The following is a 72,089-nucleotide window of genomic DNA, read 5'->3' as shown; positions in this document are numbered from 1 at the left end:
TTGAGAATGGTGATTGACCCTGAAAGTCTTGCCATATCTTTGAAGAGAATATTTTTATCTCCAGGGAAGCCAACATTTTAAAAAATGAGTCTATTGCAACTCATGTATATGAGTTTACCAGTCAGTATTTTCAATGCTTATTGAGCCATGCTTTTAAAAGCTATACATTGTTCCTTTGATTTTTAAAATTTCCTTTTTTTACATTTCTCTTTGATTTTAGTGATACTACATTTATGGAAGGAATGAAGTAAGAACTAATGTTGTTTTCTATAAATAGGTTCAGCAGCTTTTCAAGTGGGCCACAGATTAATGGGCAGTAACTGTTCATACACAAAAAAGCCACACAGTATTTTTAGAAGAGAGGTGGTCACGCAGGAAAGGAGGAGACACAGCACTTCTCATAGGGGCTTCCATTGGTGTTTGGAGCCTTGAATTATGCCCAGCAACTCCAGGTGATTTATTCTCACAACAGAATCTGCTAGATCTGCAAAGTTTGGTTAATACCATGTCATGGTTTTTTTGACTTGATATTTTTATAATCCCTTCAGAAAAATGCACATGCACACACATGCAACTAGGCATTTCCGTGAATGGAAATACATAGAAATACTGAGTTTCCTTGTATAAATTCCAGGTCATCAGGTCTATATTATCACTTGTGGGAGAAACAGAGGCAAGGGCCCAGTTATTCCTGGACAAACGTCTCAGATTCCCATTTCCCTTCATCCTGGAAATCCATCTCTTTGGCTACGCACTTGTCTTATCAGATTATGTTGACTGCAGCTTTCTTCCCAATTATCTGAAAAACCTCCTGTATTGATTTGCATGCCCCAAATTCCCATTGGCATTTAGATCAATTTCTAGATTCTACTCTGTTTCCTTTAATTTTGTCTCTATCCTGGTATTATACCAAACTGATTTAACTGGTTGCTTTCTACTATGTTTTTCTCTCAGATGGGCTAATTTTCTCTCCTAATCCTTATTTTTCATATATCTTCTTCATGTATTATCTTCCTACTTAAACTGATCTGGGTGCTCTGGGTCAAGTCTGACAGGAGAAAATCAGAGTTATTTCCATGGTCTGTAATCTTAATAATGAAGCTATCACTATTACAGCTATGCTATATGCCTGCTGAAATGGGGGATAAATATCTATGTATGCATGTGTGAGTGAATATAGCTATTCAGTATTCATTGTTTTAAGAATTATTGAGAGGCCAATAGTATTTTGGTTAAAACTTAAAAAGTAGAAGTCAAAAATCAGAAATCTTTTCACAAAATATGTAACATATGTTAAATACTTTTTTTTAAAAAAGTTAATATTTCCTTTATAATACTTCAGCTTCTCCTCAGCTGATCTCAAAATCCAGTGGGTTTAGGACAGGTAGGGGTCAAGACTTTCAAGAGCTTCTGGGAGAAATTCTGGGGAGGATATGGGGGCCTGGAAGACAGGGACCAGCAAGGTGGGTGCTATGGGCTGAGAGGAGAGATAGGAGAGGCTTTCGGTCAGAATGCCCATAAAATGATTTTGCTGCACAAAAATTACAAAATCTGAACATATAAATTATTAAATTATTCTTCTAATTAAATTATTTGGCATGGGGGGGGTCCTAGCTTCTCTCTCAAACTTGTTGGGTGCCCTTATAGTATCTGTAATAGCATGTACATTGCCAACTCATGAGTGTATGTGGGTACATGTGTGTGTGTTTAATCAAAATGGAATAGTTTGGGTAAACTTGAAAGATAGCTGAATTTTATACCTGGGTTCATACAAAACAAGTCAGAAAGGTGGCAAAGCTGGAGTTGAGGGCAGAGAAATACAGAAAGTGTAAAGTACTAAGAATTTGCAAAAAAATTTTTGAGAAAGCATCAAACACTCTGGGTTATTGGTTTGATTGCATCAAAGCTGAAAGCACCAAGGAATAAAGCAGGAACAGTTCCTATCTGATGATATTGTACTGAGGTATACATATGCTATTCTGTAACTGTGCAGTTGGCTGTGCTGTGGGGTCTTTAAGGTGGGAGGGGGGCCAGAGGGGGCCCCTCCCCCCACTCTCTCTGAGTGTTCTGTGGCTCTGTGATGCGGGCCTGTATCTCCAGGCAGCGCAGGCTCGGCACTCAGTACCCAGTGCTGCCTGAGGCAGGTGTGCACTCGGGAAGATGGAGACAGATCTCTACTTCCCGAGAAGCCATGGTGCCCCATGGGCGAGCACAAGTACTTCCGCATGTGTGGTTGTATACAATGTGTTCTTACTGTGTGGGTTATTGCTCTTCCTACTTCTGTTCTTACTTCCGATGAATCCATTTGAGGAAGATGGAGACAGACATGAGGTAAGGGAATCCCAGATCCAACCCCCATCATAGATGGATTCTTGCTTTCTCTGCTCCTTCCACTTCACTAAATCATTTATGTTTCCACAGAGATGGACCCTCTAAGGAAAGATGAAAACATTTCTTTAGGGATACAGGGTGAGGCAGCAGAGAGGCTTCTATCCACACTCTTGTCTCCTTGGGGGTGGCAGAGGACACCAGGGTAAATTTCAAGTGCTGTGACTCAGGGTCCCTGGGCTGGGTTATTAAGAGAATATAGGAAATATTTGGGGGAGAAATGTCTCTTAATGTCAGCATCAAACAGCCGCTATGATGATTATTCATCATTCTCCTGCCCAAGTCTGGTGTCTCCGGGTGAAGCTGACCTGGAGAGTGAGACTGAGCCTTGGAAGGCCTCTGGTCAGATGTTAAGCACAAGCTCTAGCCTTGGAGCAGAATCTTACAAGGCCCCCCCAGGCACCTAAAGATTGGAGATTACACTGTCCTCAGCACAGAGCACTGACTGCAGTATCAATAGAGGATCATGTGCATAAAGTACTTTGAGATTTTCAAAGAAGGAAAAGTAGAAAACATTTTATCCCCTTTAAAAGAATAAAAAGAAAGGAACACAGTTCTTTGCATCCTAGGTAGAACGTCATATAGTTAATGAAAAAGGAAGGTCTGCAGTTTGCCTAAGAAATGACAGGACGAACTGGGTCCCAGCCCCTCAATATTTCTGGGTCAATTCAGAGTCAAGAGAAGGATGTCCTTAGCTGGGCCCACAATCTCAGGATATCACTCTTTCCCCCAAGTCTGCCATCCCATGAATCCTATGAATCACTTGCCTGCCATGCTCCACCACCCGCTCTTCCACTCCAATACCACATACACATCTTATACTGACTCAGTCTGACTTGCCTCCTTTTCAATTGAACACTGGCCCAGAGAGCTCAACTCCACAGTGTCCCTTTCAATTAGAGCCTTCTGTTCTAACAATATCAGGCCTGGAGGACTCAGACTTGCTCATTTCAGCCTTCTCCTGGATGCAGCTACCTTACAAGAGCTTGTCTTTTCCACCTTCCCACACTGTTCTCCATAAAGTGTGTCTTTCTCTTCATCTTTCACAGGCCTTACCCCGGTCATACTGTGAATGCTGTCATATGGCATCAAGTGGCTTCTTTGGCCTTCAGCATTTTCTTCAGGAGCCCCTTGATAGAACAAGGGGAGTGGATGTCCAGATGGTGCTGGAGAAAGAAAAGGAGGAAGTATTTCCAAGACAATGCAGATGGAAATGTGGACTCAATTCTGAAAAAACTGTAGATTTACCTGATATTGATGGGGACTTCCCAGGGCCCCCTCCCTTCCTGAGCACTGGCGATGAACCAGAACAGTTGTATGAGGAAACCATCAAGGCTGGAGAGACCATTGTTTCCAGACCCAAATCGGGAGATTCCCCATGGGCCAGTGATTTTGCAGATTCCCAGTCTATCAATGAATTATTCAATATAAGGAATATATCACCTGGTGAGTGCCCCACAATACTGAACCTAATGGGGGAGCAGGATGTAGGGAAGTCACCTCTGAAAGTTTATCCTGATAGTGATCCAAAGCTCCAAATGGAGGGAGAGCCACTGAGCCAGTCTCCTCCTGGCTGTGCTACTGAAGGGTTCCCTAATTCACCTAGTTTGTCTTCTGAGGACTATGAGCCCTGGTTCCCAAATGTGTGTAGAGGAAACATGACCAATTCCCAGGTCCCCTATATCCACCTAGAGGAGAGAGGGAGCAACCTGGGCCTGCAGGAGCAAAGGGATTCTAAGGTTAAGATCTCTTGGATGGTCGAAGATTCCAGTTTAAACCTAAATACAGAAAAAGAGGACCCTAAGGATTTCCCATTGGAAAGATACCCAGAAAGAGAGTCAGGGTCAGGGTCCTCCCTTGGAATAGAGATGATGGACGACCCTTCTCAGGATGTGGGATCAACAGAGAGTGTGATGCCCCAGCTCTTGTCCCAAAAGGGACAGGGACATCAAGAAAGCAAACATCAGAAAAGGGTTAGCCATGTGCTAGAGTGGATTTGTCTAGGGAGAAAAAGAAATAGCCACCAAGCAGCATTGAAATCAACTAGGTCAGTGTCAGTCTCCGAGCAACAGCGTCCAAGCCGTACTCCTACCATTCCACCCATGGAGTTGATGAATCCCATCAGGGCCCACCAGCATGTACCTAGAGTGCAAGGTCCCCGAGACCGCCGTCATCACTTCCCCCTACTATGCTTTATGTCCTGTGTCTCCCCCACCTAATTATAAATCTTCTTCACCGCCCCCAGCGACATAACACATTTTCTGTTCTAACTTAAAAAAAATTATTTAAAAATATATTTATTTGTTCAAATAAGAGTGTCGTGTCTGTCTCTGCCACATTTGGGTTGTGGTTTAGGGTATTCCAATAGCTTGAGCTTAAATAAAGTGGTAGTGTTAACACCTATTAGGTGCCTGTTTTGGCCTCTAAAAGAAACCTGTGTTCATGGAGGGAATTTAATACTGACATTGCACATCCATAGCCACCAGGCAGTTCATTTTCATGTGCTCAGATATCTTACATTTAAAATATGTTTTCCTTACCTTTTCATTTTAAAAATTTCAAAAAGCATCCATTAAAATTTCTATGAATCTATAAAGTTCATAGAGATCCAATCCCAGTCCTGCCTCAGGAAGTTCCTCCCTATCCCTTTCTTGAGAAGGATGGGATGGATGGGGATACACAGGTTTACTAGAAACAGAAATTGCCATCCAGGAAGATGGAAGACCTGCAGCATCACATATCTCCAATGTGAGAAGGGGAAGTCTGGGGCTGCCTCAGTGCTGAGTTCAGAAGGGTGGAAATAATCTATGTCTATCAATTTATTATGAGAAAAGAAGACACCTTCACCCAAGTCTCCTTTCTTTCCTGATGAAGATGGGGGACATGGGCCCTGCTTTCCACTTTTTTTGTTTATCCTTAATGAAATGGAAAAATTCCACCGCTTGTAATTCTTCTACCCCTGAACACACTTTAGAGCTATTGTATCTATGTGTGTATACGGGGAACAGCCAGGGAGTCTACTGTGGGACTTGTTTTCCTCTCAGCCCCAATGAAAAGTTCAATGATCATGTAACCTCTCTCAAGCCCAGAGTCTGGGCAGGCAGGTCCATGAATGTTGATGACTGCACACACAGGTGTGGTGACCTTGGCTATTGACTGCTGGACACAGTAGCCCTAGGTGGTAGGTTTGTGGGGACACACAGAGAAATTTCCTTTCTCTGTTCTTTTTTCCTCTAAATGAAAGGGTATATGATAGAAGGGAGTGGTTCAGAGGAATGAGCCTTTCAAATTGGGTTGATAAGAGGAGAGGCTATTTATAAGCTTGGGCAAGACATCTCTTCACATATTCAAGTGCTTCACAGGTTTGTTTATAGCCATATGATGAGAACTGGTTTCGAAAGTGGAAATATGAAAACTGACCTCAGGTCTGGGTCAGGTGTCCCCAATGTCCCCTCAGCATAGGTTAACCCAGCTGTAGAGGAGTTCAGGGATGGGAACACTTCCTGAAACATTGTGGCTTTTATCATTTCACAAAATATATACTGTATTTGGTGGTGGGGGGATGTGTATGATGTGCTCTGGGATGGATGGTGTAAAGTTGAAGAACAGATTATTAGCTTAAGGAAGTGAGTTTTAATTTAAATTTTAAAAAGTATTATTTTGGGGATGTGTAGGTGCAGATGTGACATATTAAAACACTGTATAGTGTGAACTTAGTAAGGGGTCTGCGGTTTTCCCCTGACTGGCAAAGTGGTCCATGGAACCCCTGGCTTAGGGGATGTTTGAACTGGGCAATGATATCACCCATTGGGTGTACTCTATCTGGAGGTGAATTCCATCCCTATGAAGTCTTTGCCAGGATATGGCTTGATGACTTTATTGCAGGTAAAGGAATTACTCAGTCATTCATACTGGAAATGTTCACATTGCCCAAGGAAAAATGTGGCAGAGTGAGGAAAAATGTGGGTATGGCGGAAATCGAGGAAAGAGAATGAAGAATCAAAAAGAGCATTGGGATGTTAGAAGGCGTAGGCAGGTCCCTAATCTCCTAATCAAGACTCTCTCCTTGTGATCTTGATGAGTACTGGGGAGTCATGACATATTTTCCCCAGGGCCACCCTCAGCTGATGTCCACATGTGGGTCCTGTAGCTTTTCCTCTGGGTACAGTGGTTCTGGGACCTTGGCACCAAAGCAGCCAGGTCTCCATCTGTTTCATCTCCATGTCACCTGTGCTAAAGACATTAAAAGGCCAATTGGAGTTGCTGCTGGCAGGGAAGTTATGAAAGGGGTGGGGACCACTAAAGAGGCAAATGTTTTGTGGGGAGGTCACCATGAATGGTTTATGAAAGAAGCCACCAGAGCTCCCTAACATATCAGTGCTAAATTTTATGCTGATAGGTTGGCAAATTAGAGGCAAGTGGGGTACATCCTGGCTTCATCCCAATGCCTCCATATGTCCCAGCTCCTGAACCATAAGCCTAGAAAAGATGTTTTTTCTAATAATTGATTTTTATATTATTTTCTGTTTCTAAAGCCCTCATGGATCTAATCTAAGAAATCTAGAGGCTTGCATCCTGCGTTTGTGACCCTGCCTTGGATTTCCTGTCTTTTACTCCAGACCCTGCTCTACTGAGGCCCTGTGTTATTTCCATTCCTAATTCCTTTATAAACTCTGAAGCTCGTTACTAATAACAAAAATTATGATCGACTCATTATTGTTTTCTGAGTTCCTAATATATTGGGTGAGCAAGTAGTGGAAGTGGATTCCAGAGTCTGGGTTCTCAAATACAACCTCTGGCTATGATGTTTCAACATCCATGCTTTCTATTTTCTAGATAAAAAGGGAAAGGACAATAGCACATAATAAGCACCTGCTCTATGGTATCTACATGAAGTTTGAGAAAACTTTTCTTAACCACTGGATCACATGAATCCAAATTATTGGTTATTTAAAAATGTGAGGGACTATATAATTTTCAATAATTCAAAAATAATCCAAAACATAGATTAATATTAATCTAGCTAAAATGTTGCTTTCATACAGATATGATGATAGTTTTGTCTAAAAGCAGTGATAAACTGTTACTTTAGTCACTTTTCCAAATTAACATTATGGAGAATCATTTCCCCATCTAAAATAACTTGGCCATTCAAGTGTCACACTCAAGAATCCTGTGCAATCAACTTTCTAGATCCCACTTCAAGGCTGTCACACTGTTGCCTGTGCTTTTAAATTGCCATAAACAGATTGTACTTAATTATTAGCAATTAATATTCCACTATCTGTACACATAAAGTAGAAATCTCCTTCTGTGTAAGAGATTCTTACAGAATCAGTTCTTATACTGAGAAGTAAGCATTTTGAAGTTTGATGTAATCTATAAAAGAGTAATTTTAAAAATAAAAGTAGAGTCATAGGTATAAAACATTGGATTTTTCATTGGAAATGAATGGGGAAATTTTATGTAATTGAAATGACAATATATACATTTCTATATCTATCTCTTTACTCATTGATCATACAGACTATTATTACTGTGGCTTAAAAATGGGAGTGAATAGGCATAGGGAATTGGAATAAGCTTTACTGGGTTATAACTTGCAATGTAAGTCCTAGGCAAAATTGCAGAATCCAGAGATAAGTACATCATTGTGAAAACAAGGCAGACTGAGAATTTTGGAATTGGGGGTATTCAGCATCACTGCCACACAGGGAATATAATATTCAAAACAAAGCAGGATATTGGGGAATTTTCAAAGCCCTTTCCCAACAGGAAGCATCAAGGCAGATTGGCCATAGAAAGAGACCTGTGATGGCAGAGGGGTCATGAAAGACTGCAAGATGGGCTGCAACTAGACCACTGATTACTTCACTGGTGGTGGAGAGGTCCTCCAGGCAAGGGACACCTCTAGGCAGAAAACTCTGAGGTGAGAATTAAGGCAGTAGTTTTTGAAACACCCAGGAAGTAAGACATACTGAATTAGTTTATTTAATAGAAGTAGGAAGATTACTAAGGTAGAAAATGTTTAATATGAGTGGTAAGATTACTGTTTTAGGAGCTGACAAGCAGTAGTATGGACTCCTGCTCTGTTACTGTCTCTGAGAAATTGAACCAGAGACTGAATGTACTTCAGCATCATTTCTCCATGGATGAGAAGGTGATATTAGTTGAATGAACTTCAAGATGCTGTTCTGAAATTCAATACAAACATAACCCCTGTTATTGTTTATATACAGAGTCAATTATAGGCAGAAGACTCAAAATAACAGTTTTCAGGAGGCATTGGTAAACAGAGGAGAGGCAAGAAAAACAAAGACATCTTGAATATGGTGGTGTGAGGACAGTAAGCATGAAAAGAATGGACAGATATAATTGATGGAACAAAACCAGATGCTCTTTTATTTCCAGGTGCTATATTCCATGGGTAATTCCCATTTCTTCCAACATTAGACCAAGAATAAAATATTTAGAAAATTTACTAGGTTTTCTTGCCTTGGTATTCCTATGTTACTAAATTTAGCAATTTTTCATTACTTTTTATCCATTTATGTGCTTATATTCAGTTCTACATGACAACTCAAAAGCCACCTAATCTGAGCAGCCTTGCCAGACCACCCTTTCCTGCATAGGCATCTGTTGTCATTCGATGGCCTTCTCCTCTGCATTTTTTTGCTTCATAAATCAGGGCACCAACTGAAAGATAAAATATAAACTCTAAATACGAACTCACTAAAATATTAACTTGGAGGGCCAAAATTAAAGTTAAAATTGGTGACTTGAACATTTAAAATATGTTTTTTTAACATTTATTTATTTATCCCCCCTCCTCTCCCCCTCCCCCTCTCCCTCTCCCCACCCCACCCTGCTATTTTTGCTGTCGGTATCATTCACTGTGTGATCTTCTGTATCTATTTCTCTTTTTGTCTTCTTTTCTCATTTATTCTTCTCTTGGATTTGATCCTGGGGACCTCTGATGTGGAGCGAGTTTCCCTGAGTCTCCCTGTCAGCTGCACCACCTCAGTTCCTGGTCTGTGTTATGCTTCACCTTGACTGTCCCCTTCATCTCTCTTTTGTTGCATCATCATCTTGCTATGTGACCCACTTGTGTGGGCACTGGCTCACTGTGGGGACACTCAGCTCACTGCATGGGCACTGACTCACCGCCCAGGCACTGGCTCACCACACGGATACTTGTGCAGGCACTTGGCTTGCCATACGTGCACTCAGCTCCCTGTGCAGGCACGTGCACGGGAACTTGTTTGGGCACTCGGCTTGCTGTGCAGACACTGGCTCACCACGCAGGCTTGCTTTCTCTTCTTCACTTTCACCAGGAGGCCCCAGTGATTGAAGCCAGGTCCTCCCATATGGTAGGCAGAAGCCCTATCACTTGAACCACATCAGCTTTTCTCAAAATATGTTTTAATGAATTGAAGCATGTAAAATGCTCCTATGTTAATAATGAAGAAAATTTCCTCCAATTAATGTCCTGAACAGTAAATATTAAAAATGAACATGCACTAGAGACTGAAAGATTTTCCATTTTGATACTCTCCTCACTTTTTGTGCAAGATAAGTTAAGATTTTTCTATCATGTGAAACAATACTTCCTGAAATCACATATTTTTCTTTCCTTTTTTGAGTTGGTGTTAGCTGTGTACTTGGCTATCCAGTTGTTGGAAACTGAGGCATAGTGGTCTCACAAAGGGAGATGTGCTGTTTCCAGGGCTAAGCTTTTAACATAGGAATGCAGCAATTAAGCCTTTTGAGTCAGCAGGACAGAGCTGTCCTGGGCAGGGAGAAATACCAGTAAACACACTTTGTAGTTTGAAAGGAATACTAAATCTTTGTACTTAGAGATAAGTTCTTTAATTTACAAGTCTTGTTAATGGGTAGTTGCACTGTTTTCTCCATAGTTTGAGTATATATAATGCCACATGTAGAAAATAAAGTTGTCTGAGGAGTGACTACTCACAGACCACCTGATCCCAGCTCTTTCTTTCTTTGTTTCACTCTCTCCTTTTCTCTTTCTTTCATTCATGATACCCTTCAGGTCCAAATCTTCAACATCCAGTTTTCCACTCTCTTGACCTTTGTTTTGCTTATAAAATCTTAGTGTGCTTCTCTGCAGTGTTCCCAGGTGTAATTTGATGCAGTCTCCAGTTTTGCTCATTTTTCATATAGAACAAATAATTTTATCTTCTTGGTCTGTATCTCTCCCTTCCTTTTTCTCTCAAGTTCTCTCTCTCTCCACCTTTTATTATCAGCTAGAAATCCATGCCATCTATACTATTTATGTGACGCAATAAAGTAATACACATTTTTTGTGATAACCTTCATATGGCAAGATACTGAGTGCCTTCGGAATCATCAGTGCATGATATTCTAACAAAACTTTGAGAATTAATATTTCAATAAAGTACTGTGATAACTTGCAACTAAAATTGGGAGTCCTGACTCCATTGTCATATTTATTAATAGAGTTTGAGGTATGCAAGTTTATTTATCTTTTACCACAGACTGCATTTGGATTCTGTTGCTGACACTGATAAATCAAATCATTAATACTGTAGAATATAGGGTAGGGCATAGGGTAATAAAAGATTGAGTTTTTTTAGCTAGTAATGATAATTATTATTTTAGCTAACATTATTGTCCTAGGCCTGATGTTGAGTGCTTTAGTATGCACTTGTTCAGTTCATTCTTACAGCAATCCTATGAAACAGATACCAGTATAAATCTAATTGCACAGAGAGGAAATGGAATACATGGAGAGCTTTTTAAAAATTCTCAAGACCACAGAACTAGAGTGAGATGGATCTAGGACTTGACACTACCCCAGTTTGACTCTAAAGTCTATCTTCCTAAATTTATCCTTGTTATCATTTGGTTGTATCTATTTTATCTACTGATCTGTTCATCTCTCTGTGAATCATTTGCAAGTAAGTTGCAGACATCAAATCACCTCACCCTTAAGTACTTTAGTTTGCATATTCTAAAATAAGAATATTGTCCCACACCTAAGAAAACTGACAATAAACTTCTAATTCTATAATCTTGTCTAAATGCTGACCAAATTAAAATTTCTCCTTTAGTTTCATTAATCTAGACTAGTCCCCCACTTTTTCCTTTATTTTTTTGAAAATGATATTGACTTATTAGAAGACCTGGCCAGTTGTCTTTCAGAAATGTCCCTTCTTTTATTGGTCTTATTGTTCTGCCATGTCATTAACTTGTTTTTCTATGCCATGTGTTTTTAGTAAACTGAAAGATTAATCTGAAGGCTTGCCTAGATTGGGGTTGCAATTATTGAAAGGAATACTTCATAGGAAATGTTGAATTTCATGCTGTCACCACTGTATTGTCTCAATATAAATGATGCTACCTATGATCATTTGGTTAAAGTGGTGACCACTTCATTGAAGCCCATTTTTGGTTTATGATTTTTTCCTAACTAAAAAATAATCTGTAGGATGATACTGTGGCAAGATATAAATAGTGTATTCCCCAGTAATGTTGGGTGATCACAATGATCCTTGCCTGATTCAATTATTACTCTGGAGCTGCAAAGTATATATTTCTAGCATATCATATTTCTATCATTCCTTTCATATTTCTTGCATTACTCTTTAAAAGAGTGTCCATGATTAATTTGTGATGTTTACCACATGAGCAGGAGGAGTAAATTGTGAAATGTGATTTTTTTTGTTTCATTTCTGATTTAAATATATTCTCTCTCAAATTTCAGAATTTAATGTTTAAAGTGGCTTAATTTTCATTCAATGTACTGAACAGCTGCCATAAACCCACTAATCTCTGTTTTATATATAACTGATAAGTCATGATTGCCTATATCAGATTATTAAGTTTTACTGATGAAACCTTAAAATAAGTCTTCCAGGTATTTCATATAAGTAATTCATATAATATTTGTCTTTTTGAGTTTGTGAATGTAATTAATACCAGTGAATTGTGGACTTGAAATTAGTTAAAATGGGAAACTTTGAGTTGTATATATATTACTATGATAAAAAGTTTAAAAAAAAACTGCCAGTGATTTTCACCAATTTATAAATCTGGAAAATTTCATTTTATATTCGGTATAATTTCCAAGAGTTTCATGACTGCTATCTGATTTAATTCTTTAATGATTATGTGAGTTTGCTTTGACTACTGGTGAATAAATATTAAGAATGAGTAAACTCGGGAGTCAGACAAAGCATACCTAATCCATGGTTAATCCAGCATTGAACCCTAAGTCTTCAGAGCTTTTAAAAAGTTTTCCACTCTAACATATAGGTTCAACATAAGTTCCATAGACTTGAATATAGGTCCTAGAGCTGCAGGTCAACATCAGAGTTGTGCCAGGTACTATGAGCTGGAATTGATAGGCTGGTTGTTGGTTCATATTTACCAATAGCTTAGATGTGGTCAAAATCACCTAGGTGACCAGATGGCAGCATCTTTGTCTTATAGCTGATACAGCATCAACTTCCCTTAACTCCATTTAAAAACTATGAAATAGTATAGAAAATACACACATATATCTAAACTTTATAAATGTTCATACTAAAATGTATGATATGGGAATCAGCTGTACCTCAATCAGTTGGGCTCCCATCTACCTTGGAAGGCAGGCTCACCCACATGCTGCAGAGAGCCACTGGCCTGGGCACCATGGAGTGCCACCCAGCTCACAAGCACTGCAGAGAGCCAACTCAGCAAGGTGATGCAACAAAAAGGGAGACAAGCAAAAATGCAGACGAGAGTGCAGTGAATGAATAGAGAGAGCAGACAGCAAGCAAGCCACAAGGGGTGGATAAATAAAAATAAACACAGACACAGAAGAAAGCAAAACAAATGTACACAGAGAGCAGACAGTATGCAAAAAAAAAAAAAAAGCCACAATGGAGGGGAATAAAAAAAAAGTGTCTTATGATTAACCATAGGAGTTACATTTCACTATTTCATACAATCAAAAAATATGAAATAACAAGAATGCACAAGAAATTATGGCACATTCATAAGTTCAAATTACACAGCATTATGAATAAAGTTGTAAAAATATATAAAGCTTTGTAAAGCACATTAACTTTATCTACTCAAGCTGAAAAATATTTATACCTTATGTGGTAAGTAGAATAATGACTTCCCAAAGATGTCCATATTCCAATTCCTAGAATTTGTGTATATATTAGATTACATGATTAAGAAGAATTAAGGTAGCCAATAGAAATATGGCTGCTAATTAACCTTAAGTTAGGGAGATTATTCTAGGTTATTTGGGTGAACACAGTGGATGTAACAAGGATCCTTGGAGATGGAAGAGGAAAGCAAGAAGGTCAGTGTGAGAGTATTAGGATATGAGAAATACTTAATCAGTTAGAGCTGGTTTTTGAATTTGGAAGGGGACTGTTTTAGTCAGCCAAAGGGGTGTTGATGCAAAATACCAGAAATTGGTTGGCTTTCATAAAGGGTATTTATTTTGGGGTAGAAGCTTACAGTTACCAGGCCATAAAGTTTCAGTTACTTCCCTTATCAAAGTCTTTTGCCATGTGTTGGAGTAAGATGGCCTCCAGTGTCTGCAAGGGTTTGGGCTTACGTTCCTCTCTTCATGGGACTTGCTTCTCTCTGGGTGAGGGTTCCTCTCTTCATGGGTCTGCATATCTCTCTGGACTTAGTTGCTGTGCTCACTGCACAAGGCCAGCTGTAGACTATCAGACAAATGGCTCCATGTCTCTGAGCAGGGCTTCTGCCATGTGTAAGGAGCCATCTCTTCTCCTCTGTGTTCATCTCCTGTGTGTACACTTCCTGGGCTCCAGCTCCAAATCCAAAAAATCCAACATCAAAATCCCCAACTCTGTCCATTGTCATGTCTTTTATTTGTGAGTCCCCACCCACCAACATCCTACTGATGTGGCCCAAGAGAAGCAGTAATCATAATTTAATCATGCCCAGGTATAGACCAGTTTACAAACAACATCCAATATCTAATTTTGGAATTCATAACTATATCAAATTGCTACAGGGACTCTAGCCAAGGAATGTGTGCAGTCTATAGAAACTGCAAAGAGCAAGGAAATGGATGTTCCCCTAGAGCCTCCATAAAATAACAGCCCTGTTGACACCTTGTTTTTAACCTGAGGCCCATTTTAAAAAATCTAATTTTTACATCAGTTATAGGAAACTAATAATTTGCAACCAATAATACTCCTTATAGAACATTAGATCATGGGAGCCTGAAAAAAATGTTTGTTTGTTTTAACATTTTTATGGCTAATTATGATCATTGCTCTTTCAAACACTCTGAATAAAAAAATTTAAAAAAAAGGAATCCTTAAGTCTGAGGTTGGATTATACCAAAAACTTATCTACAGTTATTGGATGCAGTATTCCATATATGTCTGCCAGTTTAAGTTCATCAATTCTATTATTCAATTTTTCTATATCCTTTCTGATTTTTTTTGGACTGCTTAATCTAACAATTACTGAAAGATGGTGTAAAAATAATTGACTGTGGAGGTGAATTTATCTATTCTGTTTGATAATTCTTTCAATTTTTGCAGTATATATTCCTGAGACTATCATTATGTGCAATATATTTCAGAATTGCATTTGTTTTCTTCCCAGTGTATTTAATCTTCTTTGATTAAGAAGTGATCCTCTCTACCTCCCCTCAAACTTTTTGTTCTTTAGCCTATTTTGCCTGAAATGTCATCATAATGTATATAACTGGATTTGCTTAATTCCAGTTTGTAATCTCTCACATTTAACAAGTGCACCTAGTCCATCTACATTTCTTATAATTCTTTCTACTATTTTTATTTCATGATTTCTATTTGTCTTGCTTTTTCTATGTTTCTTCTTTCTCCATTAACTATTGGATTTTTCATATTTTTTTTATTCATGTAAACACATTTTAGTGTTTATCATAGAAAGTCAAGTATTTTTAAGTTTTTCAACTCTAAAGTTACTTAATAACTTATGCTCCTCTTGAAGAATATGAGGGCATTAGAACTTAGACTATTTTAAACATTTTAACACCTTGTTTGAGATACCACTTGCATATTTTTGATCTACCATTTTTTAACTTGATAGTATATTTTCATTTATTCTGTTTGGGATTAATTGGGAATTTGGATTCTGTGGGTTGCTACCTTTAATGATTTCTGGACATTTCTCCATTATTTCATCAAAACATTTTCTCTGATCCAATAATTTTCAGTTATTCATTTGAAACCTCTAGTAGCTGTATTTGAACAGCCTCATTCTCTTCTCCAAGTTCAATACATTCCTTTTAAAAATATTTTCCATCTTTCTGTTCTTTTGGTACTTCATTTCTGGATAATTTCCAGTTCTATCTTTCAGGCTGTTAATTTATTCAACTGTATTATGTCTGCACCTAAACTGCTTTTAACCCTATTGACCTTATTATGCTTCAATTATATATTTCACATATATTTATAAATCATAATCATATATTATATTTCAGTTATAAAATATTCATTCCTAGAACATTCTACTTTGTTTTTCAAATACTCTTAGTCACTATACTTTACCTCAGTGTTTTTAAAAATATTTATATATTAAAAAATACTTATTTTATATTGTGTTTGACAGTTCCAATATTGGAATTTATAGGTCAGATTTGACTCTCTTTTTCTTTTGGTTGTTATTTATAGTACATTGTTTTCACCTGAATCTTGTATTGTTTGCTGTGAGCCCATATTTCTTGGAATTTTAACACTGTGAATACTTTTCAGCCTGGGATGAACATGGGTTCTTTCAGAGAATATTTCCAGTAGTTCTTGCTATATGACTGGTAGCACCACCAAATTGAGACCATTAAATCTGAGGAACTATTCAAGGGAAGGCTGTTTGTGGTTATTAGTTCTCAAAGAGAAATATTTTTTAATTTTTAACTTTTTTTGTAGAGACATATACACAACTCAAAATTTTCCATTTTAACCACTTTCAAGTGTACAGTTCAGTAGTATTAAGTACATTCACATTGTTGGACTTTTCCCCCTTATAGTGACAGACCTTGAGATAGCCAGTCTTCTTGCTGGCCCCTGTTGGTAGGAGAAGGCAAGGGAGCAGAGTTTTTTTCTGATCTACCTTGCATTGAAATGTCTAGCCCTGTAGGGGTCACAGGCTTATAAATGAGTGTCCTGTCATATTCCCCATCTTGGAGGTGGGCCCTGGTCTTTGTTTCTGTTCTCTGATATTCTTCAAAGTCCATAAAATCTAAGCTTAAGTTCCCTGGTTTCAATAAATGCCTTAAATACAAATGTGAGCTTTTACTAATTTCTGTAGGTTCCTGTCTTTCTCTGGATTTTGGCCCAAATATGCCCTACGTAATGTATTGAAGAAGATATTTTTATATTTCATCTGTAAATTTTAGGGCAAACCAGTTTTTATTCTAGGATTCTATTCATCATTATCCTATTGGATTGGATAAGTTTTCCTTATCATTTTTATTTTATTTTTGCATCTCTGCCTTGGAAGTTATACATTCTACAATTTTAAAACATTCTAAAATGTAAAAAATGGTAACATACACATTTTACATGAATTCTAAAGCAATTTATATCCTTTTCTCTTAAGAATAGAAAGATTAAAATGCTTTTATGTGTTATTTGATTTCTGGCATTTTAATATTACTCCCCACCCCATCCAACCAGAAATCATTTTTATTATTATTTTATAGAGTCAACCCTTCTTTAGATGTAGCACTGTACCCAGTACATTCCTTTCTCACCACTCCTTCTTCCAATACATTTCTTCCTTCTGAATTTAACTTCTTTTACCATGAAGTATATCCTTAATTAGAGGAAATCTTCTCTCTTTTGTTCTTGATTTAAAATTGTTTTTTTTCCTTATTTCAGAATCAAAGTTAAGATAGTGATTATAAGATAGTGATTATAAACAATTTTCTTTTAGCATATTAATTTTATTCCCATATATTCTGGACTCCATTATTGCTACTAAAATATTATCAAAGGTAAAATTTCTTTTTTAAGGAAATTAGTCTGTTTCTTTCTCTTTGACTATTTTTACAAACTGTTCTTTGCCTTTTTATTCAGCAGTTTAATTTCAATGTGGTCAGGTGTACATTTTATTTTATTTTTTTCTATATTTTATTAAATATGTTTCCCTAGTCAAGGACCCTTATCTTTAATCAGTTATGGGAAATTCTCAGTAGTAATCTTCAATATCAGGTTTTTCTGTTTTCTGGATTCTTTACAGATACTTTAATTAATATGTTAGACCTTCTCCTTCTATCTTCAAGGTCTGTTGTTAACTTTTCTTTCTTTTCTTCTACTTAACTGTGTTCATTCCTGGGTAATTTCATCACATACATATTCAAATGTATTAAACCTGTTCTGAGGATGTTGTTGTTTTTTTTTTCTCCAGAAGTATAACTTCATTCTTTCTAAACTTTCCTAGGTCTTCTGTGATTATGCCTTTTTTATTCTAACTTATGCCTTCAATTTCTTTTTCCTATTAATATAATTATTGATATTTAAATCTATCTGACAATTTTTTAAAAGAGTTTAGAAAGGAAATACAAATATTTTATTAAAGAATTTATAGAAGGACATACACAAACATAGTGTAGTTATCTCTGTATGGTGAGATTAGAGTGGATTTTTCATTTTGTTCATTTGTTGTTGTTGTTTTTACTTTATTTCTACATTGCTTATGTAATAATAGATACCCTTCAAAGCCAGAGAAAATAACTAGTGCTATGGTGCCAGGTTACCTATCATACAAACATCCTGATAATAAATAAATGTCAAATAGCCAAACCTACCATATGACAATCTACTGAGGTCATTCAGATAACTAAACTGATTAGGGATCAGGCATAACTGTGGTTTAATACCACAGATTGGATATCAAAAAAAAAAAAAGGAAAAGAAGTCAAGGCTGTAAAAAAAGACACACTTTCTTAGATATTTTCAAATACATTTTATATCCACCTCTAAAGTGTTTTCAAGCCAATGGAATGTCTGTAGCTTTCAGAATATTGTGCAATTTTCCTTTTCATATAATAACATTTCCCATTATGCATAATCTAACTGCAGTATGATTCTGTTTTAATATAAATCAATACTTTTCAAGCATTTTTAACAACCTACTTAGTGCCATTTTAGAAAAGCACACATAAACATACAGCCCAGAGTATACACCTCTGATTTATATAAGAGGAATTATCCATTTAGCTTTTCTACAAAATGCTTTAGAAATAAGAAATAATTTGAAAATAAGAAATAATTTGAAATTTGCATAGAGGAAAATCATTGTGGCATCTTACAGCTAACAATTTTCAAAATAGGAAAGCATTTTTCTCTTATATATTATACTACTATGCTTCAAGAATTCTTTACAGTCATTCTGTAAGTATTTATATTGAAATTTATGAAGCATGTATATTAAGACAATGAAAAATTCACCAATTTTGATTAGTACACTTCAGCAAAAAGTTTTTTAGCTTAAATGGCCAAAGCATTACTTGATGTTCATGTAAATTCTATTGGACCCAGAAGCTGACAAGTTTGTTCAAAAGTGATTATGGACAGAATTATGAAACAAAAGAAAAGCTCAATAGCAACTTTAAAAGAAACATCTTTGTTCAAAGAAACATTTTAATGTCCCACATAGTGACAGCTTTCTTCCTTTTCTAGTCTTAAAGTGTTCTTTTTAGGGCAAAGTCCATATTTTCTTGAAATTCTTTAAATGTATTAGTTATTGGAAGAGATACTACACTTGTTTCTAATAGGAAAATTCACATGCAGACACTCAGTTGAAGGAGTGAGTTTAAATTCAGTAGGTGGAATGGAACTGCAACCAGTTGCAAAAATAAGAATATCTTCCATTGTTCTTGCAGATTTACAATTTTCAATACCTTATAAGTAACTGTTCCAAAATCCCAAAGTTTTATGTTAAACAAAGGGGAAACTGTAAAAAGATCACTAAGAATTTTCACAGAAAGATTTTAAGGTTTATGATAGAGGATGCTGCAAAATGCTTCTGGAGAAGTCAGAATTTTTCCTAAAATGCAGAGTTTTCAGACCCTGCTTAAAACTTTCAAAAGGTGTTTGGGCTCTCTTAATTACAGGATAGAAAAGTATGTCTTTTACCAACATATATTTATCACTTAATGTCTAAGACATCCAATAAGCTGTAGGAAGTTAGAGCATTCATTTATTGCTGAGTTAAAGTCAGCCATATTTGTTGTAGTATTTATCTTGGGCATTAAGGGACAAGTTCTTTGACAAGGACCCTTCAGACAATGATGAGCTTTCAAGATGCTGCATTGAAAGACTCAGAAATTCTTGTTTTGATCCAGGATGCTCTTGGCCAAATTTATCATTTTCATTTACATAGGCTGTTTCAATTGAGTATGTAGGATTAAAGTTTTGATTTCTGAATCTATCTAAGGCACTATTCCAGATATTGGCTTTGTTGATATATAATCTTTTAGTTTTTCTTTTAATTGGGAATCCTAACTCTATTAATACAGTTTAAAAATTCTTCTAAATTTGCCGCCTTGCCTTCTTCTAACAGGTTGATTACTTGCTCCTTTCCAGACCGTGGGACTTCCAGGGGTGTTCTCATTAGATCTGGGCTCCAGGTGACTGAGTAATTTCGGAGATGATTCTTCTAACAATCAGTAATGTCCATATTATTTGAATTAGGCTAAGTGTGCTTTTTGGCTTCTTTTGAAATCCCTTGAATTGTAGATGATGGCTTCCACATTCCAAACACTCCCAATTTTGTTCCCATGATTGTGGTGAGCAACAGTCTAAATGGGTTCCACTAGAACCACAACACTGACAGTGTTTTATTTCTCATTTGCTGTCAGGTGCATTCTATTCTTGCCCTTTACAGAGACATCCTTGGCCATCACAAGGCTCATGGTGCTGCAAAAGCTCTCAATAAGCATTTTCCTCTAGTTCCCAAGACACATCTTTTTCAGGAATATGAATTCCATTCTCAACATCTCTTTCTGAAATGTATCACTATCATTGCATACATGCATCTGAAGAAAAACACTCCTGCGTTTATTGCTTGAAACTGTAAACCGTTTCTGTGAAACCAAGCATTCTTACTACAAGGACTTCGTAATATACTATATTGGACTAGGCTCAATAAATTCCAAATGGTACATGGTAAGGACTTTCTATAACTATCAGATGTAATTATTTGAACATGTTGATGGTTCCAACGAAATAACCCAAAATTGCCAGTAATCTGTAAAATACATTCTGTCTGAAGGCCACATGGAAAATGATAATAACTTTTTACATGGGAATGCAACATATCCAATTAAATCTCCAGATTTCTTGCAAAGACAGGGTTTCAGTTTAGAACCTCTCTTCACTTACTTCCTGATGTCTTCTATAGAAAACAATAAACTCCTTCTTTACCTCTCTGCCAAATTCCACTTGACATCAAAGAGGTTCTGTGGGTCACCAGATTAATTTTCATTTATTTTACAAGGCCGTCTTGGCAGAAGTTCCAGGACCGGGTGTGGCACTTTTCCATTCTCGCGCTGCGGGACACGCCAACCGGGAGCAGCCCCATCCAACGGCCAGTAAGATTCAAATGCCCCTGCAGTTTAAAATGTTTTGTTTTTGTCAGGTCTGCTGACCATATGGGCTACCCTGCAAGAAGCAAGCTCTCAGGTAAGTTATATCCTTTAGTGTTCAGTAACTTTGTGTTTTGCGCGATTGTCGTTAGAAGACCTTTATCCTTTAAAGGAGGTTTGCATATGTGTCTCCCAAATGTCTTTAATGATTATCACTGGCCCTTTTATGTTCATTTTACAGATTGGCAGTACCCAGAGCGAGCAAATTTGAAACACAGGCCTGTAACTTCTCAGGGAAGACTGGATTCCCAATCAGAATTCAACCTTAGAAAGTTACCATACCCTCTCACTAACTTGTACCAGTTGTTGGATGATTGGTCATTTAGAGGCTTTTCACTGATTTATTAATCACCAAAATGTACTGCCTTCATCTGTGAACCTGAATGTTAACACCCTCTCCTCTCCTGTATTTGAATGATTTTAAATTCTAAGCCCTTTGATATTGAGACGAGTAACTCTCAGTACAGCTTCTATGGATTCAGCTCATTCACTAGATGATCTGGTTTCCAGTTTTCTTGTGGCTTTTATTCCTTGATGGAGACAAATGCATTCATATGGCTATGCACTTTTTTTTGGCTTTTTTTTTCTTTATTTTTAAAGAAGTTTAATATTATATAAAAGTTACATAAAAAATACAGGGGATTCCTATATACCCTACCCATCCCCCATTAACATCTTTCATTAGTGTTACAATTGACGAACAAATATTGAAGTGTTGCTGCTGACCATGTTCTATAGTTTACATTATGGTTTACACATTACACATACAACTTATAGATTTTGGCAAAATGTATAATGGCCTGTATCTGTCACTGCAGTATCATGCAGAACAAGGCCAATGCCCCTCAAATGCCACATTTTATACCTACTCCTTCTTCCTCCCCTCAGAACCTCTGGTGACCACAGCCTTTATATCAGTGTTACAAGCTTTCCCATTACTAGAATAATAAAAAGTCTACTTTGGTCCATAGTTGCATTCCCCCCTTATGTTTGTTCATTCCTCAATCTTGAGGATTTGGGGATAATGATGCCCACTCTGCTTCTGATTGAGAGGGGGCTTAGATCCCATGGGGCAGATGAATGGAACTGTCTTGCTTATAGATGTAGATACTCTGGGTTTTGGGATGGGAGCTGTCCAACCTCATTTCCGTGTTAGTTGTCCTGGGTGAGTTCGATGAACTGGAGAACAGGTATTTAGCTGCAACTCTGCTGAGATTTGGGCATATGAACAGACCAAAGATTTAAGCCTCTGGGACATAAATTTAATAGGGGTAGTTCTAACTATAGGTTCAAATAAAAGGGGCAAAAGAACCAAGTGTAGGGAAATTATAAATGAGTCTAACTCTGATTCTTTGGGGAGATAGGTTATCATATAATTCCAGGTAAGGTCTATCGATGGGGTGCCAATTTCCTGGGGTTGTCTGCCTTACTTATTGGGCCCAGATGTCTCTAGAGCACTTTGGAGCACTCCTGCTTGAGGCATTCTTTACTGTGTCAGAAGTGAGATCTTTCAGAGAGGTGAATAAGCACAACTTCTGGAAATGTCTCTTGATGCACTTTGAAATCTCTTAGCCATAAGAAATAATTTGTATTTAGTATTTCCCCCTTTTGGTCAAGAAGCATCACTAATTGGTGCTTGTTAATACTCCCTTGGTGCCAGGGAGGCTCATCTCATGTCCCTTATCAGGGAGAAGGCATGGAAGTTATGCTTTTAAAAGAATGCTTTCTGTACTTCTTCTAGAATTTCTCTGCATTTTGTAGCAAGGATTTTAGTCAATATTACAGAAATGGAAGTCCACGGTGGTTGTTATACAGATCCCTAATAGAAAGGGCTACTTTTCAAGAAGCAGACTTTCAGTCAGATGAAGTGGATGAGAAAGGCCAAGGATCACTTCACTGGGATTAGACAGAGGTTTGTGTAAGATCATTTCAACTCCAATATTCTATGATAGAAATTTTACTTTTTAATTCATATAGGGATGAAATTGTCAACTATGTACTAATAAACTGGATCTCAAACAAAAATAAATAATTCCCCCAAAGCACTATTTGTAGCATTTGCTAATTTTCATGGTATAAACACTGCCACTGATAGCTGATTCCTGGATATGGCCAGGCTGGTCTCACTATTATGAACCAGTTCCAGTACATCACTGCATTTAGTATATATTCCCAGATATATGTTTGTGATAGAAATGATATTTTCACTTTTTCTTGGCAAAAGATATCTTAAGTTTGAATTTCAGACTACACTTCAGAACAGATATCATCAAACTTTTTAAAATAAAGGGCATGGTAATAAATTTTTTAGGCCTCATATAGTCTCTGCTGCATATTCTTTCCTTACAACCCTTTAAAATGAAACAACTCCTCCACATCAATCCCAAAGCTGGATTTGATCGAGGGCTATAGTTTGCTGGAACCTGCTCTGGCAGCTTGTGATTATTTTGCCTTATAACAAACTGTGATCAAGCTTTCTTAGAGAAAACAAGAAAATCACAGTCTCTATTTCCTAATATCTTGTACCATTTCTGCAATTATCAAGCCAAGAAATTTCTTCTGGCATCAGTGAGCTGGCATAGGAAAAAAATACATGCTTTAAAAATTCATTAAGAAACTTCCCATAAAAAATGAACATAGATATTGCTGCCTTATTATTATAGAAATATTTTGTGACCAGCAGCAGTTATCAGTTTTAAGATTTCAGTATCACTGAAACAAAATTGATGAAGATACAGGCCATTGTAAATTGAATACAGAAAATTCCACTTCCTATCAAAAATAAAAAACTAAAAATGAGATCAAATGAGACAAAGGGGCAACTGGGAGAAGGAAAATGGAAAAGAAAATTGTTTTTCCTTTACCTATAAAGTGAGATTAGGTAGCAAATTTGAGATGGTTGTCAGAATAAACAGCAAGAAATCAGAGCATAAATCACAAAGTATATACTATTCATTAGCTGATAGCTGTGTTAGTGTATTTTAACTCAAATTAATTGCTAGTAGTTACTTGAGTAGTTGAGTGATGTACCCATTTTTTTTTCTAAGTTAGTAAAAAGCTTTAAGATCCAAATCAGTAATTCCTTCTATAGTTCTGAACTTGGTCATCTCTTAAAGGCTCAGCAAAAGTGTTTGCTATTGCCTTGTGAATATTGAGAAATAAATATATTTCTTTCAGAATGGTGGTGGTTTGCATAACACATATATTCTAAAATAAAATGAAATTCTCTTATGCCAGCAATGGCTGCCTTATAGAGGATATCTCTAGGTTATTAAATAGGGATAACTAACATCTATGATGTATTAGTATCCTTGTGATAAAGCTAGTTTACCTTTAAAGAATATTCCAGGTAAAGAAAGTACTCATTTTTTAACTCAGAAAATCTTAATTGATTTCCTCTTTTGTGCTAGACTGTGTTTCAGGCAATAAAGATAGAGCAGTAAATAAGACAAAGCCTATGCTTTCATGGCATTTATAGTCAGAGATATTGGGTGGAGAGTGGGAGGGAGAAGAGAGTGAACAAAAATAAATATATAATATACCAATTGGTGATCAGGTCTAAGAAGAAAAATATAGAAGGATGGAGAAGTTCTATCTGATATGATTGCAGCAAAACTCTGAAAGATGGTGAGGGAATGAGCCATTTGGATATCTGCTGGACGAGAGCTTCTGGGAGGAGAAACAGTAAGGGTCTGATTAATGATGAGTGAAAGAAGAGATGCAAGATTGTGGAGATAGCTAGGACAATACTACCTAAAGTTTAAAGTTTTTTTCGGAATGATAAGGTTGGCTTTGAAGTATTGCAAGTAGAGAGGTGTGGTGTTTAAAGCTGTACGTATCCCAGAAAAACACATCCTTAAATTTAATCCATTCCTGGGGATGTGAGCCCATTATAAATGGGACCTTAGGATGAGAATACTTAAGTTCATGTGCTACCCACCTAAATCAGGATGACTCTTAAGTCTACCACTGGAGTCCTTTATGAGAGAATGAAATTTAGAGATGTAGAAAGCCATGGCAGCAAGAAGCTAAAATCAGTGAATCCTGGAAAAGAAGGGAAAGACCAGCAGTGCTGCCATATGCCTTTCTGTATGACAGAAGAATGAAGGATTGCCAGCAACTGATCTTCAGGAAGAAAGCATTGCCTTGATAGTGTCTTTTTGTTGTTGTTGTTGTTTATTTATTTTATTATTTATTTCTCCTCCTACCCCCATTCCTCCCATTGTCTACTCTCTGTGTTCATTCACTGTGTTTTCTTCTGTGTCTGCTTGTCTTCTCATTAGGTGGCTCCAGGAACTGATCCTGGGAATTTCTGGAGTCGGAGAGAGGTGATTACTCTCTTGTGCCACCTCAACTCCCTGTTCTGCTATGTCTTCTTATTTTCTCTCCTCTGTGTCACTTGTTGCATCATCTTGCTACACCAGCTCTCTGCATCAGCTGGCACTCCTGTGCAGGGAGGCTTTCCTGCACTGGGCGGGATTCCACACAGGGTGGCAATCATGCATGGGCAGCATTCCCTCATGGGCCAGAATTGGTGTGGGCCAGCTCACCATGTGGGCCAGCTTGTCTTCACCAGGAGGCCCTGGTCATTGAACTCTGGACCTGCTATATGGTAGACAGGAGTCCAATTGGTTATGTCACATCTGTTTCCTGATAGTGTCTTGATTTGGAAATTTTCCTCCTCAAAACAGAGTAAATCAATTATCATTGTTTAACATGAATATAGATCTGCCTAGGAAACCAAAACAGATTTTGATAACAGGAGTGGGGTGCTGCTATTGAGAAAAGAAAAATGTGGAATGGGTTTTGAATTGCATAATAGGTAGAGGCTGGAAGAATTGTAAGGCATTTGATAGAAAAGGCCTTGATTGCTTTGACAAAACTGTTTGTAGAATATACATGCTAAAAGTACTTCCCATGAGGACTTTGAAGAAAACAATGAATGTTTTATTGGGAACTGGTGGAAAGGTGATCCTTGTTTTAAAGTGGCATAGAACTTGGAAAATTGAGTTCTGATGTCAGATGGAAAGCATAACTTGAAGATGATGAACTGGGATATTAATCTGAAAGATTTCCAAGCTAAATGTGGACAGTGCAACTGGTTTCTCCTGGCAGCTTGTAATAAAATGCAAGAGGAAAGAGATTAACTGAGAACTGAACTCCTGGGCACAAAGGAACCGTCAATTGATGGTTTGAAAAATTCATAGTTTCTGGAAAACCAGTCCGAGACAATAGTTCTCCAGGGGATGATTTATCTTAAAATGGAGTTAGCCAGCAATTTCCATGCAACTCAAAATTGGGGGTGCAATTATGCATAAAGGATCTATGGAAAGTTATTTTATCTGATGATTTTTGACCCCATGTACTACACGCAAAAGTGCCAGGTTTTTCTGTGAGATTGCTGTAAATAGAACCGTTGCCAACCTGGACTACAAAGGACAGAAAAGGGACAGAACCATGGAAGCTGAGGTCTAGATCTAAGACATCTTCTCACGCCAAGAGAATGGGCCCACCCATGTGTGTGGAAAGGATGGTTCTTCCCTGGCTCTCGGAGAAGATGGACTTTCTGCACCATTGCTCAGGAAGAGTGCTGCCACACCAGTGTTCTGAGAGGGTGGAGCTTGTGCTCAAGAATTTGCAGAGAGCTTGGCTGCCATCCAAGTGCTTAGAGAATGTGAAGTCTTAATCCCAGGGTTCGAGGAGAGGATGGCTGCTGGGCAAGTGATTGGAAGGGGTGTGGCTGCCACTGCATTCTGCGTTTATGGATTGGGAGATTACATAGCATTAAGATATCATTACTACCCAAAGCAATTTATAGATTCAATGCAATCCCCATCAAAATTCCAGCAACAATTTTTGCAGAAATGGGAAGCCAATCATCAAATTTAAATGTAAGGTTAAGGGCCCCCAAAGAGCTAATGCCATCTTGAAAAAGAATGAAGTTGGAGGATTCACACTTCCCGATCTTAAAACTTATTACAAACTCTTGGTAAACAAAAGAGCATGGTACTGGCACAAGGACAGACATATATACAAAAGAAATAAGATTGAGAGCTGAGAAATCAATCCTCAATCAGTTTATGGCCAACTGATTTTTGACAAGGTGGCAAAGACTCCTCCATTGGGAAAGAATAGTCTCTTTAACAAATGATGCTGGGAGAACTGGATCTCCATTAAAAAAAGAAAAGGCAAGGAAGACTCCTACTTCACATCGTATACAAAAATCAACTCAAAATTGATCTAAGACCTAAATATAAGATAAAACTATTAAACTCCAATAAAAATTTGTAGAGAAGCATCTTTAGGACCTTGTGCTAGGCAATGGCTTCTTGGACTTTATACCCAAAACACAAGCACCAAATGAAAAAATAAATAGTACCTCATCAAAATTAAAAACTTTTGTTATTCAAAAGAATTCATCATGGTAGTAAAATGACAACCCATATAATAGTAGAAAATATTTGGAAACCACATATCTGATAGAGGATTAATATGCAGCATATATAAAGAAATGCTTCTACTTAACAAAAAGACAAACAACCCAATTACAAAATGGGCTAAAGACCTGAACAGACATCTCTCCAAAGAAGATATACAAATGGGCAGAAAGCATACGAAAAGATTATCAACATCATTAGCGATCAGGAAAATGCAAATCAAAACCACAATGAGGGAAGTGGACTTGGCCCAATAGATATGGCATCCGCCTACCACATGGGAAGTCTGTGGTTTAAACCCCCGGATTGCTTGTCCCATGTGGAGCTGGCCCATGCACAGTGCAGATGTGTGCAAGGAGTGCCATGCCATGGCGGAGTGTCCCCCGCATAAGGGAGACCCACCCCCAAGGAGTGTGCCCCATAAGGAGAGCCGTCCAGTGTGAAAGAAAGTGCAACCTGCCCAAGGATGGTGCTGCACACACGAAGACCTGACACAGCAAGATGACCCAACAAAAAGAAACACAGATTCCCGGTACCACTGATAAGGATAGAAGCCATCACAGAGGAACACACAGTGAATGGACACAGAGAGCAGACAACTGGGTGGGTGGGAGGAGGGGAAGGAGAGAGAAATAAAAACAAAACAAAACAAAAAAACCCCACAATGAGATACCATTTCATACCCATTAGAACAGCAGTTATTAAAAAACTGGAAAATAGCAAATGTTAGAGAAGTTGCAGAGAAATAGGAACACTCATTCGTTGCTGCTGGCAATGTAAAATGGAGCACTTGTTGTGGAAGACATTTTGGCAGTTCCTCAGAAAGATAAGTATAAAACTAAAATATGATCTGGCAATTCCACTACTAAGTATATACCCCAAAAGAATTGAAAAGAAGAACTCAAACAACTATTTACACACTGATCTTCATAGTGGCATTATTCACAATTTCCAAAAGATGGAAACAACCCAGGCGTCCATCAACCAATGAATGGATAAATAAAATACAGTATATACATTCAATGGAAAGTTATTCAGTCTTAAAAAGGAAAGAAATTCTCATACATACAGCAACATGGATGGCCACCAAAGACATTTTGTTGAGTGAAATAAGCCAGACAAAAACATAACAAATATTGTGTGATCTCACTGATTTGAAACAATTGGAATAAGCAAACCCATAAAGTCAGAACCTAGAATATAGGTTACCAGGGGTTGGGGTGCGGATATGGAATGGGAACTACTTCAAGTGTACTGGGTTCCTATTTGGAACGATAGAAATATTTTGGAAATGGATGGTGATAATGCTAAAACAACACTGGAAACACAACAGCACTGTAATATATGTCTGAATAAGTTTAATAGGAGAAACCTTAGATTGTTTATATGGTAACAGATTACAAATTTTTAAAAATCTGGGGAAATACACTGCACAAACAAGTAACCCTAAGTTAAGCCACGGACTTTAATTAATAGTATAATTATAAAAGTGTGCCATCATCAATTGTAACAAATATTGTAAACCAAAGAAAATTATTGGTGGGAGGGTAATATATGGGAATCCTGTATTTACACCTGATTTTTCTGTTAACCCACAATTTTTCTAATAAAAAAAAAAAAAAAACAACCCAAACCAAGCACATAAACTAAACATAAGCAAATACATTCCCACTGTTTAACCTGACCCATTTCAAGTATTTGCTTTAAGCACCCTGGAAAGATGAGCAACAGCCTTCTGGCTGTTATCTGAGATGAGGAAGATGGGATAAGTAGGGGGAACTGTAGACATGAGCTATGTAAAGTGTTCAGATAGGCATTAATGTTAATTTTGAGATTTTTATTAGACACTAGTCACCATTATGTGTCCGGTTGCTGGAAATATTTTTGGAATGTAGGAGATTTTAGAACTAGAGAGGTATTATGATGATATTTAAAAACATGGGACTAGTTGATGATGATGACTTGTAGTGTTTACTATGGGGCAGGCACAGTTTTAATCCTCAGAGCAAACTTTGAAGACAGGTATTAATATTTACATTTTATGAATTAGAAACCTGAGGCACAGGGAGGTTAATTATAATCCTAATAATCTACTTACACTTAGTAGGAAGCAGAATTGTTACAAATGTTACATCAATTGTACCAAATATTCCACACCAATGCAAGTGCTGTGGTGGTGGGGTGGTATTTGGGAATCCTGTACTCTATTGTTTTGTAAACCCACAACTTCTCTAATAAAGAAAAAAAAATTCAAACTGTAAAAAGCAAGGAAGGACGTGCATTTTTAAAAAGATAGTTGCTAAATATTTCTAATGTGGCATCCTTTGTTAAGATGGATTGTCTACTTACCATTACTGTGCTCTATTGCCTGGACTAGGAGTGGATAACTGGCACAGGCTAGTGCAGGGAAAGGGAAGACTTGGGTCACAGCTGAAGACCTGGCAGACAACATGGTGGACAAACATCATGGCCATGAGACTCCACCCAGAATCCTCCTGAGGGCAAGACTGCTGCTGGAAAGAATTCCCAAGACCCGGCTCCAAGATTCTACTTGGAACTCTTTCCGGGGTCAAGGAGAAGCTCCGGATAACCCCAAACAGGCCTCCTCTTTGGACCTCTGAGAGCTAAGAGGCGGAGATCATAAGGCAACCAATCAGAAGAGCAAAAGGCTGGAGCTTTCTCCAACATTCGGAAGGGGGAGGAGTCAAGGTTTTAAAAGGCCTAACCTGAGGCTTCTGCCTGAATTACTCACCCTACAGCATGCTGCAGTCCATATCTAGGGAACATCCATTCTTTTCTTGTTTCTTAATAAACTCTTTACTCCCTTTCCTACCCTATGGCTGTCTTTAAATTCTTTCATGTGACATAAGTCAAGAACCTAGAAGCCCAGAACCCAGAGTGTTCTGCTAGCATAACCAAAAGTCCATGGGCAAAATCCAACTTACCCTTTGATTTTGTAAATAAAGTTTCACACGCACATGCAAAGACATTGAGTTGGGATGTAAACTCAGGTAGAATGACTTCCAGAATCACACTATATGCTTCCACATGAGAATCATGGAAATAGCCAATACCATGTACCTCCTGATAGGATGCATTGGGAATAAATCAGCATCATTTCATCACATCTGAGATGCTCCTGCCAAAAATGCCTAATCTGAATCTTATAATAAGGAAACATCAAGCAAATCCAAATTGAGAGACATTCTGCAAGATAACTGGACTGTACCTTTAAAAATGTCAAGGTCATGAAATACAAAACTCAGCCAAATTAAAGATTAAAGTAACCTGAGAACTGAATGCCAAGCATTCTTTTGGATTTTCTGTTGCTATAAAAATCATCACTGTGACATTGGCAAAATTTGAGTAAAATTTGTGGATTAGAGAATAATATCGTGTCACTAATGTCTATATTTTATATCTCTTAAAACATACTTAATATGCTTTAAAACAACATGTCTGAAACTATTGGCCAAGATTTCTAGGCAGAATAGACACTTGATAAATACATGTGGACTGCAAATATTTGAAGTGATTTTTCAAATTTGATTTCTTAATACCAAAGCTGGGAATTCTCCTATAGTGAGAATTTTCCAAGCACACTGTCTGGTAGCTAATAAGAAAAATAGCTATAATTATTGAGAAAGTTATACTTTACCATCAGCACACTCTGGCGTCATCTGTGGAAGTCTTGAAGGAAATTGTCACTTGTACATTCAGAGAGGAGTGAACAGGTAGAAAGAATGGGGTGAGCAAACTCTTAAGGGAATGTTGACATTTTGTTCTAGCAACAATGACTTGAAGATTTTGACTGAGAAGATTTATCCCATATAGGGGATTTAAATTTAGAGGTGTAAGGAGAGGGCAGTTTACCGTAACTTGGGTTCACCCAGTGCCTACTAAGGAGGCATTAAAGGATTCTGAGTAGGAATGATATGTCCTGTGCATTAGGAAAATTAATTTAATAATAAAATAGTGAAGTTATCACAGAGGTAGGAACTGAGCTAGGCATTCTTACATTAATCTTTCATTATTTAACTGTAGTTAAGTGTGCCTGCTATTAAATATATTTGAAATTTTTTGTTTGGGCTACAGCAGTTCCTTTTAAAAATGGCCTCTATTCTATATAATTCTTGCTAAATATTGAGGTATGACAAAAAACGTACCAGGCAAAACGTGACAGTGGTTTACCCTTGAGACTAAGGTGGGTCATCTCTATCTCTTGGCATTCTTTTCTTTATTTTAATTGCAGCTGAAACATTCAGGGCATTTCTACTAGCCCACTATATTTAATAACTGTTATAGTTATGGTTACCTGGAAGCAACAGATAAGCACAGAGAAACTTATTACTTTATAAAAAGTTCATCTTTTAGAGTCTTCCAGACATGATGAAACATTTAGGGTCTTGGTTAGGTCTCCACAGTATAGCAGAAGTGTAGTAAATGGACTTAGAAAATGCAAAACTGCTACATTTCAGATGGTTGCTGTAAGTCATTTGTTACATCCTGACTTCACCCTTAAGACACTTCATTCTTGTGTATTTCCTTAGGGAATGCCTCTAGTCCACATACAAATAAGAAAGAAATAGGCTTGGGGATGTTGTAACAGATGACCAAGCTGGGTGGTAAGTGTGAGGTGGATGCAGACCTGAGATGTCTCTGTTGTACAAGTGTTTTCTTCCTGGCAGAACTCCTATCTGTTGTGTATCTAAGGACTTTGATTGCTTCGCTGTTGGTGCCTCTTTGAGCCTGTAATATCCAATCTGTTCATTGTTTAAACCCACAAAATCCTACAAGCTCTCTGGAATAGCTGGACTATTGGTTATTTTGATGTGAAATTGTTTAGACACCAGATCAGTTGGCCCACGTGGTAAGACGACTAAGAGGAACATTATTTAAAATAAAACACACAAAAACTAGAAGTTTATTTATACACCACTGACTTTTGTTCATATATTCCAAATTGCAATTTGAGGAAGAAGTGTGAACACATTTATGCAATTTCCTTGATGTCCATCACCACACATACAAAAAGAGATACCTAGTTTATCTCTATTTTCTAGAATTGGGCATTTGCCTTGATTTTTATTTCACGCTGATATCTAGAAATAAGACTAGTTAATTGCTTCCTGGCCTTTTGGTTAAGATCAAGTGTAGAAATAGTGTTAGGAATCTGTCATCTTAATTAATTTAAATTCATTTTCTATAGGGAAAAACAATTAGCATAGAGTATATGTTAATGCGCATTTTCTCACTATGAGGAAAACTCGAGTGAAGTTAGGTTAGTAATACCTTTATTCTGAGTTCTTTTGTGTGATGCAGGAAAACAGCTATTTTTTTGTTTTTTGTTTTGGCATCATTTTTAAAGACCTCCCTCAAGAAGGCCATTTGCACAGGGACTTGACGTTTGGGGAAAGTTGTGCAGATTTCTAGAAAACACATTTTTGGCTTGGAAGAGAGTGATAGTCTTTAACATCAAGACATCAGTAGGTGGAAAGTGACTTAAGAGCCTTAAACGATGTGCTTTGTTACTGCAGCTCTTCAAAGGGACTAGCAGATAAAGTGGAAAGAAATCTGATAAGTGATATTTGTTTAGAGGGTTGCAAAATGATCAAGACATTCTGAGATGGAGTTGTGGGTTTAGGGTTGCTTTTGCCCCTCACCTTGAGTCTTGCTGAAACATGCCACAGTGGTGGTGTTTCCATTCCCTGGGCACGGGAATAATGAGAAAGATTTTAGTTGCTTAACTCTTTTGCAGTTTTTCAGGAATACTTTCACCAATGCTTTTATTTTTTGTTTTTATCATCATATAAGGGTAACTGGGTAGCAGATATCTGGAGAAAGATTGTAACGATTTGGACTTTATTGTATCTTATCTTTCTCTCTAAGATGGTATAGCATGTTTTATATCTTAGGGGCAAATAAAGATTACAGGAACAAAGGACTCAATTTTATTTTATTAATTCATATTAGCAACACAAGTGTGTTCATATATCAATAGCTACATAACAGTAATTTATTTATCTGTCTCATTAACAATATACAAAATAAGAATCTATATTATGTAAGCACATCTCGATAACTTGATTCAATCTCATATTCACTGATGGAGTAAACGGTTATTAAAATGATGTCATTGACGTTACAGTCGGCTTCAAGGGCATGCAGGAATCCTGCTCCCTATTGGTCCGCCTGTCCACAGCCTTAGAAGCCCACCAATGGCAGCGCCTCTGGGTGGAGGGTCGCCCACATCCAAAATGGCGCCCCCAGGAGCTGGGAGCGGGTGACCGCCGGGGAAGCAGCCTGGGTTGGCCCTCGGGTTGCGGGGTCTGGGGGCCTCTGGCTGGGTCCCCCCCCCCCACCCGGCCCAACTACAATGCCTACCCTGGGCCAGAGCAATGGCCTTTGAGAACAGCACGCAATTTTGGAAAAGGAGCTCCAAGCTTCCGGGGAGCATCCAGCCTGTGTATGGAGCACAGCACCCTCCTCTGGACCCACTGCTCACCAAAAACTTCATTAAAGAGCGCTCAAAAGTCAATGCAGTTGCTCTGAAGAATAAGAAGGCCTCCAGTTTTCATAAGTTTCCCTGGAATACCAGTGATGGCTGGGACATTGGTGATGATGAAGAAGAGGACTTTCCTCACCTTCTTTCCAAACCCTGAACTCAAAGGTTGCTTTGGCAACTGCAGACCAGGTGCTGGAAAACCACAGCAAGCTGAGGGTGAAACCAGAACAGTCCCAGTCAACAACATCTGAAGTTCCTGCCAGCTACAAGGTCATAAAGTCCAGCAGTGATGCCCAACTGTCCAGAAACTCCAGTGATACATGCCTGAGGAACCCTCTCCACAAACAGCAGCTGCTCCCTCTCCAACCCATCATGCCCCTCGTTGCCCAGATCTCAGACCAGAATGCTTCTGGGGCTCCCCCAATGACTGTCCAGGAGAAAACCCGCCTAGAAAAGTTCCATCAGCTTCTCTCCAGCCATAACACTGACTTAGATGAACTGAGGAAGTGTGGCTGGCCAGGGGTCCCAGGCAGGTTCATCCTGTAACCTGGAGACTCCTGTCGGTGAGTTCTGCCTACTTTGTGGGGAAGTGTGAGCCTCACGCAGTCCTTCTTGCCTGATGAGGGCTATCTCCCCGCAAACCCTGAGAGGAGGAAGTTGACCCTGCAGAGGAAGCGGGAGGAGTATTTTGGCTTCATTGAGCAGTATTATGATTCTCGAAACGAGGAGCACCACCAGGACACCTACAGACAGATTCACATTGACATTCAAAGGACAAATCCTCTCATTCTACTGTTCCAGCAACCACCTGTACAGGAGATCTTCGAGAGAATTCTCTTTATCTGGGCCATCCAACACCCTGCTAGTGGGTATGTCCAGGGAATTAATGACCTGGTTACTCCGTTCTTTCTCATCTTCCTCTCAGAATATGTGGGTAAGGAGCATGAGTATCAAATTGAACAAGCTATTGCTGTTTCTTATCTTTGATCTATTCGTTGGTTTTCCCCCAAGAGTGTAATCAGTGCGTATGGCTTACTAAAAAAGAGATAGTGGCTTTGGAACACACAATTAAAAACCCTTTTTTAAAAGCAAAAAAAAAAAAATGTCATTTCAGTTAAGAGGGTTTGGAGTTCTTCCTGATAAAACAACTATTTCCTCTCTACCATCACCTTGGGAACACCAGAAAACCAAACATTAGCTGTGCATTCATTTGTGTTATTCAATATTTTATCAGCTGTTTTCTTAGGAGGCATTCAAGAAATAATAAACACCACTGCATTTTCCAGACTGTGCAAAGGCACTGATTACAAATTTAATGCTGAGTGCAAGGTGCCAGTGATATATTCCAATTGATACTTTTGCCTTAATTCTTTGAATAATATGGTATTAAGATGATTATCGATAGATAGATACCTTATCTATATCTTAACTGTAAATATACTCCACTTTATGAATGGATTTTGGGGGCTCTTCACATAGTGATTAATGGTTTGGTAATGCACCCTAGTTTTTTTTACTTTTAAAAGAGAACAGATTATTTAAGAAATATATGTTGGATATGTCTTACTTTGCCAGCTCTAGGACAATACCATACATGGTGTGGCTTACCAACAGGAATGTATTAGCTCATGGTTTCAGAGACTTGCTTGCTTTCTCCCAGGATCTGTAGGTTCTGCCTGGCCATCAATCTTTGGGTTCCTTGGCTTTCCCATCACAGGGCGGCATCCTCTCCTTTCTTTTATGGGCTCAGTTGACTTCTAGCTTCTTCTCCTCCATAAAGACTCTAAGAATAGGATTAAGGCCCAACCTCATTCAGATGGGCCACATCTTAACAAAAATAGTAACACGCACAGAAATGGATTATGGTTAAGAACAAGTTTGTTTGTTTTTTCTTTTCCCTGGGATATGTAATTCAACCTTCCACAGAATATTAAGAGGAATAGAATTCCCCATTTCTTGCTAAGGGGGCTTGTGTGATGATGGGGATGAAAAAATCAAACTTGTTGGAAAAGCTACACTCAAGATGAATAAGTAAAAATTGTCCTTCTGCCTGCTTTAGGGATGTAGGCAAAAAGAGCAAGGTACAAAAAGTAGAGAGAAAAGTAAAGCCCATTTTTTTTTGCACTAATTATAATTTAACAAAAAAATTAAGGAAAAATGAGAAGGGGAAATTATTAATATTATCTTTTTAAAGTAAATACTTGGTCAAATGAAGGAACAAAATGTATGCACTGGACATAGATATCCTATAATCCTTATCCAAGTGTTCGGGCTTTAAATTATGCAAGTACCCACGTAACAAAGCAGCATGAAATCCAAGTATGTTTACAAAGGAATACTCACACCAAGTGCTGGCGACTCGAACCTAAATAACTGATGAAAGTTGATTACTGGAGGATATAACTTCTTTATCTTTAAAGAGTGACATTTTGTGCAGCAATGCATGATATTCAAAAGCTACAATGAGTAAGCAGGCCAGATCTTATTATTGCTCTCTAAAATACTTGAAGCTGAGTGCCCAAATCTGGTTTATCAGCTCCCTGAGCAGGTTGGCCCAGTAGGGTACAAAGTTGGTTATGGTTAATGTAATCATGGCTTCCAAGGGGGTGTGAAATTTGACAAGCTGTGTGGTGCAGTGGCCATTACTGAAATGGGTGGTTTGAGTAGAAGCTGTCTTTATGATTTTCATAATTTAGTTTTTCCTTGCTCCTGGAGAATCCTGAAACTTACCTTTTATATTATTATTTCAATGATGAATTCTAAACTCAGTTAAAGTTCTTTCTGTTAGCCTGCACATTTTCCTCTTCTCTCCTTATCTTCTCCGCTCCCCTCCCCCTTCTCTTCCCCTCTCCTTTTCCCTTTCCATTTTGGTTTTTTTTTCTGTTTCTTTTCTTTGATTTCTTTTTCTTTTCTCTCTTTATTTTTTTTTTTTTGAGAGAGGAGGCTAGAGTATTAACATAGCTTCTTTTTCAAGTAATAGGATGATTAGTTAATATTTCATTCTACGAGTTTAGCATTGGAGCACTCACCAAGCAGAATTGTTTAACTTTAACAGTGCAACAATTCATCAGGAAAGTGGAATGTTATATTTCCCTTTGAATAAAAATCCTTTTCTTAATCTTCTATTATTTCAATTCAATAACAAATCTCCATCTTGAGCACCCTTTTCCTTTCTTCTTTTTCCTATATACTTAGACGGCATGTTGAAGAACATAGTAATATCTTACCATCAATTTTATGTCTATTTTACACTAGAACAGTTTTACATATCTATGAAATAACCATATTTTGTTATTCTTACAGAGGAGACAGACTCTGGTAGACTTTTAAACAATATTTAATTTGAACATAATTACAGGGAATTTATTTTTAGTGATAGGTAAATGCTTAAAATGGAAATTAGTTATATATATTCATAAACATTAGCAGGGTTATAATATTGACTAGCAAAGACTGTATCAAAGTCTTGATTATGTTCATAAAGATATCAGAGGAAAAGAAAATAGCCTTATGTTTGAGTTATATGCTTCTGTAGACCAGTATCCTCAATCATCATATAGGTTATGGAATAATTATAAATATAAATAAGAACCCAGAAAAAAAGAAACAATTTAAAAGCATAGACTTCTTTTTCCTCTTTTCCCCATCAAAGTAACTTACAGTCTCATTGGAATGTAGCAAACAGAACTGCTTTAGAGGCAAGGAAGATTCCTTAATGTGGTATTAAGCAACACAATATAACACATTTCGTAAACTCTTCCAACTGCCAAGTCTCTCTTGCACTGCATCAAAAATGAGAAGTACACAGCAATTGTATTATTAATTACAAAGAATAAAACTACAATGGCTGAAATATAATACTATCACATCTTGAGACAATTATCCTCTAGATGAAATGATAGTAAAATTCAAATGGAGAATACATTCCACACTAAGAAAGTTGGTTGTCCTAAAGTGAAAATATACATAGCATGACCATTACTTTATTGAAGTCATATGTTTGAGCATTTGCCTACTCATCAAGGAGATAGCGGAGTTCAGGAGGACATTGCTGTGTATAAGATCTACATTGAGGGGTGTTGGAGAAGCTGTAGATTTTCTACCCCAGGGAAGAGTTTGGAAAACAATTTCCTGGCTGTCTATCAAAATGAGTATAATTGTTTTGATAAGCAATGGGTTGAAAGCTGTGGTGACTTTGAAACACAGTCACACAGGTTAGTGTTTCTTTCTTGAACTCTTCCCTCCAGCTACACTGACCACTGGTTGGAAAGTTCATAGCCAAGGTCTGACTGCTTTGTTTTTGGTCTATTCATATAAATGCACTTATATATTTATTTATTAGCAAGTTGTTGGAACTTTTGAGTAAAGAGGCCAGCATCAAGTCAAGCAAAAGTCACTTCTTATATTTTAGATCAAGTGTCATAAGTGTCCTTCCAATTCTATTGTTTGAGTTTCTTTTACAGCACAGTTTCTAAACCCTGGCAATATTGATATTTTGGGCCAGACAGGGCATTGTGGGGGGAATGAGGCTTTACATTGTAGGATATCTAGTAGCATCTCTGGCTTCTGCCTACTAGATCTAGTATCACACCCTCATTGTTAAAATAAAAAAATGGCTCCAGACATTGTCAAGTGTCCGTGGAGGATAAAACTCATCCTTGGATGAAAACCATTCTTTACAAAACAAGTCAGCAGTTTTTGAATTTTGAAATATGAGGGAAAACAATTACATTCTTTGTAATTACAAAAAAATCTTTTACTTCCTATGAAATGTAGAATTAGGGACAATAGGATTGAAGAAACAAAATATGAACTGGATCCAATCATTCCCATGCTTAAAGCCCTGCAGTGGCTACTCAAGTCACAGAATGTAAGAGCCAATGTTTTTACCTTTGTCTGTAAGAGTAAAATTTTTCACAATCTGGCCTCTGTTCTCACTTCATCCTCTACCATTTACCTCTTGCTCTCTCCAGCCACTCAGCCACTAGCTTTCTGAAAGTCTGCTTCTTGAACCAACCAAGCTTTTTCTTGCCTTAGGGCTTTTGCACAAGCTTTTCTTTCTTTCTGAAATGTTCTTCACCTTGTTTGTGTACAGCTGTTTCCTCCCTGTCATTCAAAATTTAGCATAAATGTCATTTCTTAAAAAACTTTCCAACCATCTTATCTTGATAGCAAATTCCCATCCAAGCTACCTACTCTTTATTCCATTACTAGAATACTGCCCACAACATCAACACTATCTGAAATGACACTGTTTATTCACTTGTTTTTCTTTCTGCCTTTCCCTTCTCCAACACCTCTATTTCTTTTGAATATAAGCTCTATGAGGACAGGGGTCTTGACCATTTTACTCACTGCATTATCCCCAGGACCTAGAATGTGCCCAACACAGAACTGATAATTTATACATATTGGTTGACAGGGAACTATTTCATTAAAGAAATATTTAGGTTTGCTTGTAAGGCTTATTATTACAGAAGTCTCATGCCTTTCTTCTCTTTGTTCTTTTAAGGTTACCCTTGTCTAACTAAGGGCTCCTGGGGAAGAGGAAGAAAGAGATCACCCCTAACAAATAAAGTGTTGGAGACATAGTTGTATTATATAATTTCAAGCCAGTTAATGAAATCTAAGAGAGAGGGTTAAAACACAAATCCTATTCTTTTGTTTAAAACACACACACAGGCTTCTAATTCCTTTGCAAAGTGTCTTCTGAGATTTCAGATTTTAATGAAAGATAATTTTTAGCTGGTTCCTATTTTTATTTTTCAGAAGTGAAAACATTTGAAAAGAAAAGATCTAGATCTCCAAGCTTGAAAGTGTATTACTGATACCAAAAATACTTGCAAAGTGATGTAATAGATAAAACTCCACAGGACTGCATTTCATTTGACAGTCCTGAGACTTTTCCCAGTGACTGCACAAAAGCATTAAATAGAAATGACCTAGGGATAGGTATTGGATCAATATGCACCAGTAAGTTTGTGAAATCAATTTTTTTGCTCCTCAGCTACAGGAAAATTGATATAACAAAAGCTGTGTAGCTCCTATTAATTGCCCATAGTAACAGAAATGTTATCAATTAATTATTGATGTGTTTGAAGCCATGGGAAAACAGCAGTAGCTCCATGGTTAAGTGTGTAATGTAGAAGCCTTCCCTGCTGAATGAAGGTGCAACTAGAAGCCAAATAGATTTTATAAACTAAATAGATACAAAAATTGATAGCTCTATATTTGGGTTCATGTCCCTCCCCAACTCATGTCTTGCCTCAGACATTAGGGATATCAAGTATGCCTCTTAAGGCTTTGGATAGAATCCCTGCTAACAACATTGGTAATTTAACATTTCCTAACATTTATCATGTGTTAAATTTTTTGATAAGCAAATGACATTAAGTATGATGCCATAATATCAGAACAGGAGACTATTAGAATGTGCTCTGCTGCAAGCAACAGAAAACCTAGAAAAAGGGGGCTTAAGCAAATGCAATTTTAATTTTTTCTGTATATCTTACGTTCAAAGGTTTAGTGTCCAGGGATGGTGCATTTGCTCCATGCTGTGTAAGAAATCTTCTCCCATCTAACTGTATAGTGTGCTTCCTCATGTACAATATAAGTGCTTCTAGTCCAAGTACTGTGTCTACACCAGAAACAAAGGGGAAAGCAGAAGAGAAATGGATAAAAAAAATTTTGTTTGTTTTTTTGTGTTTTTATTCTATTTTATTTTTTTGTCTTTATTCATTTTTTAATATTACATTAAAAAAATATGAGGTCCTCCTATAACCCACAACCCCTTTCTTTGTTTTTTTTCTTTGTTTGTTTTTTGTGGGTTTTTTAAAATCATTTTATTATTTTATTTTATTTATTTTATTAGTTTATTTTATTTTATTTTATTTTATTATTTTATTTTATTTTATTTTATATTTTTTTGGAAATGGCTAAAATTGATTGCGTGGTGATTCTGCTCCTGGATGAGAATCTTTCTTGGAAGCCCCTCTCAAGAATTTCCTCATGTATCTCAATAGCTAATGTCAAGCCAAGGAAAATTGAATATTAACTTGGCACATGGATGCCAAAAACTAATTGAGGTTTGTGTATAAGGACAAAAAGGAGAATGGATATTGAGCAGTGTATTTGCTGCCACTGAGATTAACCAAGATAAAGTAACTCGTCAAAGTCACATGGCAAATAAAAGGCCAACCTGGGTTTTGAATCAGGTCTGTCCAACTCCAAAGCACATGTTGCATGTCTCTCTTTTTTTTGTATTTATTTGTTTTTTTAATGTTACATTAAAAAAATATGAGGTCTCCATATACCCTCCACCCCTCTCACCCCACTCCTCCCCCCATAACAACAACCTCCTCCATCATCATGAGACATTGATTGCATTTGGTGAATACATTTCTGTGCACCATTGCACCTCATGGTCAATGGTCCACACCATAGCCCACACTCTCCCACAGTCCACCCAGTGGGCCATGGGAGGACAATGCCCAGCAACTGTCCCTGCTGTACCACCCAGGACAACTCAAAGTCCTGGAAATGCACCCACATCACATCTCTTCCCTCTCCCTACACTCAGCAGCTACCATGGCGACCCTCTCCACATCAATGCTATATTTTCCTCCATTATTAATCACAATAGTTCCAGAAAAGAATATCAGCAAGTATATTCTAATCCATACTCTATTCCTCCATCCTGTAGGCCATGGGTGGTTATGTCCACTCCACCTCTGTTTCAAGAAGGTGCTTCAATTCCACTTGGATGATGGATGCAATTCTCCTGCTTGCAGTTGTAGACCCTTTTGGCTCTCTGGTGTGGTGGTTGACCTTCTTCACACCCAAAGCATGAGAAGCAAATGAACAAATAGATAAATGGGACTTCCTCAATATTAAAGCCTTCTGCTCCTCAAAGGAGTTTGTCAAGAAAGTGTAAAGAGAGTCTAAACAATGGGAGAAAATATTTGGTAACTATATATCTGATAGGAAACTTATATCCTATATCTCAAAAATAAAAAGACAAAAAAAAATTTAAAAAAATGGAAAAAGTTTTGAACAGATGCTTCTCTGAAGAAGAAATACAAATGGCTAAAAAGCACATGAAAAAATGCTCCAAATCACTAGCTATTAGGGAAATGCAAATCAAAACTTCACTGAGATACCATCTTACTCCCATAAGATTGGCAGCTACGAAAAAACCAGAAAACTACAAGTGCTGGAGAGATTGTGTAGGAAGAGGAACTCATCCACTGCTGGTGGGAATGCAGAAGGTCCCAGCCATTCTGGAGGACAGTTTGGTGTATTCTCAAAAAACTAGCTATAGATTTGTCATAGGATCCAGCAATTCCATTGCTGGGTATATACCCAGTAGAACTAAAACAAGGCCACAAACTGATATGTGCACACCAATGTTCATAGCAGCACTATTTACTATTGCCAAAAGTTGGAATCAACCCTAAAGCCCATCAACAGATGAATGGATAAAGAAAATGTGTTATATACATACAATGGAATACTATGCAGCTATAAGAATGAATACAGTACAAACACATGTGATAACATGGATGAATCTTGAGGGCCTTATGCCCAACCTCTTCCCAGTGAGTGCAAATGACCACTGTGTACATCAATGATGAAATTGAATTTGACCTTGAATTTGGGGTAGCAGCAGAGTTGAGATGCACTTCCACACCTGTACCATAAACAAGGACAGTACAGAGCAATGAGACCCAAAAGTAGAAAATGATTTATATTTGTTCTCAGCTGTTGAAATTCTCAAAATGGAGGATGAAATCTTGGAGTAAGAAAAACTATGTCTATTGGATGATAGGCTTAAAGGCATTTGGTGAGTAGAGGAAGGTTGTGAGCTGACACCTACCTGATAATCTGGAGGTAAGTGTTTGTACAGGGAAAGGATAAACACTATTGCTGTATTCAGTTTACTATATCATTATATGTACTCTTCTTTTCTTATGTTTATAACTCAGCATGTTCATCATGATCCCCTGGCTCTGTGGCCTCCTGCTGCTAGTATACTGGTTATTGACTATTTTTCATGAGTCAAATATCCATTCTTCTAGATCTCACATCATTCCTCTGTTAATATTTACTATGAACACTACTATTATTCATTTTCTTCTCTTACTCCTTTTGGTTTCTCTAATATTTTTCCTTCAAGTAAACTTAGAAAACAATAAGGCAATAGAATAAGAAGAAAAAAGTGACAAAGAGAAGTCAACACACATGCAAGAAACAACAATGAATTAAACTCTAATCTAGACAAAGAAGCTAAGCAACAGATTAAACCTGTCAAGATTGGTGACCAAACAGCAACAAAAAATTACAAACCAAACCAATAATCAGGAAAACATGCCCCAATCCAATGAACAAACTAGAAAATAAGAAAAGGAGCAGAACTTCAAACAAGTAATTAAAGCTTTCAAAACACATATTAGGGATGAAATTGATGAAGTGAAAGGAAATCAAGAATATGAAGAAACCAGAAGAAATTGTAATCATACAAAAAAGATAACAGATATGAACAACACCATTCAAGAAATCAAAAATACCCTCTCTGAAAATAACAGCAGACTCAAAGAGACAGAGGAAAGAATTACTGATGTGGAAGACTACATCTGAAATCAAACTGATAGTAGAAATGATCGATAAAAAGATAGAAAAAATCAAGCTAGGAATTAGGGACTTGAGTCAATGCAAAATGCACAAAAATTTGCATTATAGGCATTCCAGAAGGTAAAGAGAAGGGAAAGGGAGCAGAAGGGGTGTTGGAGGAAATAATAGCTGAAAACTTCCCAAATTTACTGAGGGAGATGGAGGTACATGACCAGGAAGCACAACACACCCCAAACAGCATAAATCGAAATGGCCTAACCAAGACATATACTTGTCAAATTATCCAATGCTCAATACAAAGAGAAAATACTAAAAGCAGCAAGAGAAAAGAGAAGGATCACATACAAGGTAGATTCCATAAGAATAAGTGCTGATTTCTCATGTGAAACCATGGAGGCAAGAAGGCAGTGGTATAACATAGTCAAGGTTCTAAAATAAAAAATTTCCAAACAAGAGTACTCTATCAAGCAATGTTAGCATTCAAAAATGATGGAGAGTTCAAAATATTCACATATACACAGAATCTAAAAGAGTATGCCAAGAAGAATCCTGCCCTTCAAGAAATACTAAAAGGAGTTCTGCAGGAAGAAAGAAAAAAAACAAGAGAGAGACAGGGTTGGAGGTGGCTGTAAGAGAACTGAAAAACAAAACCAGGGGGGAAAAATCAAATGAAATAAGACAAACACAAATCCAAAGAAAATATGGTTAATATAAGTGAATCCTTGAAAATAATAACATTGAATGTCAATGGATTAAACTCACCTGTCAAGAGACTCAGACTGGAAGACTGGATAAGGAAATAACCCATCTATATGCTGTCTCCAAGAAACACATCTTAAACCCAGGGATTCAAGGAGGTTGAAAGAGAATGGCTGTAAAACTGTCTTACAGGCAAACAAAACAAAAAAAGGGCAGGAGTAGCTATATTAATATCTGAAAAAAATTGACTTTAAATGCAAAACTGTTGTGAGAGACAGCGATGGACACTAGATATTAATGAAATTGATAATCTTTCAAGAAGGAAGAACAATCAAAACATTAATGGTCCTAATGAGTGTGACTCCAAAATTGTGAGGCAAACATTGGAAAAACTAAGTGAAGGAATAGATGCCTGTACAATTATAATGGGGTAATTTAATACATCACTATCAACTTTTGACAGAACATCTCAAAAGAGAATCAATAAAGAAACAAACAATTTGAACAGTATGTTAGAGGAGCTGGACCTAATAGACAAATAAAGAACATTGCAACCAAATACAGCAGGATATACATTCTTTCAAATGCACATGGATCATTCTCTGAGATATACCACATGCTGGGTCACAGAAAAAAAAAAACTCAGTAATTCAGAAAGTTTGAAATCATACAAAATAATTTCTCTGACCACTGTGAGTGAAGCCGGATATCTGTAAGGGCCAGAGACCCAGATTTGGCACCAATATTTAGAATTTAAACAAGACACTCTTAGAAAAACATTGGGTCAAGGAGGAAATCTCAAAAGAAATTAATAAATACCTTGAAACTAATGAAAATGATAACACAACATACCAAAACTTATGGGATGCAGCAAAAGCAGTACTGACAGCGAAATTTATAGCTGTAAATTCATACATCAAAAATGAAAAAAAAAGCTAAAATTGAAATATTAACCACATACTAGTAAGAACTAGTAAAAAAAAAACACAACAAATTAAATCCAAAGGAAGAAGAAAAAAAGAAATAATAAAGATCAGAGCATAACTAAATGAAATAGAAAATAAGAAAGCACTTGAAAAGATAAACAAAACCAAAAGCTGGTTCTTTGAGATCAATAATATTGACAAACCCTTAGCTAGACTAACAAAGAAAAAAGAGGAAAGATGAAAATATACAAAATGAGAAATGAGAAAGGAGATATCACCACTGACCCCACAGAAATAAAGACTATCATAAGAGGATACTTTGAAAAACTATATTCCAACAAGAAGGACAATTTAGAGGAAAAGGACAAATTCCTGGAAACACATAAACACTCTACATTGACAAAAGAAGAAATTGATGATCTCAACAAACCAATCATATCTAAAGAGATAGAATCAGTCATTAAAAACCTCCCAATTAAGAAGAGTCCTAGGACAGATGGTTTCACAGGTGAATTCTACAAAACATTCAGAAAAGAACTAACACAAATCTTGTTTAAACAAACTTTTCCAAAAATCTAAACAGAAGGAACAGTGCTTAACTCATTCTTTGATGCCAACATTACTCTAGCAATAAAGCAAAAAAAAAAAAAAAAAAAAAAAAAAAAAAAAACCACAAGGAAGGAAAATTACAGACCAATCTCTCTAATGAACCTAGATGCAAAAATCCTCACCAATACTTGCTAATCATATTCAACAATACAGTAAATGTGTAATACACCATGACCCAGTGAGATTCATTGCTGATATGCAAAGATGGTTCAACATAAGAAAATCAATTTATGTAATACACCACATAAACAGATTGAAGGAAAAAATCACATTATCATATCTACAGATGCAGAAAAAGCATTTGACAAAATACAGCACACTTTCTTGATAAAAACACTTCAAAATATCAGATTAGAATGAAAATTTCTGAACATGATAAAGAGTATATATGAAAAACCCACAGGTAACATAATTAACAATGGTGAAATCTTAAAATATTTCCCTCTAAAATCAGGAACAAAAATAAAAGGATGCCCAATATCACCACTTTTATTTAACATAATCTTAAAAATACTTGCTTGAGCACTGAGGCAAGAACCAAACATATAAGGCATCCAAATTGGAAATTAAGAAATCCAATTTCACTATTTGCAGATGATGTGATTCTACACAAAGAAAACCCTGAGAAGTCTACAATAAAGCTTCTAGAATTTATAAATGAGTTCAGTAAAGTCATAAGCAACAAGAACAAGGAGCAAAAACCAGTACCATTTCTGTACACAAATAATGAGCAAACTGAGGAGGAAATCAAGAAACAAACACCATTTACAATAGTAAATTAAAAAATGAAATACCTAGGAATAAATTTAACTAAAGAAATAAAAGACTTATACACAGAATCCTACACAACACTGTTAAGGAAATCAAAGAAGACCTAAATAAATGGAAGAATATTCCCTGTTTATGGATAGGAAGACTAAATATTACTAAGATGTCTATCTTACCAAAACTAATGAACATATCCAATGCAATCTCATTAAACATCAACACAGTGTTCTTTAATGAACTAGAGAAACTAATTATGAAATTTATTTGGAAAGGAAAGTGGCAGCGAATTTCCAAAGACATATTGAAAATAAAAATGAATTTGGAGGGAGCACACTACTTGACTTCAAAACATACTACAAAGCTATAGTAGTGTAAACAGCATTGTATCGGCACAAGGATAGACATACAGAACAAAGGAACGGTGTTGAGAGTTCCTATATTGTTACTCATATATACAGCGATATTGTATTCAACAAGGTCACCAAACCCTCTCAACTGGGAGAGAATGGCCTCTTCAATAAATGATGCCTGAAGAACTGGATATCCATTAAGAATGAAAGAGGTTTAACAACTGACACTGTATACAAATATCAACTCACGATGGATTGAAGACTTAAATATAAGAGCCAACACCATAAAGACCTTGGAAAGCAATGTAGGGAAGCATCTACAGGACTTGGTAATAAGAACCGGCTTCATGAAATTCACACGGAAAGCACGAGCTGTAAAACAACAAATAGAAAAAGTGGGACTTCCTCAAAATTAAAGCCTTCTGTACCTCAAAGGGTTTTATCAAAAAAGTGAAAAGAGAGCCTACACAATGGGAGAAAATATTTGGTAACCATATGTCTGATAGGAGACTTATATCCTGTATATATAAATAAGTATATCTTGAAACTAAAAAGACAAACAACCCATTTATAAAATGGGAAAAAGAATTGAACAGACACTTCTCCAAAGAGGATATACAAATGGCTAAACAACACATGAAAAAAAGTCTCAAAATCACTATTAAGGAAATATAAATCAAAACAACAATGAGATACCATCTTACTCCCATTAGACTGGCAGTTATCAAAAAATTAGAAGACTACAAGTGGCTGGAAACGATGTGGAGGAATGAGAACACTCATCCACTGCTGGTCAGAGTACAGAAGGATCCAGCCATTCTGGAGGACAGTTTGGCAGTTTCTCAAAAAAAACTAGCTATAGATTTGCCCCATGACCCAGCAATTCCACTGCAGTGTATATACCCAGTAGAATTGAAAAGAAGGACACAACCGATATATGCACCCCATGTTCATAGCAGCACTATTCCCTATTGCCAAAAGTTGGAATCAACCCAAATGCCCATCAACAGATGAGTAGATAAATAAAATGTTGTATACGCATACAATGGAATACTACTTAGGTTTAAGAACAAATACAGTACAAACACATGTGTTAACATGGATGAATCTTGAGAACCTTGAATTGAGTAAAGCAACCCAGGCATTGAAAGGTAAATACTGCATGACTTCTCTGAAATCAAATAAATAAACCAAGCTGTCTCAGAGAGCTAGAGACCAGATGATAGGCTTAAAGGAAGTTGGGAGGTATAGGAGTGTTGCAAGCTGACACCTACATGGGTGAAATCTATGATAAGCTGTAAGCAAGTTTTTGTACAGGGAAGGGATGGGGTGGGGTCATGGGGATACCTTTGGGTGTGGCTTTGTGAGCTTGAGGGGGCCTGAGGATGGGACAATGGCCAGGTGGCCCAGAAATTGGGGTAGGTTGGGCGGAACATTTGCGAATGGGAGATTGTCAGGTATGTGGTTGAAATTATAATGTGGAGAATACACTTTGGAAAATATAATAGGGAAGGTTTTCTGTTTAGGATGCTTAATGGGGAATATCTGACATAGGGCAAGCTTCTAGGGAGTGTGTGAATGCTAATTTTGTCATAGTGGGTTGTGTGAAGATCCATACAATGATAGTGTATGGGTCTTCACATCCTGGGAAGGACTGATGTTCTCAAACAGAGAGAATTGTATCTCAAGAGACCTGGTGGCTTCCAATGGGTTAGGGCATTCAAGTATGTCAAATGTTCAACACTGTTGCAAGTATCTCTGAATATGTTCCTTCAAGTAATGAAGATTGATTGTCACTGTGGGCCCTGAGAGGAAGGGGAGAGAGGTGTTGAATAGATGGAATCGGTGTAACTGTGGGGCAATGGAAGTGTTTCATGAGATCATACACTGATGGATACAGGACATGTTAGATTATACCAAAAATGTATAAACATCTATAGGCTAAAATGTAAACCATAATGTAAAACATAATGATAACTAAAAATTTAGAGATCTCTATAGTATAAAATATAAACCATAATGAAAATGCAAATGGAACCATGTTTGAAAGCTATGTTTCAATATCTGTACATCAGCTGAAGCATATAGAATATGAACATAAAAAAGATCATTGTTTGTGAATGGATAAAAGGTTTGGTGTTGGATATGTGGGAGTATCGTACATTGTATATGTGAATTACTGTGATCTAAAACTTATGTGAAGGTAAACTTAATAATTAGAAAAAAAAAGAAAGGATGTAGACACTGAGGAAGAAATGGAAGAAATTGCCTTGCCACTGTCCTTATATGGCAAGACATATAGCAGTGATGAAAGAGAAAACATCAAAAACAAATCTTTCTCATTTTTTTCTTTTTTTTGATACCCCAATTTATTTGTCCTTTATTTAATTTTTCTAATTACTATGTATTCTATATCTTACCTTTAAACCCATCACTATATTCCATTTTACTATTAATGGAAACCGGCAAAACGTTAGCCTTCTTTTTTTAAAGAAGTTTTGGACTACAGAGTGGTTCAACTATGGTAGGGGTGGAAAACTGGTGTGGGGTGTTGTTGCTGGGGGGCACATGGTTGGGAGGGAGTTTTCTAGGGCATGTATACAAGGTACATAACAATGTTTGGATCTTTTATAGTGGTTTAAATTGAAAATGACAACTGAGGAAGTGCAGAATTCCTAGCCAGGGGAGTTCTATCACAGTCCCCGATGGAAAAGCAACAATTCCCTATATTCAATGGTAATGACCAATAAAGACAGAGAGTCCAACAATGAGCCCTTGATACTGATGACTATGATTATCAGTCTGTATGACTGGAATGTGAACTGGACCTGGAGCTGCAGGCTGCCTAAGAGTTACCTTCCAAGAGCTTCCATGTGGCTCAAATGTGTCCACTCTCTAAGTCAAACTCAACAAGTCACTGCATTACCTTCCCCAGTGTGGGACATGGCACACAAGAGTGAGCTCCCGTGGTACCAAGGGATTAATATCAAGTACCAGCCGTAACTAGAAAAAGACCTTGAATAGAAGGGTCAACTCAGACCAGCAAAATATCTCAGCCTACATGTAATATCAGGTGTTAAAAAACTGCTTTTTGACTTTGGATAAAAGGGGGAAATGGAATGGGAAAATGAGTTTATAAGGCTATGAGAGTCCAAAAAACTGGGAGGTCATCAGAGATATAGCACTTACTCATGCCTCAGCAGGGTACCAGAGACTGCCAAAGTAGATAAAAATGCAGGTGTTAGTTCTCCTGAGAGCTACAGAGAACCACAGGTTCTATGGTCATGGCAGATGACTCTGGAATTCAGTGCAATGTCAGGTGACCCTACTTTGGAGTTTGTGTTCCTGAGTGTTCCTGAGTATGATGGAGTTGGACTACACATGCCTCTTCTGTTACTTCTACCAGACCTGTGGTTGGCATTGGGGTTGATGTATATGCAGGAGACCTGAATCTCTGGACTATCCATGTGACAGCCAGGCCCTGAACCTCAGCAGACTTGCAACTCCTACCCTTTGGTTTATTGGACTTTCCCTGGACAGCTAACAGGGAGGTGAAGAAGATCAAATATCACAACAGGGAGCCAAGAAAGCCTGAAACTGAAGCAGGAGAATTACATTCATCATTCATGAGGAATCTAAACCCCTCTTGATGTAGAGGGTGACTGGACATAACCATCCCAGGGTTCACAAGATGGAGGAATAGAGTATGGACTAGAGCATACTTACTGGCGTTCTGCTGTGAAACTGTTGTGATCAGTAGTGGAAGAAATTGTAACATTGATGTGGAGAGAGTGGCCACGGTAGATGCTGATGGTAGGGAGGTGGAGGAAGAGATGTGATGTGGGGGCATTTTCAGGATTTGGAGTTATCTTGAGTGGTGCCACAGGTACAGATGATGGACACTGTCTGTCCTGCCATGGCCCAAGGGTGGACTGAGGGAGAGTGTAGAGTACAATGTGGACCACTGTCCATGTGGTGCTGCAGTGCTCCAAGATGTATTCACCAGGTGCAGTGAATGTGCCACGATGATGGAGGAGGTTATTGATGTGGGAGGAATGGTGTGAGGGTGGTGGAAGTTTTATGGTGACCTCATATTCTTTTAATGTAATATTTAAAAGGAAATAATGAAAAATAAATAAATAAAACTAGTCTAGGCATAAGAAGAGTCCACATAATTAAACACAGAGGCCCAGTAGGTACAGGAGACCCCAGATTTTTAAAGATTACTGGATCTTTGTACAATCTATGGCCTTATAAAAAGTTTTTGGGTACTCCATTTACCATGAAATTAAGATTCCCAAAAATGAGGCTGAATAGGCCATTATCAAGGACAAAGGACTTCACATTCCTCAGATTGTATAGTTTGAGGCATAGGAAACTATAGATTATTATAACTTTTTTTTTTGGACTACACATCCTCTTGCCTTGTAAATTGTATTCCTAAAGCCTGCATTAGGCCAGCTGATACCAATTCAGTTGAAGCAGGGCAGCATCACTGGGTGCTGAATTTAAATAGCTTTAGGCTGGATACAGCTTCTTAGTCTATTGTTAAAAAGATCCATTCTCCTTAGGCTGCTTCTGGAACCCATCCTATGACCTTTCAGAGTGGGAGAAAAACAACCATTCTCTTGCACCACTTCAGCTCCCTAGTTCACTGCATCTCATATTGTCTCTTCTCTGTGTCTCTCTTTCAGTGCATCATCTTGCTGCATCAGCTCTCCTTGTGGGTGGCACCAGAAGTAAAAACAGGGAATGAACACAAAGAGCAGACAAGGGGGGTGGAGGAAGGGTGAGAAATAAGGGAAAAAAAGACCCTGAATAAAAGATAGAAATGGTAAAGACAAATGAGTTTATAAGGATGGGAGACTTCAAAATGTGTTGGGAGCTCATCAGAGGGGTTGTGCTTAAACATGTCTCAGCAGGATCCCAGATACAGTAAAGTAGTTACAACCCCAGGTCCCAGTTCTCCTAAAGGCTATGGGGACACACAGATTCTATGGTTATGGCAGATGGCTCTGGAGTTCAGTGCCTTGTCAGTGGGCTCTACTTTGCAATTTGTGCTCCTTAATGTAATGGAGTTGGACTCAGATGTGACTTTTCTACACATTCCTCTTCTGTCACTTTTATTCAAACTGTGGTTGGTGCTGGGGTTGGTGTGTGTTCAAGAGGCTTGACTCTCCAGGCTGTCCTTGTTCCACCTGGACGCTGAGCTTCAGCAGAGTTGCAAACCTTACTCTCCAGTTCATTGGACTTACCAGGTTCAGTTAATTGAGAGGTGAAGATGATCAACAAACACATCAGGGAACCAAGAGTGCCTAGAAATTCAAGCAGGAGAACTGCATTCATCAGTCATTTGGGTTCTAAGCCCCCTCTTGATTTAGAAGTGTAGTGGACATCACCATCCCATGGCCCACAGGATGCAAGAAGAAAATATGGATTAGAGTAGACTTACGGGTATTCTACTATAGAACATTTTTAAATAACAATGGAAGAAATTGTATCATTGATGTGGAGGAAATGGCCTCAGTAGTTGCTGAGAGCAGGCAGAGGGAAGAAGAGATGTGACATGGGGGCTTTTTCAGGATTAGGATTTGTCCTAAATGATATTGCAGGAATGCTGGAAATTATATATCCTGCCATAACTCACTGAATGTACTGGAAGAGAGTGTAAACTACAATGTAAGCTATAATTTGTATTGTACAGCAGTGCTCCAAAATGTATTCAACAAATGCAATGAATGTGTCACAATGATGAAAGAGATTGTTGATGTGGGAAGAGAGGGATGGTGTGGGGTGTGGGGTTTATGGGAACCTCTTATATATTTTAATGTAATATTGGTTGTGATATTTGTATCTTTTAAAAAAAGACAATAAAATGTTAAAACACCCAAGTCAAATTAAATTAAATTAAATTTTTTAAAAAATCAATTATCACATTTTATGCCTTCCTTTAAAAGGCCATTCCTCCTTTCTATAAAAGTTTCAGTTTTATATGGTAGATGGAAACTTCAAACAAAATCCAGATCCATACCCCAGGACTAAATGAGGTAACCAGTAAATAGAATGCCTTGGTCAATGTCAGATTGGGTTGTTACCCCTTCTTGGGCCTTATATTTTTCAGGCAGCAAAGAGTAGCTCCCTGGTTGAGCTTTCTTTCTGGGAAGGCCAACAAGAGTCCCTTTAAATGTTTGCAACAGAGAAAGCATAATTTGCCCCTTTTGAGAGTGGGAAGGGGTGGATGTAATCAGCTTGCCACCATGCTACTGGAGTTTTTGCTTGGCCAATATATCCCATTCAATGAGATAATTGTCATGGTGGTCAGGCCCAGTATGATGAGCACCCTTGGGTAATTTCCATGAATTACTATTGAGTGACAGACACCTGGAACTGCTGGGCTGTGCACCGCAGGGTCTAGTAGAAATGATGTCTGTTTTCCCTGTAGATTCATTCTGCCAGTTCTAAAGTCTCAGTGTTATGGCTCCAGACCTTTGTGAGGGCATCTGCTCAATATTCCCAAGATAGGCTAAATTGTAATATGGCCCCTCTCCACAACCATAGACTAAAATCCAAAGGGTATTTGCTTAGAATGTTGCCATTGCCACAAATCACACCCAAAGCCAATATTGGTGTTAGCCACATCCAATTCACAGGGTAAGTTGGGGTCCACCCACCTTATAGGTTGAACCTGTGCTATTGACCTATTCTCTCCTTCAAAAGCAGCCTGCTGGAGGTCCTCCTATTCCCATGCGTGACCTATTCTGATTAGCACATAGGGAAATTTTAATATCTGAGCTAAATGAGGGTTGATTGTTCTCCAGGACCCCAACAACCCCAAATAGGCCATTAATTGTTTTAGAGATTTGTAAGTGATGGGAATCAGTTTAGTTTTCACATAAAGGTAATATAAAGCAGGGAGAAATAAAATATTAATTAATGTAACCTGGCAGCCTACTGCCTCAGTCTCCCACTCCCAGGATAAGCAGGAACAAATGAAACCATCTTAAGCCAGTCCTTAAGGCAGTAAAAAGGATGGACAAGAAAGAGCTAAGTCAATACCAACTCAGTGGTAAATTCCATTCCTTATTTAGCAAAAGGAACAAGTAAAAGCCAAGATGGTTGGAATGTGATGCGGGAAGCTGTTAATCAAAAACTAGTGGGCTTGCACAGGAAAGTTAGTCATCACAGATAGACTGTAAACACTGAAGTATCCAATCAATGGAGAAAGAGAAGAAGGACTTACATACTAGGATTAGGGGAATAATTGTGTAATTTTCCTTTATTCAAGGCACCAGCCACCATTTCTGGTTGTGCGCCCCTTCTTGCAAAACTGAGAATAAATTATTTTCTTCACAATCGGGTGAGCCTTGTTTTCTTCCAGCAGATTTCTTTCTTACACTTTGCAGTATGAGAGAACGCTCTACTTTATCAACTACCCTAGGCGGTATAGTTTTTGTCTTATCCAATAAAACAACACTTAAGAATTTGACTGAGCAGTCAGAAATTTGAAGCTTGTCCTGATTGATTGCCCATTCCTGACTTTTAAGAAGAGAAATTATTGTCTCTGATGCTTTTTTATTTCTGAAAAATAATCACTGATTAGCTTAACATCATCAATAAAATGGAATAGGTTTACAGCCACAGGCTTCTTGCATGCAGCCAGATCTTTTGCCAGAAAGCTTTCCAGATGGTTTGGCTATGCAAATAGGCTCAGGGAAGAACTGTAAAAGTCCAGTGTCAGCCTTTGCACAGGAAGGCGAAGGCAGGATGTTTTGACTTGCCTAGGGAGACACTAAAGAAACCATTAACAAGACCTACAACAAAGTGATAGTGAAGCAACTGGGTACTAATTTCTTGCAATAAACTGACAATGTTTGGGCCTGCTGAATAGAGTAGTGGTGTTACTTTACTTAATTTTTTACTTAATACTTTACTTAATTCATTAATCTACTGTCATGCACCACCCTGAAGCAGCCCCCATGGCCAGTTTATCATGTAGCCATAGGGCTGCTTTTTTAGTGGAGGTGGGGTAGATCAGATGAATACTAGCTAAAGCAGCCACCTCTGGATTCCCAGGCAGAAAGGTTATTTAGGTGACATACAATATTTTAAAATAATTAAAACCATGATTAATAAAATTATACTGTTATTTCATATGAAAAAATATGCAAGAACAATTGTTAAATTTTAGGAAAATTTTATATAATCTTTAAGTGTTTATATATATATATATTTTTTTTTACTCATACTTCTTAGAATAACAGAAGGTTAGAAAATCCCTTTTGACTTTTTTACAGTTTCTATATACTTTTTACTAAATTAATAACACATTAAATGAACTTAACTATTTTAGTACTTAACTTTTTTTAAGGTGAAAGAACACATTTTTGCAACAGTTTGAAATAAGATATTTTTCAGGATTTGACTTGAGAAAACAAAATGCTAAAAGTTGCTAGGTTTGAATATTATGCTCTTTTAAAAGTGAGAAGATGTTTTTAATCACCCAGGACACTATAATGTTAAAGTGCAAGAAGCTTCTTTGATAAAACAGATTTTCTGCTTTGTACACCAGTTATTCAGGGAAAAACTCATTACAACCTTTCACTAAAACAGACTAATTATTTAAGAAACATTGTCACTTTAAAAGAAAGAGAACAAAATTTTAGTTTTGCATCAGTATATTATTTGAAACTAAGGCTTTAAAAAAATTTTTTATAGATAGATCCATTAAATCTTACTTAACTTAGACCACAAAACTTCCTTTTCTACAAATCTTCTGCACTTTCACTATTTATTCAGCTTTTCCCCCACATTTTCTTCTTTCTTAATAACCAGTCATTTTCTTGAGGCCAAATTACATTTTTAAAAATAATAAAAGCGTATTCAATATACCTTGCAGAACAGCCAAAGGTGTGCTAATGCAAAATACCAGAAGACTGTTGGCTTTTATAAAATGGTATTTATCTAGGGTAGAAGCTTACAGATACCATGCCATAAAGCATAAGTTACTTTCCCCACCAAAGTCTTTTGGCACATGTTGGAGCAAGATGGCTGCCAAAGTCTGCAAAGTTTCAGCTTCACCATTTTTCTCTTGCCTCTATGGTTCCAGCTTCTTCCAATATCAGCTGTAGGGTTGGATAAGTCTTGTTTCTCTCCTGCGGCTCATTCCTTTCTGGGCTCAGCTGCTCTGCTCCCTCCACAAGGCCAACTGTAGACTCTCCAGTGAATGGCTTGTTTCTCTTCCTGGGAACTCTGCCATGTCTAATGGAGATTTCTCTCTTTCATCTGCTTCTCTGTGTCTACGTCTCAGGGGCTGTAGCTCAAAACTCCAATCTCCCTTCCTGCAATGTGTTTTCCCTGTGAGTCCCCAACCACCAAGGGGTTTTGCATTCAACATCCTACTGAAGTGGCCCAGTTAAAGTCATAAGCATTATTTAATTAAGTAAAAGTCAAGCCTTTGAATCTAGTATAAACTAATATGCCTAGAAAGGAGGCCAGATTACAAATATCATCTAATATCTATTTTTGGAATTCATAAACAATATGAAACCACTACATTAACATATCTAAGCTACCAAATGATGTTGGAAACTGACCCAAACTGATTTTTTGAAACATACAACTACCAAAAATATTCAACAAACTTTTCAGAGTAATGATTCAATTTGATTACATGCAGACACAGCTTTACTTCACTTCAAATACCCAGTAGCATGCAATACTCAAAAGAGTTTTTAAGAGACAAGAAGGCAGGGGAGAATGGTTGCTATTGAGACTAAGCCATAATTTAATAGTAGGCTTACAAAAGCAGTCAGTATTTTTTTTTTTTTACCTTTTTCTCTTTTACTTTCATTGAGTTGTTTGGTTTTAAAGTTACTAAATTTTAGCAGCAATAATTTTGTCAATGTAGCTATAAGGTCCAATTAGAATTAACACAGACAAAGAAGAGAGGACATTAATGTTGCTAGGTTTTTCTATGTCTCCAGCAGGTAACTAATTCTATAAGCCCCCACAAGCCCATAGCTGCATCATCCAGATGGTAGGAGGTTTGCAGGTTTGCTGCAGGAATATTTTCCTTATCTCAGTTAACACTGGCAGAATATTTTCTTACAAACATGGTTTCACTGACAAGTGCCCTTAATTAGCATTTTTTTTTGCGTGAGTTGTAGTTGAAATGTATCCTTCCTTTGCAAAAGTAGTTCAACATGATTGAAATATTTTTTCTTCCAGAGTTGCTACCTCTGAATCACTATGTCTTTCTTGCCATGGGTACGAGATGTTAAGTTCCAAATCCTTCTTAAATAGTTTCTCATAGAGATCATTCTCTAAGGTAAAAGGGGAATTTCACAAATCATTTTCTAGTTGTAACTCTTCCTTCAAAAGGCAGATATCTTTGTCTTCCTCAAGGCAATCTATTATAGCTAACCATGCAACCCATTGCAACAGACAATTGACTCCTGTGGCAGCATGCCTTTATCTTTACCAAACTTCATAATCTTTTGTGCTTTCAGCAAGAACTCTATTCCCATAAGGGTTTTTGGGTATCCTCATAGGCACATGGAGTTCCAAAACAGCCAGTCAAGTAGGCAAACCAATATTCTCTTGATTGTCTCTACTCATATGGTCCACAATTTCCCAGGAGGGCAGGCAATTTCCTACATGAAAATGATAGGACAATGTGGAATATTCCCCACAGATACTCCCTTTCTGAGCTCATGCCCAACAATGCCCATTTTCCTTCAGTCTCCTTCTGTGGCTCAACAATTGTTACTACCCAACTTTAAAGGACACAGGTTGGGGAATCCATTTGACCAAAGAACACATCTGGCAAATGGGTAACATGAGCTTTTTAAGGACTTATCAATAGAAGAAGCTTCAATGGTGGCCAGTGAAAGAATGAACTCAGCACCCCACAAAGAAGCAAAAAAAAAAAAAAAATAGGGAGATATAAAGGACCTCAGGACAAAGACATTCCATAGGGTATAAGAACTGAGTTTCTGCAAAAGCTCCATGACACACACAAATGGGCTGTTTGTTGATATTTTCAAAAGAATGGAATATATAGCCTTGAGAAAATTAAAGTTTGCAGTGGACCTTTGCAACTTAACTAATATGTGCACAGGTTAGGCCAGGTGGCTATGTGCTTCAGGCTATGAGTCATTTAAATGGGGGCATTCTGGTCCCCTGGCTCCCACACCCCTAAACATATGAAAAGATAGTCAAGCTCATTCCTCTTAAGAGAAATGCAAATTAAACTACCTGATATGACGTATTTCACCTATTACTGAAATAATACAAGGGACTACTCTGCAGCCACTCTTCCTTCTGTGCCTTGTTAATGCCTTTTCAGATTCAGCCCCTCCCCTCCCTGTCTTTTAGGCTCAATTACCAACACATTCCCTCATTTAGCATAAATCAAAAATTGTAATTATATGACTGGAACAGTGTTGTGGGTGCCCAAACATTCACAACTCACAAGACCACAGAGGGGATTTGAATTAGTAGGCATCTGGAAAATTGTTTAATGCATAAGAGCTGGGATTTCTGAGTGTGCTTTGAAGGAAAAAAATAGCACTGTATACTTCTCAATGCCAAACAATTCAATATAAGTTAAAAGTCATTTAAGTATATTTTATTACTATTCCTTTTCCAAGCCCATTACATAAGGTTACAATGATATAAAACTTCCACAAATTTACAGTCTCTTGAAAATTTATCCCTGCTAAGTTGTGAAAAAAGAGGATTTATTTTAAGATGAAACATAGAAGATAGTTTAGAAAGTTGATTTTCAAGGGTGGAGACCTAAAAAAATGGAAAAAAAAAATTCTCCCCATATTCCTTCGCAAACTACTGTGGCCCAAAGAGATGCAATATTATTACTACCACTATTTGCCTTTGAAAGTCTTCTATATTTCTCTACAAGTCCTAGTATCATCTCTGTAGTTTATACTTTAGAGAAGATACAGTCTCTTTTTTATATAAAGTGAAAAGTGCAACCTTTCATCAGCACTAGTAGGCAAGACAATTCTTAATATTATGTTGGTGGAATATTCTGTGCCCTTTATTTTGACTATCAGTGAAGATTGGATGAAGACTGTGAATCTCAATCTCTGGGTATAGCAGCATTTCCTGGAGGAGTTTCTACAGCTTGCTGACCCAAACTCGAATTTTTTTGGGGGTCTGAGGTGGTGCTTGATAAACTGTATTTCTAACAATTTCTCTGACATTCATCTCTTTTTGATAATGTGTGGCCATTTTTCTTCATAAAGGGTGACTTTAACACCACTTCGTTCCTTCCATTTCCTAGCTAAAAGTCTTGATACTCATTCATTAAATTGCCCCCATTTCGTGACAGCAGCCCTCTGAAAAATGAACTCTGCTTTTTTTCAGCCCTCCTTAAAGATATCGAGCATAAGGTAAAACCATAAAGCACAACTACTCTAACTTCCTTTAATGGAGATATTCAATGTTTACACAGGGATATTCTTCTTTGGTGCAAGAAGCTGGCATGCCTAACTTGATTGACTAAAGGTGTCTTACTATTGACCTGTAGATACTACACTTTAACAATACTCACTAGTGCATTCTATTCCTTGATGTGTGAAAATTGGTGTCATTACTTGGGTCAAACCCACTGCAAAAGCAGCTTCCATTTGGATTGGTTTATATTACAGAGGGTAGGCAGGCAGTGCTCTTTTGTTATTCATCCACATCTCCAGAAAGGAGTGAATAGTTCATTATCAAACCAGCTGACTGGGCAAACATATACTCCATCTGTCTATGTAAGGTTGTTTCTAAGGCAAAACTGTGTTCTAATAACATTATAATTATTTAGAACCACTTGTTGAAAATATAGCTTCACAGGCTTCACTCAAACGCACTAAATCAGAATTTAAAAGGTCAGGACTCAGAAACTAGTTTTTTCATGAACATACACCATGTGACTTTGTTCATTCATCACACATTTTTTGGGATCTGTCTTTAAGTCTAGACATGATGATAGCTAATCTAAGAGGATAAGAAATGTTCCTAAGTTACCAAGGGCTAGAGAAAATATCACAGGGTATTTTGTCTGGGAGAACTCCTGGAAGTAAAAGTGGGATTTGCAATACACTAATAACTCCCCAGGCTTCTCATACTGTCAGATGAGAAGAGAAAACTCCACCATTACTACACTGGTAAACCTCGATGACAGAAACTGGAAAAATAGGGAAAAGTCAGCCTCTATCTGTTATGACTCACTTTTATTCCTAGCCTTTGCTTTTGATAATAATGCATAAAGGATGTTCTCTTTGCTTAGAAATATTTCAAAGTGTGAAAAAGCTTGTGCTTTGTTTAAAAAATTCTGACTTTTTAACTGATATTAGTGGAGGAATGACTAATACCATAAGATGTAGAATGATCTCCACATTCAGTGTCATTTTTTGTAAGATTTAAATAAAATAGATGTCAGATATTTGCATGCTTTCAAATTACAGTTCTATTCCTGTTCTTTTCCTGGTATATTTATGTACCTATTAAGACCTTTTTTAGAATTTCATGTCACATTCTATAGAACTAGTTCAATTTTGGTGCACCAATTCCATTCTGAATTGTTCATAAAATGCTATCTTCCGTAACTTAATATAAATCCTATATGAAAACAAAAGTGTACTGCTAGTGCTTTAGCAAGTTACATTTGGGAAACAAAGAGTGGAGACATTTCCATAGGTGACAAGAGCTGTTGAAATCAAGAAAAGAACAAGAATTTATTTCAGGAGGTAGAATCATCATGTCCACTTCCTGCCATCAGAATTTGTGACATGAGGCTTTTAGGTGTCAGTTTCCTCCATAGATGAACTTGACACTGTACATGTGTGTTTTAGTCACCATGTAAACATATGTTAAACAGATGAGCAGGAAACCTGACTGACACTGCCCATTTATATACATAAGAAAGAAAAGGAATTTTGTTTCAGTAGGAATTAATAGCCCCCTTTTAGGAGACATGTAGGCACAGTCCTCTAGGACATTAGGGTGAATAAATACTTCCTCCTAGGCTTTCCCCAGGGCACATAGCTGATTAATGACTCTATTTTTACATTCCATGTAATTTTCTTATCTTATAAAATAATTTTCTGCCCTCTTGATTTCTCTAACAGAATCTTAATCCAATCTTTTCTGAATTCAAGCCTGCTCCAAATCTTCAAAATTTCCTTTTTTGTTTGTACTGTAACAACCATCTATTTGCATCCTATGAAAACCTATAATTACTCATTTGATTGATATGATTTATGCTTAAGAAAGAAATGTATTCAACACACAAAATAGCCATATCTTTTTAAAAATGCTGCATGATTTTAGCTGTTTCATTTATTGGGAATTAAATAAAAAATGGAATTTTACATCATTTATCAAATGGAATGAGTATCCAAAGAAAATATTATTCATTAAAAATAGGGAAGGAGCTGGGTGGGGCAAGATGGTGGCTGATTGAGCATACCTGATAATTTCTCCTGCAAAGAAGCGGCTGGGCAGTGTTGGAAATTCTTTGGGACCAGGCTGTTTCAGGATTTTGCAGGGCAGGAGGTGTCTGTACATCAATTTGGTGGGAAGGTAACAGAGAAAATTCATGTATAAGATAAAATTGAGGCTCTATTACATGGAGGTGGGAGCTGCGCATGGGATGCTCCCTCCTGGGGTAGGAGAAGCCGCTGCACCTGCACTGCAGTGGCGATTTCTGGAGGCTCTGTGGTGCTGGGGAATTCATAAGCCCTGAGCGGGCTATTGGGCAGCTAACAGGACAGGAGGCCTTTGCAGACAGATCTGGGGAAAGAAATGGGAGTTTTATTGTGAAGTGGGGAATTTTTGACTGCGGACACAAATAACAGGGCTTCCACCTAGAGCCCTGCCCCCCCCAAGGCCGGCTGCTGATCTGAAGCAGCCTTAAATTGTTCACAATAAAGAGATATCACCAGGAGACTGTTTCAGGGCCTGTAGGGTGGGAGACAACTGTAAGCCGATTAGGGGAATATTTTGCGAAGTGTGGAAATTTTGGTTTTGGACTCTGTTATTGGCATTTCCGGCTGGAGCCCTACCCCTGGGCCTGGCTACTGAGCTGCATCATTAAATTGACTGCAGTGTAGAGGAGCGTCCAGGTGGCCGTTCCAGGAGCTTACAGGGTGGGAGGTGTCCTGAAGTCGAATTGGTGATACAGCCACAGAATAGACCTGAGTGAGTGAGTGAATTGTGGGGTTCAACACATAGGTAAGAGTTTGCCGATGTGACCGCTCCCATAGGGCTGGCACCCAGCTGCGGGGATCTCTGAAGGCTGTGTTGCACGGTGGTGCTCCCAGGCTCCCTGTTAGCCAGATTTGAGGTAGCCAGGTCTGAGTCCCCTAAACCTTGATGGCCCACACCCCAGAGACTCACACCTCTTGTGTCTTCAATATCACAGACTTTCCATCCCTGAATCCATCAGGCCCTGAGGTCCATCTGAGGCCCTTGAATGTCCTAGCCCTCAATGTTTGCATTTTTTCCTTTTTGTTTTTTAGTTTATTTTTTTTTATTTTTTAATGTCCTGATTGCTAACATTACATTATCTCCTACTCTTTTCTCCCAGTGTATCCCCCAAAGTCTTTTTTTTTTCAGTTACTTAGGGGTTTTTGTTGTTGTTGCTGTTGTGGTTGTTCTATATCTTTTTTCTTTTCCCTACTTGTTCCCCTCCCTTTATCCACCCCCTTTCTCTTATTTTCTTTCTTGCCTTTTCTTTTCTCTCTCTTTTGTCCCTCATTTTCTTCTTATTTTATTTTATCTTAATTATACAATAGGTGCTACAGGGAACAACTCACATTTGCTGGGTTTCCTCATCCTCCGCTGCCTCATTTCTGTGTGAATTGATTTTGGTTACCTACACTAGCCCCTTTCCACCACATCTTGATATCCTCCATCATCTACTGTCTCTCCTATGTTCCACCTCCCTTTCTTTGATCCACAAGTGTCTAACTCTTAATTTCTAATACCTTTGTTTTATTTTCTGTCTTTTATCCACTCTTGGAACTATTCCTTTCTTTTCTCTTTCCCTCTCTCACGAAAACACTAGCTTTTTAATTCATACCATATTCCTACCATATTCAATCAACTACCTCATTATAGGTACTCTATCTCCTGCTATAACTCTACACAACTTACATGAATCTAATATCCATCCTCCCAGATCTCATACTGTTGCTCTGTTAACATTTATCACCAATACTACTTTACACTTTTTCCTTGCTTACACAATTGCCTTTCCCTGGCCCTAATTCTGTCCTTTAAAGTGAACTCAACCAGCAATAAGAAATAAGAATAAGAAGAACAAAGTGAAAAAGAGAAGATATAACACTTATGCAAAAACAACAGCTAATTAATCCCCAAGACTAGACAAAAAGCTAAGGAACTGATTAAACCTGTCAAGATAAAATGATGACTAGACAGCAACAAAAATCTACAAACCAAACCAGTAATCAGGAAAACATGGCTGAATCCAATGAACAAACTAAAAACCAGGTAGGGGAGCAGAACTTCACACAAGTAATTAAAGATCTCAGAACATATATAACCAACACATTTAATGAAGTAAAGGAAGAGGTTAACAACATGAAGACAACACTTGGAGGGGAAATTGCAGACATATGCAAAAACATAACAGATATGATGGGAATGAAAACCACAGTTCAAGAAATCAAAAATACACTTGCAGCAAATATCAGCAGACTAGAAGAGGCAGAGCAGAGAATTAGTGAATGGGAAGACAGTACATCAGAAATCAAACAGATAGCAGAATTGATCGATAAAGAGATAGGAAAAATACAGCTAGGACTTAGGGACCTGAGTGACAAAGCCAAATGCTCAAACATATGTATTATAGGCATCCCAGAAGGAGAAGAGAAGGAAAAAGGGTCAGAAGGAGTGTTGCAGGAAATAATGGCTGAAAACTTCCCATATCTACTGAAAGAGATGCATGTACATATACAAGAAGCACAGTGCACCCCAATAGTCATAAACACCAACAGGCCCACGCCAAGACATATACTTGTCAAATTATCCAACTCTCAATTCAAAGAGAAAACTCTAAAAGCAGCAAGAGAAAAGAAAACCATATATACAAGGGAAGCTCCATAAGATTAAGTGCTGATTTCTCATCTGAAACCATGAAGGCAAGAAGGCGGTGGTATGATATAGTCAAGGTACTAAAAGAAAAGAATTTCCAACCAAGAATATCCTATCCAGCTAAACTAGCATTCAAAAATGATGGAGAGTACAAAATATTCACAGATATACAGAAACTGAAAGACTATGCCAACAAGAAACCTCCCGTTCAAGAAATTCTAAAGGGTGTTCTGTAGGAAGAAAGGAAAAACCGGGACAGACAGAGTTGGAGAAGAGTGTAAGAGCAACAGAAAAGACAAAAAGAGAAGGGGGAAAAAAAACAAACAAAATATGTCAAAGAGAAGTCTAATCAAAATATGGCTAACATAAATAATTCCTTGAAAGTAGTAACACTCAATGTCAACGAAATAAACTCACCTATCAAAAGATTCAGACTGGGACATTGCATAAGGAAAAATGACCCATCTATATGCTGGTTACAAGAGACACATCTTAGTCACAGAGAATCATGGAGGCTGAAAGTGAATAGTTGGAAAACAATCATACAAGCAACTAATAACCAAAAAAAGGCAGGAGTAGCTATATTAATATCAGACAAAATAGATTTTAAATGCGGAACAATTGTGAGAGACAAAGAAGCATACTACATATTAGTGAAAGTGACAATCTGTCAAGAAGATCGAACAATCATAAATATTTATGCCCTAACAAGGGCGCCTCTAAATACGTGAGGCAATGCTGGAAAAACTAAGTGAAAGAACAGATGCATCTACAATTATAGTGGGGGATTTTAATACAACAGTATGAAATCTGGACAGAATGTCTCAAAAGAGAATCACTAAAGAAACAAAATATTTGAACAGTATATTAGAGGAGCTGAATCTAATTGACTTATACAGATCATTAAACCCAAACACAGTAGGATATACATTTTTCTCAAGTGCACATGGATCATTCTCCAAGATAGATCATATGCTAGGCCACAAAGAAAGGCTGAATGAATTCAGAAAGATGGAAATCATACAAAATAATATCTCTGACCACAGTGGAGTCAAGCTGGACATTGGCAAGGGCCAAGGCCCAGATTTCACACCAAGATTTGGAAATTAAACAGCACACTCTTAGAAAAACAGTGGGTCAAAGAGGAAATCTCAAAAGAAATCAATGAGTACCTTGAAACAAATGATAATGATAACACTACATACCAAAATTTATGGGATGCAGCAAAAGCAGTACTGAGAGAGAAATTTAAAGCCATAAATTCGTACATCAAGAAACAAGAAAGAGCAAAAATTGAAGAACTAACTGCACATTTGGAGGAATTAGAAAAAAAAAAAAACAAACAAAAACTAATCCCACAGGAAGAAGGAAGGAAATAACAAAGATAAGAGTAGAACTAAATGAAATAGAAAATAAGAAAGCACTTGAAAAGATAAACAAGACCAAGAGCTGGTTTTTTGAGACGATCAATAAAATCAACAAACCTTTAGTGAGACTAACAAAGGAAAAAAGTGAGAAGATGCAAATACACAAAATAAGAAATGAAAAAGGCGATATCACCACTGATCCCACAGAAATAAAGACGATCATAAGAGGATACTTTGAAAAACTATATTCCAACAAAAATGACAATTCACGGGAAATGGAGAAATTCCTAGAAACACATAAGCAGCCCATATTGACAAAAGAAGAAATTGATGATCTCAACAAACCAATCACAAGTAAAGATAGAATCAGTCATTAAAAACCTCCCAACTAAGAAGAAGCCAGGGCCAGATGGTGTCACAGGTGATTTCTATAAAACATTCCAGAAAGAACTAACACCAATCATGCTGAAACTATTCCAAAAAATTGAAACAGAAGGAACATTGCCTAACTCCTTCTATAATGCCAACATTACCCTACTACCAAAGCCAAACAAAGACACCACAAGAAAGGAAAATTACAGACGAATTTCTCTAATGAACCTAGACACAAAAATACTTAACAAAATACTTGCTAATCGTATTCAACAACACATTAAACAAATTATACACCACAATCAAGTAGGATTCATTCCAGCTATGCAAGGATGGTTCAACATAAGAATATCAATCAATGTGATACACCATATAAATACATTGAAGGAAAAAAATCACATGATTATATCTATAAATGCAGAAAAAGCATTTGACAAAATACAGCACCCGTTCTTGATAAGAACACTCCCAAAGATTGGAATACAAGGAAATTTTTTGAACATAATAAAAGAGTATATATGAAAAACGTACAGCGAACATTGTTTACAATGGAGAAATCCTAAAATCCTTCCCTCTAAAGTTAGGAACAAGACAAGGATGCCCACTGTCTCCCCTTCTATTTAACATTGTCTTAGAAGTACTTGCTCAAGCACTGAGGCAAGAACCAGATATAAAAGGCATTCAAATTGGAAAGGAAGAAGTCAAAATTTCATTATTTGCAGATGACATGATCCTATACATAGAAAACCCTGAGACGTCTACAACAAAGTTTCTAGAACTCATAAATGAGTTTAGTAAAGTCGCAGGTTTTAAAATAAATGTGCAAAAATCAGTAGCATTTCTGTACTCCAATAATAAGCAAGATGAGGAGGAAATTAAGAAACAAATACCATTCACAATAGTAAATAAAAAAATCAAGTATTTAGAAATAAATTTAACTAAAGATGTAAAAAACTTATACACCGAGAACTATACAAGACTGTTCAAGGAAAATCAAAGAAGACCTAAATAAATGGAAGAATATTCCCTGTTCATGAATAGGAAGACTAAATATTATTAAAATGTCTAAACTACCAAAAGTTATCTACACATTCAATGCAATCACATTAAAAATCAACACAACCTTCTTTAAGGAACTAGAAAAACTTGCTATGAAATTTATTCGGAAAGGAATGAGGCCCCATATAGACAAAGACATATTGAAAAAGAAAAACGAAATTGGAGGAATCACACTACCTGACTTCAAAACATACTACAAAGCTACAGTAGTGAAAAAAGCATGGTATTGGCATAAGGAGAGACACACAGACCAATGGAACTGTATTGTAAGTTCTGATATAGATCCTCGTATATTTAGCCATATAATATTCAATAAAGCCATGAAACCCTCTCAACTGTGAGAGAATGGCCTATTCAACAAATGGTGCCTGGAGAACTGGATATCCATATGTAGAAGAATGAAAGAGGATTACCATCTCACACCTTATACAAAGATCAACTTAAGATGGATCAAAGACTTAAATATAAGAGCCAAGACCATAAAGACCTTGGAAAGCAGTGTAGGGAAACATCTATAAGACCGTGTAATAGGAAATGTCTTCATGAATATGACACCAAAAGCACAAGCAGCAAAAGAATAAATAGATAAAAGGGATTTCCTCAAAATTAAAGCCTTCTGTACCTGAAAGGAGTTTATCAAGAAAGTAAAAAGGGAACCTACATAATGGGAGAACATATTTGGCAACCATATATCTGATAAGAGACTTATAACTTGCATATATAAAGAACTCATATATCTTGAAAATAAAAAGATAAGCAACCCATTTAAAGAATGGTAAAAAAAGATTTAAACAGACACTTCTCCAAAGAAGAAATACAAATAGCTAAAAAGCACATGAAAAAATGCTCCAAATCTCTAGCTATCAGGGAAATGCATATCAAAACTACAATGAGATACCATCTTACTTCCATAAGATTGGCAGCTATGAAAAAAACAGAAGAATACAAATGCAGGAGAGGATGTGGAGGAATGGGAACACTCATCCACTGCTGGTAGGAATGCAGAAGATTCCAACCATTCCGGAGGACAGTTTGGCGGTTTCTCAAAAAAAATAACCATAGATTTGCCATATGACCCAGTAATACCACTGCTGGGTATATACGCCACAGAACTGAAAACAAGGACACAAACCGATATATGCACACCAATGTTCATAGCAGCATTGTTCACTATTGCCAAAAGTTGGAATCAACCCAAATGCCCATCAACAGATGAGTTGATCAATATAATGTGGTATATACATACAATGGAATACTAATCGGTTTTAAGAACAAATACACTACAAGCACACGTGATAACATGGATGAATCTTGAAAACCTTATGTTGGGTGATGCAACCCAGGCATTGAAGGACAAATACTACATGACCTCAATGATATGAAATAAGCAAGCTGCCTCAGAGAGCTAGAGACTGGAAGATAAGCTTACAGAAATCGGGGGGTGGAGGAAGGATGTGAGCTGACGTCTGCAGGGGTGGAATCTATGATGAGCTGGTGGTAAGTATGAGCACAAAGAAGAGATAAAATGGGGGCAAGGGGTTGCCTTTGGGTGGGGCTTTGCGGGTTTAAGGGGGCTGGGGATTAGCAGATGGGTAATATTGCCCAAAAAGTTGGGGGGAGGGAGGGGCAACATACCAACATAGGAGATTGCCAGGTGTTGGTTGAGAGTAAAATGCTGAGAAAACCGTATCAAAATATAATTAGGAGGGTTACCTGTTTAGGATGCTAAAGGGGATGGTCTGACGCGAGACGGACTCCTGGGGAATGTCTGAATGCTCATTTGCCAGAGTGGGTTGTACCATTGGGTAGAGACCCAAGTAGTGAGAGTGGGGGTGGACCCACATCCTGGGGAAGACTAATACCATCAAATAGAGGGCACTGTGTCTCTCGAGAGAAAGGGTGGCTCCCAGGGCATTAGGGCAGTTGAGCAAGTCAGGCCCTCAACACTCTTGTATGTATCTCTGGATGTGGCTCCTTGCGAAATGGAGATTGGCTGTTGCTGTGGGCCCCAAGGGGAGGGGAAAATGGATGTAGAAAGAATGGAACCAAGGTAAATGTGAGGGCAAGAGAGGAGTTTCACTAGAGTACACAAGGATGGATATAAAACATGTAATATTACACCAAAAACATATAGGGGACGACAGACTAATAATGTAAACCGTAATGTAAAACATCGGATAACTAAAAAATTTAGTAAACTGTATAGCTTAAAGTATGGACCACAATGTAAGCACAAATGTCACCTTGTTTGAAAGCTATTGTCTCGGAGTCTGTTCATCAGTTTCAGTAAATATGATATGAATAAGTTAAAAGATCACTGTGGAAGGGAAAAGGTTTTATGGTGGATGTGTGGGAGTACTGTATATTGTATATATGAATTACTGTGATCTAAGGCTCTTGTGAAGAGAAGCTCAATAATTAGGAAAAAAGAAAAGAAAAAGATAGGATGTAGAATTTTTCCAAATCAATATGTATTCTATATCTAACCTTTAAACTCATTGCTATATTCCATTTTACTAGTAAGGGATCCTGACATTATATTGGACTTGACTTTTCAGGAAGTTTTGGATCACAGAGTGGTTCAACAATGGCAGCAGAGGAATACTGGTATGGGATGTTATTGACAGGCGATATATGGTTGACAGGGATTTATACAGGGCATGTGTCCAGGGTGCATGGAATTGTTTGGATATACTCATAGTGGAAACAATTAAAAACAACACCTGGGGGAGGACTGGCTTACTGGCGGGGGGAGGGGGGACTCTGTCGTGGTCCCGAGAGGAGCAGTGGCATTCCCCCAGGTGCAAGTGTAAGGACCAGGAAGGAATGAGGGTCCAACAGTGAGCCCCTGATACTAATGACTATGCTTGTGAGCCTATACACCTGAAATAAGAACAAGGCTTAGAGCAGCACTGTTTCTAAGAGTTCCCTCCTGACAGCCTCCATGTTACTCAAATGCGGCCAGTCTCAAAGCCAAACTCAGCATGTAAATGCAATGCCTTCCCCCCAGCGTGGGACATGACACCAGGGGATGAGCCTCCCTGGCACCGAGGGAGCACTACCAAATACCAGCTGATGACTTAACTTGAAAATGACCTTAAATTAAAGGTTCAATGTGGACCAGCAGAATATCCCTGTCTACATATAATAACATGACTTTAAAATGCTGTTTGACCTATAGTAAGGGGGAAATGGAAAGGACAAATGAGTTCATGTGGCTATGCGTTTCTAAAAGAGAGTCTGGAGGTTGTCAGAAGGATTGCTCTTATACACACCTGAGCAGAGTCTCAGAGACAGATAAAGTAGATACAACCCCAGATATTGGTCCTTTTGAGGGCTAAAGAGAACCACAGGTTCTATGGTCATGGCAGATGGAGTTCACTGCCATGTCAGTTGGCCCTTCTTTGGAGCTGGTGTTTCTGAATGATGGAGCTGGACTCAGATGGGATCTCTTTTCACAAGCCTTTCATGCTACTTTACTGGAATTGTAGTTGGTGCTGGGGCTTAAGATATATCTAGGGGATTTGAATCTCTGGACTGACAATATGATAGCCAGGCCCTGAGCCTCAACAGACTTCAGCTCCTACACTCTGATTTATTGGACTTACCCTACCGAGCTAACATGGAGTTGAAGAATGTCAGCCACCACACCATGGACCCTAGAGCACCTACAACTGAAAGCAGGAGGGTTGCATCTAATATCCATGTGGAATCTAAACCCCCTCTTGACATAGATGTGGAATGGACACAACCAAGCCAAGGTCCACAGGAAGGAGGAATACAGAAAGGATCAGAGTGGACTTACTGATATTCTATTCATGAACTATTGTGGTTAATAATCGAGAATATGTGGCACTGATGTGCAAAAAGTGGCCATGGTGGCTGCTGGGTGTGGGGAAGGGGAGGAAGAGAAGAGATGTCGAGGCATTCTTGGGACTTGGAGTTGTCCTAGGTGGTGCCCCAGGGACAATTGTCAGATGTTGTATATCCTCCCATGGCCCACTGAATGGAACATGGGAAAGTGTGTGCTATGTTGTGGAACACGGGACATGGGGTGCAGTGATGCCCGGAGATGTACTCACCAGATGCAATGGATGTGAAATGATGATGGGGGAGTGTGTTACTGTAGAGGGAGTGGTGGGGTGGTGGTGGTGGTGGTGAATGGGGACCTCATATTTTTTTAATGTAATATCTTTTAAAAAAATGAATAAATTGAGTAGAATTTGGAAAAAAAATCCAAGAAATTATCTTATAGACAATCATAGATTTACATAAAAAGTTGAGTTACAGGGAAACGGACTTGGCCCAGTGGTTAGGGCGACCATCTACCACATGGGAGGTCTGTGGTTCAAACCCCGGGCCTCCTTGACCCATGTGGAGCTGGCCCATGTGCAGTGCTGATGCGTGCAAGGAGTGCCCTGCCACGCAGGGGTGTCCCCCATGTAGGGGAGCCCCACGCGCAAGGAGTGTGCCCAGTAAGGAGAGCCGCCCAGCGTTAAAGAAAGTGCAGCCTGCCCAGGAATGGTGCTGCCCACACTTCCCCTGCTGCTGATGACAACAGAATCGGACAAAAGAAACAAGATGCAGCAAATAGACAAAGAAAACAAACAACCGGGGGAGGGGGGGAATTAAATAAATAAATAAATCTTAAAAAAAAAAAGAAAGTTGAGTTACAAGGATATTAATCACAACTTTCTATATAATAACAAAAAATCAGAAATGACCCAAAGATCCAACAGGCAGGGATTGATTTCTTAAGGGTTGGCACATTCTTAATAGAGTATTATTCAGCTACTAAACATGGAAGTGTTGAATAACACTCTCAATGAAATAAGTGAGTTACTGAGTTACATAACAGAATATACACTGCAAACCCATGCTTATTAAAGTATATTATGCACAGAGAAAAGACAGTGAGTTATACATAAAAATATTTATGCTTACTTTAGCTTATTGTGATAATATCCTTTTTTGATTTTATTAGTATTTTCCAAAATTTCTGTAATAAAGTATATTCATTTTGTTAATAAATAAATTAATTAATTAATAAATGACACAGGATACAAGAAACTCATGGTGCAATTATCACAGCAAGCTCATGTAATAGATTGCTATAAACATGCCTGACATCCTCAAACCAGTGCATAGAACCACAGCTCTTTTACTACAGATTCAGTTTTAAGAAAAAAATTGT

At 37.6% G+C, this 72,089-nt stretch overlaps 2 pseudogenes; one reads left to right on the top strand and one right to left on the bottom strand.

The window, feature by feature from the left end:
- Positions 1-19,040: 19,040 nt before the first annotated feature.
- LOC131276749 (G2/M phase-specific E3 ubiquitin-protein ligase-like) lies at positions 19,041-20,850 on the bottom strand (annotated as a pseudogene).
- Positions 20,851-33,881: 13,031 nt separating this feature from the next.
- Positions 33,882-34,975, top strand: LOC101419800 (TBC1 domain family member 22B-like; annotated as a pseudogene).
- The last annotated feature ends 37,114 nt before the right edge of the window (positions 34,976-72,089 follow it).

This window comes from Dasypus novemcinctus, chromosome 30 (genome assembly GCF_030445035.2).
Source record: "Dasypus novemcinctus isolate mDasNov1 chromosome 30, mDasNov1.1.hap2, whole genome shotgun sequence".
Taxonomy (NCBI): Eukaryota; Metazoa; Chordata; class Mammalia; order Cingulata; family Dasypodidae; genus Dasypus; species Dasypus novemcinctus.
The sequence above is the reverse complement of the archived record's forward strand: the minus strand, read 5'-3'. Positions and strand labels throughout refer to the sequence as shown.